General features: G+C 39.6%; 2 protein-coding genes across 2 annotated transcripts; both read left to right on the top strand.

Moving 5' to 3' along the window:
• Nucleotides 1-27,735: 27,735 nt before the first annotated feature.
• LOC131218057 (uncharacterized) lies at nucleotides 27,736-28,237 on the top strand. The gene is made up of 3 exons (XM_058212741.1): nucleotides 27,736-27,891; nucleotides 27,974-28,066; nucleotides 28,149-28,237. The coding sequence occupies exons 1-3, from the start codon at nucleotides 27,736-27,738 to the stop codon at nucleotides 28,209-28,211; spliced, it is 312 nt and encodes a 103-aa protein (XP_058068724.1). The 3' UTR covers nucleotides 28,212-28,237.
• Nucleotides 28,238-57,338: 29,101 nt separating this feature from the next.
• LOC131218056 (endo-1,4-beta-xylanase 5-like) lies at nucleotides 57,339-64,635 on the top strand. Its single transcript, XM_058212740.1, has 7 exons — nucleotides 57,339-57,359; nucleotides 58,882-58,965; nucleotides 59,853-60,075; nucleotides 60,245-60,408; nucleotides 60,675-60,773; nucleotides 62,411-63,196; nucleotides 64,285-64,635. Exons 1-7 carry the CDS (start codon nucleotides 57,339-57,341, stop codon nucleotides 64,633-64,635), a joined length of 1,728 nt encoding a protein of 575 aa, XP_058068723.1.
• The last annotated feature ends 7,454 nt before the right edge of the window (nucleotides 64,636-72,089 follow it).

Below are 72,089 nucleotides of genomic sequence, written 5' to 3'. Positions count from 1 at the left end.
TTCGTGTGCTTGTATATTTGAAATTGTTAGAGCAAACCCGGATGTGCGTCGGAGCTATCCGTGATTGATCGGTGGTCCCTGGAAGGTGAGAACTGCTGTTATGACCATTATAAAGCTGTCCATTTCTTATAGACAATAATATGGGTGGCCTGGCCATTTGGACAAGCTCGTATTTATGTATTAGCTTGAAATTGATGGAGCAGACCCGGATGTGCGTCGGAGCTATCTGGATGTTAAGCGGGTGTCCCTGGAAGGTGGGAACTGCTGATATTTATTTTTTCCCTTCATCATTGTCTGTGTGATCTTGTGAACAGGTTGGATGATAAATAAACATCACTACAGGCCCTAGAAGGTTTCAATGATAGAAATCATTATACCCACTATTTCTTGTGGTATGGTCCACCTAAGTTTTGGATATGATTCAATTTTGGTTTCAACCCCTTAAATGATCTGGAAAAGTAGATGGACGGTGTAGATAAACTACATATATTTACAGTGAGCCCGACTGAGCGTACTGAGTAACTTATGACGCAATCCAATTTAAGGTGTAACTAGCTTATTAGGTTAAGCCTTGATTGTGGGACCCAACTCGATCTATGTGTTGTACATCTACGTCGTCCATCTGCATTTGAAGCAGCTCATTTTAGAGGATGTCCTAAATTGAGGCACATCCAAAGATTAAGTGTGGATCACACCACAAGAAACAATGGTGATTGAATACCCAGCGTTAAAAACTTCATCGGACCCACTATAATGTTTATTTGGCATCAAACATGTTGATAAGGTCAAACAGATCCCTAACTTAAACCTAAACCTGATCTCGAACTCGAACCCGAATTCCTAAACCTAAACCTAAAACGAATCTCAAATCCCTAAACCCTAAGCCTAAACTTAAACGTAAACCTATTCTCAAATCCCTAAACCTATAACCTCAACGTAAACCTAAACCTAAACTTAATTCACTTAACTTAAACCTACACCTAAACCCAAACCTATAACCCAAGCCTAAACCTAAACCTAAACTCGAAAACCTAAACCTAAACCCGATCCCGATCCCGAACCCGAACCCGAACCCGAATTCCTAAACCTAATCTCAAATCCCTAAACCTAAACCTAAACCTAAACCTATAACCCTAACCTAAACCTAAACCTAAACCCGATTCCGAACCCGATTCCGAATCCCTAAACCCTAAGCCTAAACCTAAACCTAAACCTAAACCTACTCTCAAATCCTGAAAAGGCCTAGCTATGAGTCCTAGTTGGGAGGGGGGGGGGGTGAATAGGACTATGCCAAATTAAAATGATAATAGCAGAATTTAAATAAATAAAGGAAAGATAGCACTTTAAACAATTCACAATACGGAAATGTAAAGCAACCTCAAAATTCAAGTCTTGAGAGGTTGATACAAATGTTGTTCTAAGGACAACCTTGCACCATAAAAACCAAGAGTTTATGGCAGGACAACCTTACTAGAACGGTTTAATTATCAATATCTCAAACTGAAGAGGAATAAAAGTAAATAGTAAGAATGGAAGTCTAAACTATTACAATATTCCCCACAATGCTTAAAATGAAAATATTACAACATTCACATCCACATATACATCCCATAAACTTGAATGAAAAAAGATATAGAAAATAAACAAACATTCAAATCACAAGACACAAAGAATTATAGTGGTTCGCTTATGTATTCACCAACTATTAAACAACAGCCACACAACTTGCTACTCCACTCCTAATATCCTCACACAGGGGATATTAGCGTTCACTATGAAAATAGGTTTCTCAAGTTCACCTAAAAGCCTCACAATCATGTCTTTCAAATGGGCTTACACAATTCAAAAACCCCACACTCTGAGTTTTCTGGCTCTCCTCAAATAACCAATACAATGAGATTTTTCTAGCTTAATCTCAAAAGAAACCAAAAACATATAAGATTTACACAAATGTAAAATACCTGGATTTCTCCTTTTGTAGCAGCCCGGAAGAACCAAATCGGAGTAGAAATTTGAATATAGAAGTTCAATGTCCAATACTTAAGAAATAGTTCTAAGTTCTAATTGATTTTAAATTAAATCAAGTTAGGCTAACTCTTTTTTATTTTGATTCCAAGAAGTGGAATATCCCAATTCCTCTTTCAAATCAGATTGGAATGTAGAAACAAAATGAAATATAAAAAGCTAACAAAAGAGAATTTTAAATGTCACGCCCCAAATCCGGGGACAGACAGCTTCTGTGATGCCCCGAATTCGGCACTCGACTTCCATACACCAAGTCCCGAGTTCAGCGCACCACAAGGAAGATTTTTGACTGAATATATATATATATATATATATACACACACACACACATAGTAATACCTGAGCATAAAGATCCATGATCAAATTACCTAACAACACTCTCCAATAGAAATCCTGATTGTTACAAGTACAATGCTTTCTAAAGGTACACAACGTCAACATTGCCAAATCGAAAAATAGTTGCAATGCATCGAGAAAGCAAAGCCTTCCAAGCTACTCCAGCCCTGAAGAAAAATGAAAAATAGGAGGCTTAGGCAAAAAGCCTAGTGAGTACACACGTGTGTGCAGTGTGTCCTATATGCAAGCAAGATAAATATGTTATAAGGAAATCATATCACAGCCATAACCATATCACATGCATCCGTAATCACATCATCATCATCATATTGTCATGCCATAATTATACAATATCGAAAATACTGACAAGTCCATGAGTCATACAATATCAGAGTACGTAATATAAATCAGCTATGCAAATGAAGAGTTATAAAGAGCCAAATATCAGATGTCGAGGATGCAATGCAATATACAGTTCTGGATGAGTCCACAAATATCGTTAGCCGTATCTAAATACTAAAACATAATAACCTGAAATGCTAAATGTTACTAATGCAATGCAATATGTGGTGCGAATGAAATGACTATGGCTGGAGTGAAGTCGGGATAATAGTGCGTAGTATCACAGACTATGCGGTCTATCACAAAGGACTTCTATCCAAACTAGTCTCATACCTAATTTGGATAGTCAGAATCAATGTGGTAAACTCCTGATCTCAGGTTAGTCGCGCGTCCCAACCGAAATCCTAGCCATTGCGAAGGTACACGTAACAAATAGTTGCGCATCACCAGCCCGAGTGGATCGTGAATGAATGAATGAATCAGTATGCAACTCCTGCTCAATAAGTCCACATATCAGTACAGTTCATCTCTGGGATCATCACCAGAGTTTAGTACACTCCAAATGGCCTTATCTCTCTCCTAACAGCACAGTCCAAGTGAGCGTAAGAAACCTCACTATCCGCCTGGCCAATAGTTTGCCAATACTTATTCGGCACGTCGATAGCGGACCCATTCACGAGCTGGTCAAACTCAGCCTAGTAATGCCCCTTACCCTCCGGCGAGTAAGGCCACACCCCCTCCCAATCGACCACGACACAGTGGGAGACGCCGCCTCCTGGTATTCGGCACTCGGGCGCTCATATATCCACTCAGTCTCGACGTTGGGGCATCTCCTGGCCTCAGAGGTTTAGGGATTTTCACCCAGGGACATCTATGGCGCCCGTATGTTAGAACTAAATATTTTCGATGTCTCATCTCGCCATCCATGATATGCCTGTGGAGGCTACGGCCCTGATGTCGCTAGGGCACACAATGCAAGATGCATGAGTCATACAATCCAGTCATGTATCAATCCTGCGCATACCGTGCACTCATGTGAGATAACCTCCACCTATCAGGGAGTCTCATAACAACATACTCAATGACATATGCAATGATCAACTATATCTCGTAACAAACATGCAGATGATGCGTATGGGCATGTATCATGATGTTATGCTATCATGTACTCGTAATCGGCATCGTCAATTGGAATCGGTGAGAATGGGCCTAACAAGGCCTAAGGGATGGTCACAATGTGGACATTCAACCATCATTGCCCGTCAATGTGGACATTTAACCAACATTACTCCCAAAGAGTGACTCACATAAACATCAATACCTACATCATGGCGAAATCACACATCACATTGGTCCTCATATACATTGCTTTGGGTCTCACACAAGGGCCGCACATTCATCACATTGGGCCTCACTCATGGGCCGCATATATATCACATTGGGCCGTATCATATGTGCACTACACATCGTAATGGGCCTCGGCTCATGGGTCATGAATACACCACATCAGGCTTCACGACCCATGAGCTTCAAATACACAAGAGGTGAGCCCTACACATGGGCCTCAAATACATCACAATGAGCCACAACCCATGGGCCTAAAATATATCTCAATGAGCCACGCCCATGAGTCTCAAATACATCACATTGGGCTTCGCCCATGGGCCTCGAATACATTGCAAGAGGCCTTAAATCTATTTCATAGGTAGACCACATACCTGGGCATAATATGCATCACTATGGGCCGCATCACCTGGGCCGAAAATACATGACAATGAGCTTCATCATATGAGCCGAAAATATATCTTAATGGGCCTTGCCCATAGGCCACGAATACATGGCTACACCAATTATGATAAGTTTTATACTACAACCACTTCACATGTCACATAGTTAATGGCTCATATTTGGTGTCGCATGGTTAAAGGCTAAGAGCCACATTTCATCGTCCCATTTATGGTTTAGAGATCACAGTGTATAGAATCTAGGACCTTAATAACATTAGCTTGGGTAATATAACTCTACATCACATTCGGTCAGTGTACAACTTAATTATATGTGATTCAAGTAGCAGTATCTATATCGATAAGCACAAACCTACGTCGTTGAATGGCCATCAATGCCACTTGATTTCATACGGTTAGGTGGCCTTGTACGATTTCACATTCATACAATTAGATGACTACATATACTCCACCATTGCCTATGATTAGGTGGCTATATATACATCAAATACCTACATGATTAATGGACCAAATAGGTATATCACACCCTTACACCACTAGAATCTACATATTTGTTATAATTAAACATGTTTAAGAGTTTAAACACAAGTCACATGATCCTATTACTTAGGACCGTACTCTAACCAAAGTGCCAAGTGATCAAGGGCTGTCCACAACCAGCCCATAAAAGGGATTATTCATCATTACTTCAAAAATTACAATACTAGTTCATCATATGTTCAACACATGGAGATTACCAACCCTTGTCGAAGAGGCCTAATGGTTGGCCCAAACAAGGCTAACATTAATGGGCCCACATGGCGTTCACTCAAAATGAGCCTTAACATTCTTGGGCCACACATCAATGGAATTTACAATGAGTTCTATGTGGTGGAGCTCATGGGGTTTTCCTATGAGGTTAAGTCGTGTGTGACCCACTTAAGACTTATGTCTACTTTGATTCTAGTCCAAATCCTAAAATGATATGAGGAAGTGGATGGTCCGCATGGATTAAATAGATACACCATGGTGGCCTTAGGTTGGATTCAATAGTTAAGTCCTTATTCTCACAGCCTTGTATTGTGTAGTCCAATTCAGGTTGAATTGACTTATCTTTGGGACAAGGCCCTAAAGGGGACCCGGTACATGGGCTAGATGGGTTAAATATCTAATACATCATCAGGATGGCCCATAATAAATTTTTAGTGATGAGAGTTCAATTTACATTATTTCATAATGAACGGCTATCTAATCATTGGATGGGCCTGAGTCTTGCTAACATAACATCAAAAGGGTTGATAAAATAGATAAACAGTGAGGATCTTAAATATATATAATGTCATAGCCATGGTGGATTAAGTGACATAACACTTACATCAAAGTGGGCCATACCATACACAAGTTGAGAGAGTTACCCTCCATTAAATATTCATAATCATTTGTTGGGCCTACAGAGATGTGGTTTGTAAATCCGGCCCATCCATTATGTGTGTCCCACTTGGTTGAGGGGTCAGACTAAGTTTTTGATACATCTAAATTTCAGGTGGACCTAACAAGTGATTTTACGTGCTCGAGGTTCGAGTTGTACGAATGGTTCAAGGAGATCAAAGTTACATTGGCCCTAAAGTGATGTATTTATTATACCTACACCTTTCATTTATTTTTAGAGATCATTTTAGAAAATTATCTAAAAATGAATCATAAAGATTATCTGGACCTCACCTCAATTAGCAGTGAGGATAATGATTTCGCTGTTAAACCATTCACGGGGCCCTTCATAATGTTTATTTTCCATTCAATCTGTTCATAAGGTCACAAAGACCTGAATTAAGGGGAAATACAAATTTCATATTGGTCCAAAACTTCTGACCCAAAAGGGTTCCAATGGTAGATGTTTAATCCTTGCTGCTTTTGTAGTGTGACCCACTTGATAGTTAGATCTATCTTATTTTTCTTCTCAAACCTTAAGACAAGCTCACCAAATGGATGGATGGTTTAGATATAACATATACCACATGATCAAACTCATGGAAATTGCTGATTTATTCAGCTTCATAAATTTATTTTTATTTTTAATTTTTTTGATGGTGTGGGCCACTTGAGTTCCATGTACGGCTGAATTTTAAGGGTGACCTATTTTTAAAGGGGACCCATCAAATGTACGGTGCTGATGTTCGACATACATCAAGGTGGGGCCTGTGGTGGGGCCCACTTTCTTCCAGCGTCAGCAGCAGACGCTGCTTGCTGCAGCGTCAAACGCTGGTAGTAATGATGTTTTTTTTACTTTTTTTTTTTGTTTTTCATATATGAGGCCCACAACAAGACGATCCAGTCCATCTATTGTGTGTGTCCCACGTGGTGGAGCATTTAGTCTAAGTTTCAAATGTATAAAAATTTCAATTGGGCCCCAGCAAGTACTTTTATATGTTTTAGCATGTCTTCATATGATTTTTGATGGTGTGGCCTACAAGAGAACTGGGTTGGCTTCATTTTTTTGGCTCAACGCCTAAAATGATCTGAAAAATTGAATGGACAGTGTGGATTTAATACATACATCATGGGTGGGGCCCACTGTGGACCCACACCTCTTCCCTTCTTTTTCTTTCAAATGACGGCAGGCGTCTAGATGCCTGCCTTCTTTTCTTCTTCTTCTTTTTCCTATGGTGTGCATGCACGTGTGCATGTGTGAATGTGTGGCTAACCAAATTGCCATACTTGGACAGTTTGGATGGCCACAAAATTCTGGTGGGGCCCACTATCAATGGGTCCTACATAAAGCCAATAAAAAATTATTATTATTTATTATTATTATTATTATTTTTCCATGCATCCATACCATTAATAACATTATTATCATCATATCATCAAAAGTATTAATTTTATTATTATTTTTTTATATGTACTCTCTTATGTATCCACACCATTGATCACATCATTATCCTTAAATCATTTCCACTAATAATCATACAAATAATTAAAAAAAATAAACAAACCAAGAGTGGAGTGGGTGTACTCACCTTGATGAATTAGATGGATGGTTGAGATGGATGGAAGGGATGGAATTGATGGTTGAGATGGATAGAAGGTATGGGATTGATGGAGTTGATGGCCCACCAAGATCACTCCTCTCTCTCTCTCTCTCTCTCTCTCTCTCTTTCTTATGGAAAAATGGTGAAATGCTAAGGGATGGAGGGGTATTTATAAAGAAATGGATAAAATTTTGGTTAAGTTAAGCTAATGTGATTAATATTAGCTTAGGCTAGGATTATGGTACTTAATTCATGCTTTGTAATTTATGGTGGATTAAAGGAGCATGGGATGGTATGGTGTGGTGATGTTATGCATAGTGTATGGCATGGAGAAAGGTTGACTTTTCATGCACATGAGAGAGAAGAAGTATGGGTATGTGACATCACACACATGGGTAGAGATTCTCTCACCCATGTGTGGCATGTACATGTGTGCATGGCATGTGTTGTGCACATATGTGGAATGAAATACATGGTGCCATGCACACATGATACACTAATTATTTTTCATGGCGTATCTCACTAACGGAGTATCATACTGATGCACAGGTGGTACCTTCACGATCCCGGTGATGGGGCGGTTGATATAAGATAGGTTTCAAGGTCTTGAGGTCCCGGTCGGTTGGGTGTGTATTATAAACGGCTAATCTAGGTCTAGCTAAGGGTGTCGATCATCGTGCATATATGCATAAAAACTGGTACGGAATGGACTGGGTATTACAGTAAATATGCACAATGTAGCTTTAAAAGAACATAAACTTATCTCTCAGAGCGATGCCTTGATTTTACTTTGATTGGATGTAAAACTCTGAAATTCGTGCTCCATTTAAAGTTGCAGAAATCGCATACGACAGGTCGTAGGACCAACAGCATTTTGAAATTATGAGCGCGATCGAAAAAACCGTTCCATGACTGGTCGTAGGCAGTCCACAACCGGTCGTGAACCCTCCACGACTGGTCGTGACCTACCCACGACTGGTCGTGAGGAACCAGAATTCATTGCTGTAGTTTGAGTCGTAGCTGCTGGACTAGTAGTGAACGAGTCGGGACTATTCACATGACCGGTCGAGCAGACTCTAGGACTGGTCGTAGCTCAACCAAAAAATTCTAAAAATTTGTAACAACTTAGGACTGGTCTTGAAATTTCTTGGACTGGTCGAGTCAGTTCTAGGACTAGTCGAACAAAGTCCAAGACTAGTCTTAAAATAGACCAAATACTTATAAAAAGATTCAATTGACTTATCTATACAAAATGACCTACCCTAAAGTTAATCTAAGGTCATTCATACCTTAAATGTGAAATATGGACATTGAGTCTTCATTTATTTAGATGATGATTGACCTTTGAAGATTACGAAACTTGAGATCTCTATACTTGATGTAGCTTGAATATAAGATCTTCTAAAGCTTGGATTTGAATTATACTTCATCTTGTACTTTATTTGTACTTTAGTCTTGAGTTATACTTGAGTCTTGAATAAGAACTTGTCTTTTGATGTGGCTCTTGTAGCTCTTGAAATATTCTGGACTTTGAAGCTTACAGGAGTAGACAATGTACTTGACCTTGCATGTCTTGAAGTAGAGCTTCATTCTCAACATGAAGCATTGTGATGCAGTGCCTTGAACATATAAATATACTCATGCTACACAAGACATAGAAAGTGTTTTTGGCACCACAAATTTTAACAAAACAAAGGACCAATCAACCATAACACTTACAATCCCCCCTTTGTCAAATTTGTGACAAAACACACTTAACAATAATATGACCAATATGCACACAAGAATCATGCACCAATTATAAAAGAAAACCAGTTACAACCTAGTTAAAGAATCATGCACTAGTTATCATCAACTAGCACACATTATCATGAAGTAGGCAAAACACCTTCTTACTTACTCCCCCTGAGTAGCACATATATAACCATAAAAATAATGCTACTATCCATATCCATAAGCAGTCAATCCAAAACTTGAAATATTTCTCCCCCTTTTTGTCAAAATATGACAAAGGAAGAAAATAAGAAATGAAAAAGGATAATAAACAAGAGAGTAATAAAGGAATTAACTAGGCAAGATATGAGAGATAAATAAGCAAATTCAAAGTTCACATATCATTTACCAACAAAAATCAAAGTCAACCAAAGTCAGTCTCACAAACTGAAAGAAAATAAAGTTGTATAAGAGTTATTACAGACTATTGGATAAAAACACCTAATCAGATCCTGAAGAAGGAGCAGGTATGGTAGGATCAAGTTGATGAAGGCCCTTGTTTAAGCGCCTAAGATACTTACGTATATATTTAAATTGTAAATCATGGGCAACATTCATGTTCTCTACCTTCTCCTCAAGTGCATGTAGACGAACATTAAAATCAGATGGCTCATAGTCAGGATCATTTGTAGAGTCTGATTCAAGTTCATCAAAAATATCATCCATATTGATATCATCAGGAGGAAGTTTGCCACCTTCTTCTACATTCTCTGCTTCAGCTCCACCACCACCCACATCCACTTGGCTAGGAGCCAATTCCAATTTCATCTTGTTAATATTTGAATTGTTAAAAATCAGGTGATGAATAGGAGCCTCTCCAACAGGCATAGCAACTAGCATGTGAGTAGCTAACACAGTTATAAGATATGCAAATGGAATATCATTATGTCCTAGATGGAGACGAAACTAAATGATAAAATGACAGATTAAAGATGGAAGACAAACTTGAGTACCAGAGACGATGGAATGCAAAACCTAAACCATAAAGGAAGTCAGTTCTGTTTTGTTGCCAGAGCGCAAATACAGATTTGAAATAAAGATTCTGTGGAGAACCCTATATCTGGGCAACAAGTACTTTGAGGGGAGCGCATTCCCCTTATGAGTCCATTGCACATTCATATTGTATAGTGCTCTAGTGAGTATCCATTTTTCTGATTCTACAGGTTTTTCAAATAGAGTATGAATAGGAATACCCTCGTCATTAACAAGTATATCCATTAGAGTTGAAATCAGATGATGGTCTATATCAAATGGACCTTCTCTAGTAGCTATTTTAAATGTTAAATTCTCAGTCGAAAAATCAGAAATGCGTGTAAACATAGCCTGTGCAATAGATTCGTATGCTGGCCAACCTCAATGTAGGATGTTAGCCCAACCTACAACTTGGAGGAGTGAAAGGTGACCAAAAGGAGTAATGTGTTCAAGATCAACAGGTCGTTCAAAAATGACATTGCGCAATCGCAAATCTCGCACATGTGCGGGATCATCTTCAGGTGACCGAAGATGACACCTTGTTAAAGGACTCGATCTAGATGAGGAAGCACCATGAGAAGTTTTCTTTTTCTCTCGGCATCCATTTGCAATTAAGAGTACAAAGAATCAAGAGATCACAAAGGATGTAGAGTGGGGTTTAGCTAGAACAGGTTTTTCAAAAGAAAACCCCAAAACCTCAATGAAACACAAAATAAATTACTCCAAGAGTGAAAATGAAGTAATATTGACTAGAATCCACAAGAAAAACACAAATGATGCACTAACCTTGAAGATCTAGGAAGGTTAGTATGACTAGTTGGGCGTCGGCTCGTTGGAGAGAAAAGATGAAATGAAGAAGAAGGAGTTTTTTCTAAATTTTAAAAGGTCCAACGCTACACGATTGGTCATGGGTCGTCCTCGACCAGTCGTACCATGACTGGTACGTCCTCGACTGGTCGTGTACTAACTAAAATATGCATTTTTCACATAATTCTAAAATTTAAAATAAATAAATTAATAATTATATATGCTATAATACAAAAATACATGATTAAGCAATTTAAATTGAACATTCCAAGGTCAAATTTCAATTTATTAAACCTTCTTTTGTCGAGCGGTTTAGTGAAAATGTCAGCAAGTTGAGTCTCGGTCAGAATGTAATCCAAAGAGATAGTCTTTTCTTCCACTAAGTCATGAATGTAGTGATATCTAATGTCAATGTGCTTGGTTCGTGAATGCTGAATTGGATTTTTAGATATATTTATCGCACTAAAATTATCACAATATAAAACCATTGAATCCTGTGCAATTCCGTAATCACTTAACATTCTATTCATCTGGGTACATGCATTCCCAGCTGCGATGTATTCAGCCTCAACAATTGAGAGCGTTACAAAGCTTTGCTTCTTGCTAAACTAAGAAACTAAACAATTTTTTATATAGAAACAACCACCACTGGTTGATTTCCTATCATCGATGTTTCTAGCCCAATCTGCATCGGTGTACCCTGCCAATTGAACACTAGTATCATATGGATATCAGAGACCCAAATTAGCTGAACTTATGACACATCGCATAATCTGCTTAACAGCAGTTAGATGAGATTCTTTAGGGTCAGATTGATATCTAGTGCAAATACCAACACTAAAAGCAATATCAGGTCTACTTGCAGTTAGATAAAGTAAACTGCCAATCATACTGCGATATAATTTAGGATCCACATTTTTACCTGTAAAGTCCTTTGAGAGTCTTAAAGTTGTACTCATAAGAGTATCAAAATTTTTTCCATTCTCAAATCCAAACTTTTTAATTAAGTTCAGAGCATATTTGGTTTGAGAAATAAAAATGCCATCAGGTTGTTGTTTTACTTGCAACCTTAAAAAATAATTCAATTCTCCAACCATGATCATTTCAAACTTAGATTTCATTAAATCTGTAAACTCAATAGTCATGTTAGTACAGGTAGATCCATAAATAATATCATCAACATAGATCTGCACCATTAAGATATCATTGTTATGTTTCTTAATAAAAAGAGTCTTATCAACACTTCCCATTTGAAAATTATGACTTAGTAAAAACTTAGTCAATTTTTCATACCATACCCTGAGAGCTTGTTTTAAACTGTAGAGAACCTTTTTTTAGGAGATAGACATGATCAGCATTCTTAGGATCTTCAAAACTCGTTGGTTGTTCAACATAAACTTCTTCACGCAGATCGCCATTTAAGAAGGCACTCTTTACATCCATTTGATAAATTTTAAATTTTTTAAAGCAAGCAATGGATATGAATAGTTTGATTGATTCAAGACGAGCTACTGGGGCAAAGGTTTCATCATAATCGATGCCTTCAATTTGAGCATACCCTTGTACAACCAATCTAGCCTTGTTTTGAATTATATTACCAAGTTTATTAGACTTATTTTTCAAAATCCACTTAGTTCTGATAATATATTTATCTTCAGGTCTAGGAACAAGATACCAAACATCATTTCTCACAAATTGGTAAAGCTCTTCTTGCATTGCTACTATCCAATTTTCATCCGTAAGAGCTTCTTTTACGTTAGCCGGTTCTATCTAGGATGTAAAACATAGGTAATTACATATGTCTTCTAGTTGTCTATGAGTGCGCACACCAGTGAGAGGGTTTCAAGAATTTGAGTGGTTAGATGATCTTTAACAGTCCTCAGTTCTGAATTATTTTAACTTGATGAAGTATCTGGTTTATCAAATAAAAGAACTTCACATTATCTGAACTTGGGGTAGATGTATTCAAGTGATCGTCAATGACCACATTGATGGACTCTTGAATCACACCGGTCCTCTTATTCAGTATACGATATGCTCGACTGTTCAAAGAATATCCTAAAAAGATACCTTCATCACTTTTAGTGTTGAACTTACCCAGATTTTCACGGTCACGTAAAATATAGCACTTGCTGCCAAAAACTCGAAAATGTTTGACAGTAGGCTTCTTATTAAACCACATTTCATAAGCCGTTTTATTATTATATTTACTTGTATAAACCTGGTTGATTATATAGCAGGCAATATTTATGGCTTCATCCCAAAGATTTTTAGATAACTTCATACTATTCAATATTAGCGATTTCTTGAAGCACTTTATTTTTTCTTTCAACAATTCCATTTTGTTGTGGTGTTTTCGGTGTAGAGAATTCATGTGATATTCCCTAATCGCAACAGAATTTCTCAAAACTATTATTCTCGCATTCTGTGATCACTACGGATCTTACAGACTTGAGAACCTTTTTCCGTTTGGAGTCGTTTGAGAACTCTTTTCACTTCATCAAGGGTTTCTGATTTATCCCTTAAGAAGGCTACCCAGGTGAATCTGGTATAGTCATCCACAATTACCAATATATATTTTTTGCCACCTCGACTCTTAGTCCTGGTTGGTCCTATAAGATCCATATGGAGAAGCTCAAGTGGTTTTGATGTGGCATTGGAGTTCACCTTTTTATGAGTACTCCTAGTTTGCTTGCCTATCTGGCATTCGCCACATACTTTATCTACTTTTTAAAATTTAGGTAGACCTCTTATCAGTTCTCTTTGGCTCAATCTATATAAATTGTGGTAGTATACATGTCCAAGGCGTTTATGCCATAACTCATTTTCATCGGTATGGACCATGTAACATGGTTGATTAGATGAGCTAGTATTACTTACGATGTAGCAGTTTTCAGAAGTTTTACGACCAGTTAATATTACTGAACCATTTTTGTTTAAAATTTCACACCCTAGATTAGAAAATTTAACACTATGATTTTTATCACATATTTGAGAAATGCTTAATAAGTTATGTTTTAAATCTTCTACATATAAAACATTCTCAAATAAGGGGAGGTTGGAAAGTTGAACCGTACCTTAGCCAATAATCCTGCAGTTGCTACCATCACCAAATGTGACCGAACCATCAGTCATATCTTTAAGATTGGTGAATAGACCTTTATCACCAATCATATGCCTTGAGCATCCACTGTCTAAGTACCACTTTGAATGACTTGTAGCTTTGAAAGCTGTGTGGGCAACCAAGTAAGTAACCTTAGGAACCCACTTCATAACTGTTTTGGGTTTAGGAGTATAGTTGGTCTTCTTATGTTTGTAGTTGTTGCAAGAATGACCCACTAAGTTAGATTTTAAGAGCTCCTTAAGTAAATCAACTATTTTCTCAGCTAAAGAGTTTCGATTCTAATTATTATAGTTGATATGATTCCTTTTAAGTTTAAATGATTGAAATGTTTTGGTTTTTTAGAAAACATTTGATTAGAACTTTTCTCTTTTGAGTTTAAGGACTCTCCTTTTACAAACTTAGGAGGAGTATTCTTCTATTTAGGAGGAATATATCTATCGTAGCCCAAACTGGATTGGTCGCCACATTTTCTTGATCCAAATAAAAGTTTTTCTAACTTTGGATCACCTTGGGCATACCTCCATGTGTCCTTTAAACTTAAAAGTGAAGAGACTTCAAGTTTAAGTTTTTCATTTTTGGATTTCAGATTTTCAATCTGGGTGGTTTTGAATTCTAAATCGCATTTGCATTTTTCAAAATAATATGAAACATGGGATTTTTCTAAAATAAGAGAATCAAAATTTTCTTTAAGCTTTAAAAACTTTTCTTTTTGAAGTTTTAATTTAATAGCAATTTTACAACTTTCCTTGTATAGGGCATTGTAAGCGTCTTGAAGATCTTCTTCATTTTCATGATCACTATTCAGATTTTCTTCACTAGTTGGATCATCATTATCTGAAAAAGTGAACTTGGCTAGAGTCATAAGGGCTTCAACTTCATTGCCCGACTCAGTTTTAGAATCTTCTGATTCAGAAGAGGCTTTAGAACTGGAAGATTCATCCCAAGTAGCCAACATACTCTTCTTTTTGGGTTTGTCCTTTTTAGGACACTTGTTTGCCAAATGCCCATATTCTTGGTAGTTGTAACAATGACTGTCTTTTAAAGATTTCTAAGTTTTAGATCTGGATCTTTCCTTATCATTTGCTTTTTGAAAATCAACCCTCTTTTTACTTTTAAAAATTTTGTAAAACTTTTTCGCTAGAAGGGCCATATCATCTTCTGAGTTTTCTAAATCAGAATTGCTATTATTTTCTTGAAAAATAATTTTAGAAGATTTAAGGGCAATAGACTTACATTTAGGAGCTTTAAAATTTAACTCATAGGTTTGTAAAGAGCCAACTAGTTCTTCTACCCTCATATTGTCCGTATCACGAAGTTCCTGAATCGCGGTTACCTTAGAATTGAACCATTCAGGAAGTGAACGTAGTATCTTTGCACACATTTACTTTCTGTGATTTTTTCACCAAGACCCCACATAAAGTTCACAATGTCATTTAATCTAGTATAAAAGTCCATGAACATTTCATTTTCCTCCATATGTATTTCCTCAAATTTGGTTGTGAGGATTTGGACTTTAGATTTCTTGACAATTGATGTTCCCTCGTGTGTCATTTTTAAAATATCCCAGACTTGCTTTACAGTATCACAGGATATAATTCTTTTGAATTCATCCAGTGATAGTGTGCAAGTGATTACATTCATTGCTTTTGCATTGGCACTACTCTCACTTTTCTGAAGAGTGGTAAAAGAAAAATAAGGTGAGATTTTCATAGATTTGGATCCATCGATACCCGTTACTTCAATGGTAGGAGGGGTCCATTCAATCACTGTGGCTTGCCACACGCTCTCATCCATGGATTTAAGGAAAATCTTCATCCTAGCTTTCCAATAGGCATAATTGGAGCCATCAAATGGAGGAGGCCTAGTGACTAAAAGGTTGTCAAAATTTGACATCTTATAAATAGCTTAGATTGATTAGCTCAAGAATTAAATCCAAAAAAAATAACAATTAGAACGAGCTATTAGGTTCTGATACTACTTGAAAAGGCGTAGCCATGAGTCCTAGAGCAGGGGTGAATAGGACTATGCCAAATTAAAATGATAATAGGGGAATTTAAATGAATAAAGGAAAGATAGCACTTTAAGCAATTCACAATACGGAAATGTAAAGCAACCTCAAAATTCAAGTCTTGAGAGGTTGATACAAATGTTGTTCTAAGGACCACCTTGTACCATAAAAACCAAGGGTTTATGGCAGGACAACCTTACTAAAATGGTTTAAGAATTAATATCTCAAACTGAAGAGGAATAAAAGTAAATAGCAAGAATGGAAGTCTAAACTATTACAACATTCCCTACAATGCTTGAAATGAAAATATTACAACATTCACATCCACACATACATCCCATAAACTTGAATGATAAAAGATATAGAAAATAAACAAACATTCAAATCACAAGGCACAAAGAATTATAGTGGTTCGCCTGTGTATTCACCAACTGCTAAACAATAGCCACACAGCTTGCTACTCCACTCCTAATATCCTCACACAGGGGATATTAGCGTTCACTATGAAAATAGGTTTCTCGGGTTCACCTAAAACCCTCACAATTGTGTCTTTCAAATGGGCTTACACAATTCAAAAACCCGACACTCTGAGTTTTCTGGCTCTTCTCAGATAACCAACACAATGAGATTTTTTTGGCTTAATCTAAAAAGAAACCAAAAACATATGAGATTTACACAAATGTATAATACCTGGATTTCTCCTTTTGTAGCAGCCCGGAAGAACTAAATCGGAGTAGAAGTTCGAATATAAAAGTTCAATGTCTAATACTCACTTAAGAAATGGTTCTAAGTTCTAATTGATTTTAAATTAAATCAAGTTGGGCTAACTCTATTTGATTTTGATTCCAAGAAGTGGAATATCCCAATTCCTCTTTCAAATCAGATTGGAATGCAGAAACAAAATCAAATATAAAAAGCTAACAAAAGAGAATTTTAAATATACACAATGTAGCTTAAGAAGAACATAAACTTATCTCTCAGAGTGATGCCTTGATTTTACTTTGATTGGATGTAAAACTCTGAAATTCATACTCTATTTATAGTTGCAGAAATCGCATCTACGACTGGTCCTGTGGACACTGCTACAGGTCGTAGGACCAACATTATTTTGAAATTATGAACGCGATCGGAAAAACCGTTCCACGACTGGTCGTAGGCTGTCCACGACTAGTTGTGAACCCTCCACGACTGGTCGTGAGGAACCAGAATTCATTGTTGTAGTTTGAGTCGTAACTATTGGACTGGTCATGAATGAGTCGACACTGTTCACATGACCGGTCAAGCAGACTCTAGGACTGGTTATAGCTCAACTAAAAAATTTTAAAATTTTGCAACAACTTAGGACTGATCTTGAAATTTCTTGGACTGGTCGAGCCAGTTCTAGGACTAGTCGAACAAAGTCCAGGACTAGTCTTATAATAGACCAAACACTTATTAAAAAATTCAATTGACTTATCTATACAAAATGACCTACCCCAAGGTCAATCTAAGGTCATTCATACCTTAAATGTGAAGTATGGACATTGAGTCTTCATTTCTTTAGATGATGATTGACCTTTGAAGATTATAAAACTTGAGATCTCTATACTTGATGTAGCTTAAATATAAGATCTTCTAAAGCTTAGATTTGAATTATACTTCATCTTGTACTTTATTTGTACTCTAGTCTTGAGTTATACTTGAGTCTTGAACAAGAACTTGTCTTTTGATGTAGCTCTTGTAGCTCTTGAAATACTCTGGACTTTGAAGCTTACAGAAGTGGACAATGTACTTGACCTTACATGTCTTGAAGTAGAGCTTCATTCTCAACATGAAGCATTGTGATGCAATGGAACATATAAATATACTCATGCTACACAAGACGCAGAAAGTGTTTTTGGCACCACTTTGACAAAACAAAGGAGCAATCAACCATAGTACTTACAATCCCCCCTTTGTCAAATTTATGACAAAACATGCTTAACAATAATATGACTAATATGCACACAAGAATCATGCACCAGTTATAAAAGAAAACCAGTTACAGCCTGGTTAAAGAATCATGCACTAGTTATCATCAACTTGCACACATCATTATGAAGTAGGCGAAACACCTTCTTACTTACTCCCCCTGAGTAGCACATATATAACCATAAAAATAATGCTACTATCCATATCCATAAGTAATCAATCCAAACTTGCGGATACTGATTTTGCAGCGACAAGTAGTAGCCAAGATATTCCTCCTATGGATGATGTCGATTCAAAAAAGTTTAGTAGTTTGTTGAGGGATGTGCAACGTCCACTTTATCCGGGGTGTGAGAACTTCTCCAAATTGAATTTTCTTACAAGGTTACTTGATTTAAAGACAATAAATCGATTGAGTAACAAATCGTTCGACATGTTGCTCGGCTTGTTAAAAGAAGCATTACCTGATGGTGAGACATTGCCTAAGTCTCACTATGAGGCAAAATCCTTGATACCAGAATTGGGCCTTGGTTATATCCCTATACATGCATGTATAAATGATTGTGTGTTGTATTGAAAAGAGCATGAAAATGTTGAAGAGTGTCTTGAATGTGGAGAGTCTAGGTGGAAGTATGACGAAGCCAAGCGTAAGAAAATCTCACAAAAGGTGTTAAGGTACTTCCCATTGAAACACAGATTGCAAAGATTATTTACGTCTCGCAAGATAACTGAAGACATGAGGTGGCATAAGAAGAAACGCGTTCATGATGATAGTACACTGAGGCACCCTACGGACTCTAAAGCTTGGTAAAATTTTGACAAGCAATATGACTGGTTTAAAGAGGATTCTCGCAATGTTCAACTAGGTTTTACAAATGATGGTTTTAATCCATTTGGTAATATGAGTAACTCGTACATTATGTGGCAAGTGGTACTTATGCCCTACAATTTACCTCCTTAGTTGTGTATGAAGGAGTCATTTTTCATTATGTCATTGCTTATTCCTGAACCCAGGTCACCCGGGAATGACATTGATGTGTATTTACAACCGTTAGTAAATCAGTTAAACGAGTTATGGAGTCAAAGTGTACAGACGTATGACACATTTGCAGGATAGACATTTCGATTACATGCAGCGATCTTATGGATAATAAATGACTTCCTCATGTATGAGAATTTGTCTGAGTGGAGCACAAAGGGAAAGTTGGTTTGTTCTACATGTAGTATTGAGACATGTTCATTGTCATTGAAGCATGGTTAAAAAACGTGTTATATGGGTCATCATCATTTCCTTTTGAGCAATCATAGCTGGCATAGGAAGACGATGATCTTTAATGGCAAACAAGATCATAGGCTACCACTGAAAGATTTATCTAGAGAAGATGTGATACAACAACTGAGTAACATTGGAGAAGCTAGATTTGGTAAGGCACCACACTTGAAGAAGAAGAAACGTATAGTATTGGAGTATAACTAGAGAAAGAAGAGCATTTTTTTAGTTGCCCTATTGGAGTGATCTGAAATTGCGACACAACTTGGATGTCATGCATATTGAGAAAAATATATGTGACAATATCTTTAGAACATTGATGAACATAGAGAAGAAAATAAAAGACAGCTTCAAGGCTCGATTGGATCTACAAGCAATGGGTTTAAGGAAAGAGTTGCACTTGCAACCACATGAAAATTCATATACTATACCAGCAACCTGCTACACATTGACCAAACTAGAGAAAAATTGTTTATGTGAATGGTTGAGATCGGTGAAGTTTCCCAATGGGTATGCATCAAATATATCTCAGTGCGTAAATATTACGGACTGTAAGGTAATAGGAATGAAAAATCATAATTATCATATCCTTCTACAACATCTACTACTGGCTGCTATTCGTGGATTCCTGAGCAAGGATATCAGTGCAGCGCTGATTGATTTGGGGATATTCTTTAAGGATTTGTATTTGAAATCGTTAAATGTAGAGGTTATTAAACGACTGGAGAGAGACATTGTCGTAATTTTTTGTAAACTTGAAAGAATATTTCCACCTGCATTTTTCGATGTCATGGTACACCTAGCGATTCATTTACCACACAAGGTGAAACTTGTAGGTTCAGTACAATATCGTTGGATGCATCCGATCGAAAGGTGGTAAAACCTATTAAAAATTTATTCATTCCATAAACTATATATATCCATGTTTTCATACGTATAATATAGTAGTTTTGTATACAGATACCTTCACACAATAAAATGATTTGTGAGGAATAAGGCATGTTCAGAGGGATCCACTGTTGAGGCATACATTGATAATGAGTGCCTGACATTTTTCTCTATATATCTTTGTGGCATAGTGACTAGATTCAACCGAGAAGATTGGAATGTCGATGAAGAGCAGGAACATGAACAAGGACTCATATATGTATTCACACATAACGTCCATCCTTTAAGATCCTCGACATTTAAGGATATGGACCTTGGGGATTAAGTAAAGTCACAGTGGTATGTGTTGCATAATTGTGAAGAAATAGAATCATACATAGAGTAAGTCTTCCCTCGATAATTATATCTCCACATACGATGATCATAATGTTTCTTGCTGATGACGTGCCAATTATTTGTAACGAACACATCGAGGAGATGAAGTCCCAATACCTGACAAATTATGATCAAATGCATTAGGATCAGTTTCTAGAATGGTTCGCAAAACGTATAAGATTTCACCTTGTATCTCACCACACTTAGAATTTTGTTGTATTTCACAATATTTAAACCTAAGAAAATTCCTAAACAATTACATTCTGTACATGATAATAGATGAAGGCATTGTGCACTACCAACTTTTTGGATATGTCTGATGCACTCTACTCACTGGCGTGTGGCCCTGATAGACATGTATCTAAATATACAGGTTGTATTGTAAACGAGATTCGGTTCCACATTGAAGAACGTGAGAAGTATAGGACCACACAAAATAGTGGGGTGGTTGTGAAGGGAACGCATGACGAGGTAGAAATTGACTTTTATGGCGTTTTGACGGATATTATTGAGCTGAGTTAATATATGAGAAAGCAGGTGTACTTATTTAAATGTGATTGGTGGGATATTGGAAATAAGAAGTTGGGAATACAGACTGATGACTACTTTACGAGCATAAATTTATCTCAAAATTTATTTAAGGACGACCCATTTGTCCTCGCCAGCTAAGCTGAACAAGTATTTTACCTTACTGACACCAAGTTAGGTGGCTTTTGGCACATAGTGCGGAAAATAAAGCCAAGGAATGTAATTGACGTTCCTGAACTAGATGTTGAAGATAGCGAGGACGGAGAAAATGAAATGTCTAGAGTTGAACAAGCATATCAAGAAGACATGTCATCTGAGGATAGAGGGACTGATCCAAATATTGATATTGATGTGGTGCAATTGGATAGAGATGATGTGCCACTTGATCATGTTGATGCCTCAATAATACATGACATTGTTAGAGATGATAGCGGTTTCATTGATGACGACGTTGTAGACGATGAAGAGAAAATACTGATAAACGATAGTGATGGTGAAGAATAAATAATCCTAAGCGATAGTGATACAGATGACGATTATTAAATGTACACATGATTTACATGTCATTTTTCAATTCGAATAATTTGATTATTACATGTATACATGTTTTATAAGTCATGATTTATTTCTTTAAATGACTTGTTTATAATCCACATTTACAGTTGAGTCAATTTCTGATCATGTCCTCCTCAAACTGGAGTGTAGCGGAAGCACGCAGCATACTTCATCAACTGTTGCGGATGGACTTTCTGGCCCTATCTTCTTCTGGTAAGGCTAAAGAGATACCCGATCTGATCGATGAGTGTAGGGAGGAATATATCGATGATGATTTAGATAAAAGATTATACAATCTCAAAGAAACTTCAGACCTGATGGAGGAATATAACTACGGAAAACTTCATATGGAAGATGTGGTTTTGTCACTTGCACATCTGAATGGAGTTCCGAGAGACTAGTTTCTCCTATGGTGACTAGCATGTTGGCTATAACAATGTCGAGTGCTTCACACAGCTTGACATATACTTCTGTAGCGTATGATAACTTACGCAGGGAGTATTTATGATAGTTGATTCGAAGTTATTTCGTATTACAATGAAATACATGTATTTAATATAGAATGACAATGTGTAATGAAATTTTCAAATTTTACTAGAATATTTACGGTTTTATTATATTCTGCTTGCATTATAGTATAATGGTCTAATTATATTGTAATCATTTCTTTTAGCATAAGCACAAATTCATTCTACCATCAACACTACTTATATAATGTTTTAGTATATTCCACTTGCACTGTAAAGTTTAATGTGTTTATTATATTGATGTTCATACACTTATACTGACATTGTTTAAATTTATAACTTCGTATTTCGCACATATTCAGTCATGGCACCAGGTGGGAGATCAGGTCGTTCGCGCATTGGATCTACCCCTTCTACACATAATGCGACGAAGATAGCATCGACATCACACAATGCATCACAGGCGTCTGATCCCTCGGTCGTGCATACACCAGGCACTGCATGTAAGTCTAGACATATATTTCTTTTAGTGACTTTTGTTTATGTTTAGACTTATATAATTTTTTTTACAACAGCATCGTCGACCAGTCGATGAGGATGTGAACCCACACGTGGGTTAGTTTTAGAGTGACTTACGCATGAGGGTAGGGTAACGGTATAGTTCTCATATGACTGCCTTAGACCTGTTGGGGACAATGTCAGGTTATTTATGTCAGAAGTTGGTGTCCTATGCAGATCTCTAATCCCCGCCACCCCCATTGGGCAGACGTGACATATGATGTGAGGCAACTCATCCACCAACGCCGTATGGTAAATTTTAGTAAATTAAATTTTCTTTTGTGAAAGTTCATTTACGGTTAAGTTATTTTTTTAATAAGTTTATTGCCTTAATCTATTATTTACGAAACTAAAGAATAAATTTGTCTTAGATTTGAGTATTCCGTACATTTCTGTAATGCTCCAATTTTCGAACCCGAGTACGAGACTCGTTCCGAAAACCCGAGAGTTAATAAATTAGAGATCTAGCGGAAAGATTAAAGTCAGAGTATGATGGCATAAGCAAGCATGGATTATATCATATAAACCAAATTATTTGGCCCACTCAGCTGGGGGCCTTATTACAAAATTTTGAAAGTATCAATGTATCAAATCAAACATAAGAGTACTATTACTACTAATTAAAATCGAAACAACTGGCCGCTTCTTGCTATGGCTCGTCTTTATAATATCCATCTTCAGGCTCCACCATCATACCATCAGGGTCAGTGCTGCTGTCCTCTCCATCTACACCTGCATACTCTGTACGGTTGGATATTCAATGAATGAGTGGCCAGCTCGGTGTGAATTCTCCTCAAGATTACGCACTACTACCGTAGCAAACATAGTTTAAAGAAAAATAAGAAAATAATCCTAAACAGGCAAGATGTAGTCTTATTAAAATGCATGGGTGTATGAATGCACATCGACCTGAGGATGCTCATTTAATCGAACTTGGGCTCGTCACCCATGCAATCATCGACCTGGGGATGTATCCAGTCGAACTTAGGCTTGTCACCCATAAAATCATCGACTTGGGTATGCTCTTCCAGTCGAACAAATAGATTGATAGTCGATGGTCTGGGAGCTAGCAAAATGATACCCCAATGATCCTAAGGGCACGTGCTACAGCATCAAGAATTAGCCACCCGTCATCGCCAATATGTTATGGATGCATGATTAGCCAAACTGTTATTATTCCAATTATAATCAACCGTTTTAAATAACTCAATGGTCACTACGGGAGGCTCGTCACCCAACATAGGTTGACAGCTCGGATATAATGTCCCATGACCACCATCCCCGGTTCATGAGGTTTTTTACCTTGGGATGTTAAATAAAAACCTTTGATCAAAATGACACTAGGTTAAGGGCCCTATTTTCCATACAAAATCCATCTAGTTATATCCCAAATGTGGCTCACATACAATAGTGGAGTTCTCCACGCGTAGTGTTGTGATTTAGATATTAAGGTGACTCAACCATAAGTTCTTATATGAAGGTGCATAGAATTACATAATGGAGGTAAAATTTTCAATGTGTTATCATGCGACTATAGTACCAACTATCAATCGATACAATACTAAACATAAGGACAACGATCATTATTCATGAATGGTACTCATTAACTAGCATATGAACCTATCATGTAATATGAGTATAATACATCAATCATGAATTTGAAATAGGGCAGTTAATAGAACTTAGAAATTTATGACAAGTATTAGGACCTTAAACTAGTGGTAGCAGTTTGATGTATACTATGTTTAGCAAACTTAGAGATAGAAAGCCCAAGGAAAAAGTCATCACCTGAGTCGTCGTAGTCCTACCCTTGATTTGAATCCCTGTGTGCAACTAATGGCCCCAAGTTACGCAAGTAGCTTCCTAGACGATTAGCTTGCATTAGATAATGATTTCTAAACATATTGAAGGTTTGAAGGGCCCATGAATAGAATCACTTGGGCTCGCTTTAGAGCAGCTAGGCCCACCAGATTTTGTTCTTCAAATGGCCTAAATTGGCCTGAGATTTGGTCCAAGTTCAGGCCCGAATTAGCCCAACATTCGAGGCCCAAACTGGGCCTGGTTCTGCCCAACCAGGTGGTCCAAAGGGTGGCCCAAAACTCGATCAGGCCCACCAAATTTTATGGTGGGGCCCTCCGTTATGTGGCATGGCTTGCCTGATACATGCATGCTGCCCGTTTTCAGCTGGATTCAAGGCTCAGTTGAGACATGCATTACAAGGCCTAGGAAAACTTGTCTTCAGCCCAACTAAGGAACATCTTCAACCCATTTATTTGTACCAGCAGGAGGCTGGTTTTCAGTTCGATCCAAGGCTTGATGAGGGCTTGATTCCAACTCCAACCATGGCCCATTATTATTAATATCATATAAATAAGTTTAATTAAAAGTAATATAAATATATATAATTGAAAGTGGAGTAATCATGAAAAATATTATATGATATATAAATAATTTGTTAGTATATAAAGATATAATAATTAATTATATATTATTAAATTATCAATATTATAATTTAATATTAATATTATATTATACATACGAATTATTATGACAATAGAAAAATAATATATATTATTCAAATATAATAAATATTAATATTTTATTATTTATATATATGTGTGTTATTACTTAATGATATCAATTTATATATGATTATTAAAAGTAGTAATATTATATATTTAAATATTGGATAATATGATTTAAAAATTATAACAAATTAAATAATGTAAAAGTATTAAAATTATGGAATAATTTGTAATAATCATACATGATATAAAATTAAAGATTATAATTATAATAAATATATATGTTATTAATTAAAAGTATTTAATATTAAATAATATGAATTACACAAAATAATATTGATTAAATATTTATTTATAATGTTAATTTATACATATAATAATATTATGTTAATGTAATTTATGTATTTATAGTCTATCTTAGAGCTTGAAAAAGGCCCGACTTTGAACTAGTTTGTGGGCCCCATTACCAGTCACAAACGCCCTAGTGAATCCTGGGTTTTTGGTCTGCTTCAGGGGGCATTTAGAGGCTCTGTTAGAAGCCATTTTTAGCTTGGGTTGTAGTTTTAAGAAGGGGGGAGGAAACGAGCTTACCTGACTCGGTCGGTTTGGAGTTATAGGGTAGAAAGCCGCATACCCACTGTATCCTCCTCTCTCTTTTCCCTTTTCTTTCCTCTATGTTCTGTTTTGTATCGCATCCGATGGCAGTCTTTTATAGATGGCTTCGAAGCTTCTGAAGAGTCGGCTACGCACCTTGATTGCCTAATGTCATGCGTAACAGAAGCACCATCATTGATACAATGAAGAGGATTTGCAGTCGGTTTTGGTATGGCTTACAGTTGGACGGTTTAGATTGGTGTAGTGGATGCTAATCAGAGAACTGTGGTGTCTAATTCATTATCCCCTCCATTTTTTGTCGTTCGCTGTTACAGCTAGCAGGAATACTGCTTTCGGCTCGTTCGTACGGCATTAATGGATCCACTTAAGATGGCCTCTTGATAAATTCACTCCCTTCATCAGATCCCTCGTATTATGTTGGCCTATGAGTCAAAGTATGGAGTAGATCTGAGGTTTTAGTGGGCTACAACAGTTTGGAAATGTGGGTACTATGCAACGTGAAAACCTTTCCGAAACCATGTCACGGGGTACTATGTTTGATTGTGATATCATGTGGGGTCCACTCGTGATGTCCTTTGTGAGATCTACTCCATTCATTGGTTTAGCAGGGTCATGTTAGGCCAGGGGCCAAAATATGGGGAAATTTTAAGTCACAAGTGGGCCACACTTTGTAACCATGTATTGGTGACAATTCACTGTGAAAGGAAACTTACGTAAACTAATTGCTTAAGAGTTATACATGAGATTTTTTTTATTTATGATCTGACCCTTTTCTCTAGTCTAGACTTTCGTTGTCCGTACTCCGCAACCTCACCCTCTAAACGAAGTGAAATTTAACGGGTGATCGTTATTTTACACGCTCTTTCCGTGGTCCAAATTTGAGCCCTGATCTCTCAAGGATGACTAAGATTCTCTTTTAATGGCTAATATATTTCAAATTTTAAAATAATATTTGCACACCTTTGATTGACAAGTTACCGATTGGGCAGTTTGGACCTAAAACCTAAGATCTTCATAATGATCGGTTTACCATGATGTTTACATGGCTTGTTTGGCAGATGCAAACATGACGGATGGTCAGATGACTTGTTAAAAATAAGGGGAATTGATGGTTAATACTCTAGCCATGTATATCAGTGGATGTACGGTCGGTTTCGTAAATGGATGGTCATAAGGTGTGTTTATGGAGTGATTAGGGGTATGACACGTATACTGTTAGATTTGAGTACTTGTTCACATGTGTAATTTCCTCAGATTGTAATTCTAATGGTGGGTTATGCATATTAATGTGGGGTGAACAAGATAAACAGGTCAGAATCTCGATTTGATAAGTGTACGAATAGATGTAGAGGCCAAATAGCTAATTTACTACGATCTAAGGGCTAAAATTCGATGTGTTTGGTTAATTTATGATAATTAAGCCCAGTATAAAATTTCACATGAAACGGATCATGGAAACTATGTGATATAGAATTCAGGGGTCTATGTTAATAGCATTTTTGTAACTATTGCTGATCTAAGAGTTTTGTGATCTAATGGTTCTACATGGTCCTATGCTCATTTCTAAACAATTCTTATAAAAGAACTTACATCTAAATCATTATGGATAGAGAGTTATTCACCGATTCAGTCAAGGGAAGGTATATATATCAAACCACATGATCAATGGTCGGATGACTTGATTTATGGATGAAGATCATTCTTAATCGGTTAGATTCATGTTGGAGGATGGATGTAGGGTTAGGTTGACTAGATTGGTACCGTACACATGTACATAAGAGGCTAAATTTATGGTAACCGTCGAGGACTTTCAATACTCGGGTATTGAAAAGTTCAGGGTGTTACAATTTCTCATGCCATCGACGACATGGTTAAAGAGCAATTCAAGGAGTATCGTGGAGAGTTACACCAATGGTACAAGTGGTGTAGGACCCACGATGAGACCGTACTGTCCACACCACCGCACGTGACTATAGACGACTGGCGGATACTCTATGAGAGATTTTTGTCTGATGCTTTTCAGGTAATATTTACATATATACGATATCTTAAGGTAATAATTAAATTCACAATTTATAATAATATATTATAAATAATGTGTTTAGAAGAGGAGTAGAATAAATTCTCTGAACAGGGAAAAGTTACAAGTGAACCACGTAGCTAGTTCAAAGTCATTTGTACCACATCGTTACGACATGGTAAGAAATTACTGGTGATTATTAAGTTGATATATTCTTTCTATGCATTTATATTAACTTTATTGTCCTTTTAATTATGTAGCGAGATTCCGTCACTGGCCAAGAGCCTGGACCAGTAAACCTCTACAGAGGAACTCACTGTTGACAGGCAACGGGATCTTGTATTCATCCTAGAGCCAGTAAGAATTGGGCAAAAATCATTACATTGTAAAATTTAATTGTATTGATTTATAATAATGTCATTCGTTATGAAAATTCATATGTTTTCATTACAGGCGGCGATGGATACTATACGCAATCAGCTCACTCCCGATGGTAGTTAGCGGAGTGAGCCAAATATCCTAAGCCAGGTGCTTGGCACCCGTTCTTGATATGTGCATGGGCTTGTCCATAGTGTCAAGCTCATGACACCTACTAGAGCTGCCTCTAGCTGATCCGTCATTGGGGAGAGTGCCCTACACCAAGCTGATATGGCAGAGAGAGGTTCAGCAGCTACGAGTCGTCTTCGATGAGATTAGAGAGTAGCTGGAGAGGCAGAGGGAGGAGGACCAGAGGCATAGGGCGGAGGAGGAGCAGAGGTGGAGAGAGAAGGAGCAAAGGCGCAGGGAGGAGGAGAGGCGACAGGAGGAGTAGGAGAGGAGGATCGAGGAGATGTACAACGGATGTAGGAGATGTTTTAGGCTCTCACTGCACCCTTTGGCACCGATGCCCCACCACCTCTGCCTTTATCTTCATGATTTTTTTAAAATTTTATTTATGACTTATTTTATATACGAATGTTAAACTTATATTTATTTGTGAGTGGATGAATGTGGGTTGTCTGTGAATGTGGATAGGATTGTTTATGTATGGATGGATGTGGTTTGTGTTTGGATGGATGTGGATGTGAATATGATGAAAATGTATTGTAATAGGTGTATTTACAAGTGTATATCAGGAATTTTTTTCTGAATTTTAAAAATAAATGAAACCAGGAAGAAACAGACTATTACCGATGAAATATTTCATTGGTAATAATAAGTCAAAAACTTATACCGACGAAATATTTCGTAGGTAAAAATTAATACAAAAATTTGTACCAACGATCTATATATGAGATATACCAACGAATTCTTTGGTTGGTAATAGCGGGCTTATGCCGACGAACATATTCATCGGTATTATTAATCCACAGTTTTACCGACGAAGATATTCGTCGGTATAAGCTATGTTTACCGACGAAATATATTGTTTTTTCCTACCAAAAGTAACATGTTTTGCCAACGATTTTAGTCGTCAGTATTTGTTTTACCATTGCCAACGAAGTCATATTTCGTCGGGAAAAGCCTTTAGCCATGGTCTTATTACGACAATCTTTCTGACGACAGATTTTGTCGGTAATAATCATTACCGACGAAGAAAGATAAAGTAATTATGAATTATGTCATTGGTAAAAGAGCAATTTCTTGTAGAAAGCAAGATGTTGAGAAGACCATTGTAGGTATCCTCGAGGGGCTGTTTGGATTGGGGGCATTTGAGTGGCCTGGACAATTCAATTACCAGTTATTATAATACCTATAATTGTTGGGAATTATAATCCCTGTGTTTTGGTAGCGTTTTGGAGCAGGTGATTGTGATTTTAGAACTTTTTTTAGTACCAAAAAAAAAAAAAAAAAGCCTTGTCATTGTTGGCAGGATATTGTTGAAGATCATTGTTGGCATGATATTGTTGAAGATCATTGATCGACTAGTCAAAACATTCTACATAGAACCTTATGGGATTGACTTATATCTAAAATCTATTGGGTGGCATAACATACTTTATCTCGGGGGTGAGGTTTAATATGACCTCGTTCATCAATTTCTAAATTCCTGCCATGATACTCATGATGATCCTCCCTCGATCAGCATCCATTATATGAACACAACCAAAGAAATCACTCCTGAGATGCTGAGTCACCTCCTGAGCCTTAGAGTTACTCGTACTCCCCCAACTGAACGTTCACTGAACCATCTTGGTTTCTGGGGAGAAGTAATTTGAGCCTTATCTGATGGCTCGACAATTCCGAGGAACAAGAGAAACTTCCTTTCCTCCACATATTTGGACTCAAACCGTTAAAGTTCTACATAATATCTTGAGTACCAATGTTTATCCCTGTGAAGTTTCTGGAGATATGCTCTCTCCATACATTCTCAATATTTTGTATAATATCTATCAAGGAATTGAAATTTGTCTACCCACTCTCATCTTGCGACAATTGATTCTTGTCATCAAAGGCATACATCATTCAAGTCTCCCATTTTCAAGTCTCATTTGCAAACTATTCAAACTTATAAGATTACCACCTACCCATGATGTTGTGTATCCTACTGTTTATTTCAATCAGGAAACTCTCATTAATCTAAAGGTGTTTGCAACTATGTATCAAGCCAGTCATGAGGACATGAGTGGAGATAATGCTCACACCACTCCTATGGCAACTGCTCGAGACTCATGTCACACTCATATACCTGCACCAAGTCCAGTCTTAGTTAGCACTAGCCAGTTCCTTCACCAAAATGATCTTATTCGACATCTTCTAGAAAGTCAATCAAATGTAGAAGCTCGCATCTAGCAATGCGAAAACCCTCTCTCCGGAATAGAACCGCGTCTTGACGCTCTTCAACGCACCGAAGAACATATCATGGAGCTACTTCTTAATCGACATGGTCATATCCCCCCTTATGAGGGTGGTCCATCAAGATGATGTCCAAGATAATTTATGTTAATGTGTGGATGATACATTTTATTTTCTTTTTTTGGATGTTTATGCCCTTAAGGGCTTACTTTTTTTTTTTAGATGATTACGCCACCCAAGCTTAGGGTAGTTCTTTTTTTTTTTTGGATAAATGATGATATTTTACTTCTTTTTTTGTTGATATTAATGACATTCATGTTCTATGTAGGTTTATATCTTATGGCATGTTTATTTCACTTTAAGATCATACTCATATGCTAACATCGTATGATCTTTTGTGATTATTCTCCCTCTAACCTTGGATATGATTGAAAATTTTATACTTTAGTTTTATTGGCCTATCCACTTCATTTATTACTATTTGCCAATGACTGACAAAAAGAGGGAGAACCATAAGTGGCTCCCAAGTTTTCCATTTTTGTGTTTGGAAAATCTTAATGCAAGAACTTAAGGGAACTAAAGCACTCAAGTCGTTTTATTTTTCTTTGATAAATTGTAATAGCTTGAGTGGTTTGCAATACCTAGGTTTTGATAGGGAGTTTTGTCACGTAATTGACAAAGGGGGAGATTGAAGTTCCCTTGTTTGTCAATATACATGAATATTGGGTCCGTCAGTTAAGTCAGCCCTAAGATGAAGACATCAAGACCAAGACTTTTCAAAGATGAAGGCACATGATCATGATCAATAGGTAAACTTTAGCCTCATCAACCACAACAAACTGTAACAGGTATATGCCCCCACAAAAATACCCAACTTACCCTGAAAACTATTTTAAAACATCCTCTAGTAAGTTTGAGTAAAGTGCACCTTGAGTATTATTGGAAGAAAGAAACAAAACAGAAAAAATCACAAGTCCTTGTCGAGTGCATCAAATTGCAATCGAGGACATCTTCGATGCCATCGAATATCGTTTGATTGCATCGAATACACATCCATACTTTCCAACAATAAAATGAAAGAAATGTTGAAATTATCAATTGCTTGAATATTGTTCAATGCCATAGATACCTATGGTTCGATGACATCGAATGCAATCGATCACATCGATCTTAGACTTACTTCTTCCAAAATCCAAAATACTATAAGTACTCCTCGATGACATCGAATCTTTTTCTTCCTCTTGAAGTGTTTAAAAACCTAAAGGGAGATCCTTAAATTGAAATATGAATTATAACCAATAGAGAGGGAAAGGTCATGAAAGCCACTTGGAATAATGTTATAGGCTCAAACTCAGAATCTAACAAATTCAAAAGGGATGGAGTGCAAGAATCACTAAAAATACTCATGGGCTCCATCACTACCATTTTTCCAAAGTTGACTTGCACTGAGGAGATAAGTGAGCAAGAAACACTCATTTCAAATGTACACTCATTTCAAATGTAGAAGAAGAAGAAACCTACATGATTCCTATGATCAACTCTATACCCATAGCATCAATGTTCTTAAAAAGCTTGGCATTTGTAACGCCCTGAAATTCGGGGGTCGAGCATAACTCAGCTCCCGAGTTCCAAAACATCACTTATGCAACATAATTAATGAATGATGTATGTTGACTGTATTAGCACATAAACATGGGATAGATTAAGCCAAAACGCAGATATGATTCAGGGATAAGTGAATAAAGCAAGCGGAAGACTTATAGTAAAATATGTGTACAAGTGTAAGTCCCTGAATTACATATACAACCAGATCCTGTAAAAGTGTTATTTATCAAAATTATAAGTACAAGTTACATCATTTCAGTTCCCAAAATAGTAATCCCATAGATCCCGCGCAACAGACCGAGGCTCGCTAGAACCCGTCTGAAAACTGCATATAGGAGAAGGCAGCCTCGTCGTCATCCAGCTCCCTCTCTGCCTCAGACGTCGCATCCACATCTGCAACATCAGGGCCTAAGACAGTCTGGTGGGTGTGAAACACCGCCCCAGAAACGTGGGAGTGAGTGATCAACTCAGTGGAACAATAAGGCACTGGTTAACATGTTATCAGTTCAATCAAACAGTAATGATAAAGCAGGACAATTAAATAAATCCTAAGTACTCTTATTAATGCAAGTATGAATGCGGTATGATGCGTGCCCTCACACGTACACCCTCAGCGTCTTCATCTTACGTTACGCATGACATCGCCTCAAAGTGCGCCACATCTACAAAGCACATGTAAATGCGGTGCATGGATATGATTACCAAGTTGTTATTAGTCCAATTCATACAGCAGGATTGGGAAGCTAAGATACCTTCCTCATATCACCATCCAAACAGTGATCCATACTAGGGTCGTCAATCCTAGACATCTCATACGATTTTATATTTAAGGTCGTAGCAAAGGGCTCGTCACCAATCAATGCACGCCTTTCATGCCCTTACTACCACAGATCAGCTCGTCACCTCCTTGCGGTATCCAGGTATGCTCGAGGTCACTACAAAGGGCTCGTCACCAATCAATGTAGGCCGACAGCACGAATATAGTGTCCCATACCACCATAATCGGCTCACGAGATTAAGTTGCTCACTGGTCACTACGGGGAGGCTCGTCACCCCAGCGTAGGCCGACAGCTCGACCACGGTGTCCCATACCACCATGTCCGGCTCATGAGTCTTAGCGGATCAGGTACCATGGTTATTAGGATTTCACTGGTAAGTTCGGTACCCTAGATTCAAGCAGTAGCGTCCATACATGGTTAACATACATCGGACAATCGGGTTATTTGACGAACTCGACTAGCACGAGCGCACGTTGAATTGAACGACATGGAGTGCGCAAACACTCCGCGTGGTCGAACCACTGTCGACAACTCTAATACGACTCGGGTTCGTCTAATGCGTCTCACGTGGCGAAAGCAATCTCAACCACGACCATAGGGTCAATTAATGATTTCCTGGACTAAGGCATAGTCCCAAACATCCTACACTACGACAGATATTCATATGGAATGTAAAACAGTAATGGATCAACAACTCAAATCATGTTACATACGCATCTGAAGAATAATCAACTTAATATAAATGTAAGCATAGGAATGCTTGAATTTAAATAACTTGAAATGTAAATGCATAAAGGAAATCATGCGCATCCATGGGAGTATTGAGAATCACTTCTCAACGCCCACACTTAGTGTAATCAGTTACACTTAGGTCATTCATGCATTTCTACAAACACTTAGCATACAAGGAATAACATACATGACGTATGTTGGAATACATGCACTTAGACAATTCCCTTTACCAAGGAGTTGTCATACATGCATCTAGCATACATACATGACCAATAATCATGGCAAGCACAAGTGCGTATTTTATACGTATACGGTACTTTATAAATACACTTAGAATACACAAATCTCAATATAGCACATGCATATCAGGAAAGCAATGTAAACATAACATTTGACATGTGAAATCTCATCCATAACAAGAATAAATCACTAACTGGGATGAAAGCCTTGAAAACCATAACCTATACACTTAAAGTCCGCACCTTAAGCAAAGAAAGAACCGCCGAACTGATTTAGACGAGTTGTCTTCGTCAACGGCGCAAGAATACCCTAAAATAAGGATAGAAATGAGATACAACAACACCAAGTCTAGTCTAAGCTCTAACACAGGTTAGGGTTAGGTTAACTTACCCCAAAAGAACTCAAAATCGCCAAAGGAACGATTCAAAGTGAAGGTTCAAAGGTGAAGAAGAACAAGGAAGAATCAAGATGATTCACCAACCAATCTCTCTCACTAACTCTCTCTTTTCCACTCTCTTTCCAAGCTAGGGTTAGAGAAAATTCGTATGGAAATGAGAGCTAGGGTTTAAGGACTATATATAGACCTTAAAATGATGGAAATAACCCCAGGGTCAAGGTATACTTAGGTAATAACCAAAGTACGCCTTTCTCGATCCAACGAAGCACTTCTGGTGGGCCTATAACCACGAAAGGTCGGACTTAAGCTCACTGACCATGGATCTAGGTCAGGCTGAGTTTTCGTACCGATCGTCAGATCAGCCGTGGCGGACCACACTCAATTCAACGGTCACGGAATCTCGATCAGGTCCACAAGCACTAGGATATGCCTGGGCCAACCATCCTGATCAGAGGGTGAAATTGGGTCAGAATCCAACGGTCAGATAGCTTAAAATCATCGCGCAAGCGACACGACTCAGATTTCATAAAAAGCTTAATAAATTCCAACCGTTCTCACACTCTTCACTCCGAGCTCAACCAAATCGACCCAGAACATCAGATCGACTTGATTTTCGAGGTGAAGACCAAGCCCAACTCAGTGACCGCAACAGCCTAAGATCATCGCCATCGGACTTTCGACGCGCGGTCTAGGTCCGATCCAGATCTTCCAAAAATTCCCCAGAACAACTGGATTTAGCGATGGATCCCAGATTTCAGAGTAACGTAGCGCTCACTAATCTACACGTTTAGAGCCATGCAGATACAATTTAAAGTGATTGATGCGAATTTCACAAGCAATCAAGTAAAGCGCTAATTACCCCAAAAACAACTAAGATTAGGAAAAAAATTCCAAGGTCGTTACAATCTACCCCCCTTAAAGAAAATTTCGTCCTCGAAATTCATACCTTCATATAATCCTCGAGGATCAGAGGGTAGGTCTTCCTGACCTCAGCTTCAGATTCCCAAGTAGCCTCTTCTACGCCATGATGCGTCCATAGCACCTTCACGAGAGGGATAACCTTGCTACGCAGTACCTGCTCCTTCCTATCCAGAATACGCGTCGGTCGCAGTACATAAGTGGCATCCTCACTTAACTGCACTTGCTCCCAACTGATAATATGCGAAGGATCAGGAACGTACTTCTTCAGCATAGAAACGTGAAATACGTTATGCACGCCCGTAAGAGGTGTGGGCAAAGCAAGGCGGTATGCTACCGCTCCCACTCGATCCAGAACTTGAAATGGACCAATAAATCTCGGCGTCAGCTTCCCCTTCTTACCGAACCGCAAAACTCCCTTCATAGGAGAGACCTTCAGAAAAACATGATCTCCCACTACGAACTCAAGCGGTCGACGCCTCGTATCAACATAACTCTTCTCCGCGCTGCTAGAAGTCGACGTCGAATGATGTCAACCTTCTCTCAAGTCACCTGCACCAACTTCGGGCCAAGCAAACTACGCTCACCAATTTACGCCCAACAATGTGGTGCTCGCACGGTGACCATACAACGCCTCGAAGGGAGCCATGCCGATACTCGCCGGAAACTATTATTATACGCGAACTCGGCATGAAGACAATCATCCCAACCGTCTTTGAAATCTAAAACACAAGCTCGCAACATATCTTCCAGACTTGATTCACGCGCTCCGTCGCCCATCTGTTTGCGGATGAAACGCGGTCTGAACTTCAGTTTCACAACCATTCTTCCTGGATACGAGTCCATAAGATAGATGTAAAACGCGTGTCTCTATCGACACAATCTCCAGGGGAACCATGCACACGCACTATCTCCTTGATATACAACCTAGCCAACTCGTCACAGAGTAAGTGACTCGATCGGTAAGAAATGCGCCGACTTCGTTAATCGATCGACGATCACCCAAATAGAGTCAAATCCCTTTCTCGTCCTCTGCAACCCATAAATAAAATCCATAGAGATGAAATCCCACTTCCATTCCGCTATGGGCAGGGTTGCAGCAACCCAGAGGTCGGCGATGCTCTGCCTTGACTTGCCGGCACGTGAGACAACGAGAAACAAATTCAGCAATCTGACCTTCATATTGTCCCACCAATAAGACCTCTTCATATCCTCGATACATCTTCGTGCTACTGGATGCATCACAAGTTTAGAACTATGGGCTAACTCGAGAACCTCACGCCTCAAGTCAGGGAGTTAGGAACACATAACCGCCACGAAAACGTAGGCCCCCATCGGAACTAACACTCCAGTCGGAGTTCTCATCTGTACCAACCCGCCGCCTCATCTTCACCAAAAGCTCATCATCTGCCCGAGCTGCAACGATCCTCTCGCCGATAAGGCCGTACACGAATGTGTGCGATAACCTCATACGGCTCAACCACCGTAAGCTTCGCTCAAAATCGCGCACGAACTCCAACATCTCCCACTCTACATCGGAGCCGCAAACTCCAAAGCCTTCTTGCGACTCAACGCATCCGCCACAAGTTTCGCCTTACCAGGATGGTAAGAAACATCGAACTTGAAGTCCTTCAATGTTTCCATCCATCTGCGCTGCCTCATATTCAAATCACGCTGCGTGAAGATATACTTAAGGCTCTTGTGGTCGCAAAAGAGCTCGAACTCCTCACCATAGAGGTAATGTCTCCAAAGCTTTAATGCGAAGATGACATGTGAATTTCAGGTCTTGCGTAGGGTAATTCTCTTCGTGTTTCCTTAATCGACGCGAAGCATAAGCAATCACCCCGTCCTTCCGCATAAGGACACAACCCACCAATGCGAGAGGCGTCGGTATAAATAATATACTTAACCCCTTGCTCGGCAATACTACAGAGGCGGACGTCAACTTGTCCTTCACCTCCTGCAAACTCCGCCCGCTCACTCCAAGCAAACTTCAAATCCTTCCGTGTCACCGCGACAACGGTCCGGCAATCTTCGAGAAGTCCCGAATAAAGCGTCGATAATATCCTGGCAAGGCCAAGAAAACTCCTCACCTCGAAAATCGAACCAGGCGTCCTGCACTGCACCTACCTTGGCAAGGTCGACGGCTATCCCGTCCTTGGACACCACATGTCCCAGAACTTGACTTCCTCTTTCCGGAAATCACACTTCTTGTGCGAAAAGCCGATGCTCCCTAAGAGTACCCAAAACCGCTCTTAAGTGCTCCTCGTGCTCGCTCGCCGAATAAATCAAGATGTCATCAATAAATACAATGACGAATCGAAACAGGAATGGCCGAAACACCCTGTTCATCAGATCCATGAACATGGCCGGTGCGTTCGTCAGACCGAACGACATCACAAGGAACTCATAATGACCGAAGCTGGTCCTGAAAGCGGTCTTCTGCACGTCTCCATCCTTGACGCGCAACTGATGATACCCTGACTGCAGATCAACCTTCGAGAAGTACCGTGCCCCCTTCAACTGATCAAACAGATCATCAATCCTGGGCAAGGGGTACTTATTCTTCACAGTTACCAGATTCAACCTGCGATAATCAATACACAATCGCAAGGAACCATCCTTCTTCTTCACAAACAAAACAGGCGCTCCCTAAGGAGACACACTGGCCGAATAAAACCCAATTTCTAGCAACCATCTATCTGCTTCCTCAACTCCTCCATTTCACTCGGAGGCATCCGATAGGTGGGTAAAGAAATGGGCGCCGCACCAGGCATAAGATCGATAGCAAAATCAATCTCACGCTGAGGAGGTAATCCAGGAATCGACTCAAACACATCTTCAAACTCCTGAACTACCGGCGTACTAACCAACGCCGACTCGGCCGAACTCTCCAACAGAGAAGAATAAAAATCAATACGAATAGGGTAACTGACCTGAACCGGGAAAGTAACAGTCTCGCCCTCAGGTCCATGGATCGTCACTGATCTCGCTTCACAATCAATCTCAGCTCGCATCCTCGTGAGCCAATCCATACCCATAATAACATCGTAGTGATAAAGCGGTGCGACTAGCAAATCAACACGGATCGATCCACTTCCCAGATCGACCAAACAATCCATACAACGCTTGCCCAAGGCAGAGGACATCCCCGTAGCGGTAGTAAGCGTCACTCCATGCATAGGAACAGATCTCAAACCCAAATGCCTAACTGCCGCATAAGAAATAAGAGAAGTAGTGGACCCTGTATCCACTAGCACAGAAACGGGAATACCTTCAATATGCGCTGTCACCTCAAAGGACCTCGGCACCAAGTCAGACATAGGCGCTTCAGCTGAAAGCGCATGAACACGAGCCTGCTGCTGACGATTCGGCGGAGGAACCATGGGCCGCTGAGGTGGCCTGAAACCAGGAACTGCAGGTCTGAAGGATGGATGAGCTGGCGCTGATCGAAGGGGAGGAGGAGAAATAACCGGAGGCATCGGACGGCTAACCCTCTGCGGTGGAGTAAAACCACCTGCTCGCATACGGGAAAAGCAGAAACGGTCCAAGTGCCCAACCTTCCCACAATAAGAACATCTCAGATCAGCTCTCATCTGCTGAGCGGGCGGCGCTGAACGCCTCGGAGGAGAATCAACACGCGGCCTCTTGCCAAGGAAAGGTGCACCCTGGAAATTCGGTCTCGGCCTAGGAGGCATCGGTGCTCGCATGCGGGACGCTCTATCTCCGTCCTGCTCTGCTCGCAAGGACATGCTCACTAGCTCCGCATATGAAGAAATGCGCACAAAGAAATCTTGATCGGATCTCAGTCGCAGCCCCTCGTAAAACGCCGCATCCTCATCGGCCGATCGCCCAGATCAAAGGAACATACCGCCCCAACTCAAGAAACCGGTTCTCATACTCCGTAACCGACAACCCTCCTCGGCGGAGGCGAAGGAACTCACTCTCCTTCTCATGTCGACATCAGGAAATACTTCTCGTGGAAGCGCGCCTCAAACGCCCGCCACGACCACACGAAGTCCTCCTCGACGGTAGCACACTGTCCCACCACAAACCGGCCTCCTTCTCAAACATGAAGGTGGCAAGCTCAACTGCTCGACCTCAGAGCAGTGCAACGGCCTCGGCATCTTAGAGATGCGGTCAATCCAATACTCGACCTCCTCGTCCATGAGAACCCGCAAAAGTAGGAGGTCGCAAGCGCTGGAATCGCTCGAATGTGCCGCCGGCACTCGCACCGGCACTCCCAGATGGAGGCATGGGTGAAACAGTGGAGTCGCCCCTACCGACTGAGCAAAGATGCCACCATGGAGGAGAGGAACTCCTGCTGCTGCTGCTGATGGTGCTGCTGCTGGTGCATCAACAACATCATCTGCTCAAACCTATCAACAGTGGAGGAGAAGAAGGTGCATGGCTCGGCTCAAGAACCGAGGGTGTGAGTGGAGGAGCCATAGGTGTCGACCCAACACCGACGCAAGATGGACCTGTGTGGATCTGACTCGCTATCGCTCAAGGGAGGAACCCCGACAAGCGACTCAATAGGAGAGACGGGCCCAAGTCTTCGAACCCTTAGGAGGCATCCCTACATTAAATCAAAGGATGCAACTTGTCGATTCTAAGTCACATAATCCATCCACACAACAACAACACAACAGCACAACTCCAAAAACAAACAACATGCATTCCATTAACCAAAATCGTCGCAATACAAGTAGTGCAACACAATACATGAATCACGACTAGGAAAGCATGAAAGCAACAACATCTAACACTTCAAACAACCACAACTACTACAACCACTAACAGCTACAACACTACAACAACACCAACTACAAGCCAACAACGGCTACACACAGAAAGAAAAACACAAACAAAGCAAAGACGGCCACGACGATGCTACTCGTCGGAGTCAGGAGATGGAGGCGGAGCACCCTTATCCTGCAAGCAACACAGGATAGACTTCAAAGTCCGGGACATCTTCTTGAACTTGTGCTTAACCAAGCCTCGAAGATCAACCATCTCCTGGCGTAAAGCAGCTTGCCCTTCTTCAAGCCGTGTAAGACGGGCATCTCTCGCAATCTGCTCGCGCCCTGCTCTGGCACCACGGGAGGAGAGCGATCACTCGAATCCTCGTGCCTCAATCTCTTCCTCGTCTTGCTCTGCTTCTTCCTCAAGACTCCGCACCACCTTCAGCATAACTCTCATCATCACCACTCTCGGACCCGGCCTCACCCTCGAGGCAAGCCGACTGTAACCAACCTCCATCAGCTTAAGGGTCCTCAAGTTGATATGGCGAACAGGAACCGGCTTCTCAGCTCCAAGCCTATAGCCAAACTCATGTGCGATCTTGCAAATGAGGCGGCCAAAGGGAAGAGACTCGGTCCGTCTACTCGAACGAGCGATGAGAATAATCTGACGCAGGACGTACGTCGGCACACACAACTTCGCATCCTGCCCCACCTGATATAGAAAATCTACCATCAGGCGCGTACACTCGCTGCGGTTGCTCCACCTGGGATACACATTGAACGTAAAGATGTGGTGAAGCAAACGGAAGTCGTCCGTCATGAAAGAAGCCAGAAGACTCCTATTCGGCTGCCATTCGACCAGACGACCACACAAGGATCGGGTGCGACGATCCCTCTCGCGCACACTGTCCACATTCTTCTCGCTGGCATGCACTTCCCCAAGTGGCACCTTCAAGAGTCGGGATATCAAAGCAACATTGACAATTCCAACTCGACCGCTACCACAGGGAATCTTGAACTGCAGAGGATCCAGCGAAGGCTCCAGAATGTTGGCATAGAAGGCCCGAACAGTGCTAGCATTCGCGCGATACTCGCCTTCGAACAAGGGACCCCAACCGGTCCCTTCTAGGCGCTCCAACAAAAAGAACTCTCCAAAGAGCCGTGGATCAACATGAGCCTCAAAAAGGACTCTACGCCCCTCATAGACTCCATGCGACAATTCCGCCAACAAGGTCCTACTGACAGGAGCTCGAGGATCGAGGTCCCGCTTCGTCTGGAACTTGCGCGTGGCGGACGTGCAAGCGGCGGCACCTCTCGGCCTCCGTGCACGGGTTGGGCGGCTCGGCCCGGCTTCATCCACGGGCGCTCTCTTCTTCCCCATCAAGGAAAGAAGGGAAGAAATGGAAAAGATGGCCGTCACAATCTCAAAGAGGGCCATGAGAAATGAGAGAAAGAGAGAAATAGGAAGATGGTGAAGCTTCCACACAACTATGAGCCAAAAAGGGAATGAAAGGGCTCAAATGAGAGGGAAAGATGGAGAAATCAGCAATGGAATGGAAGATTTGAGAATGGAGTGATGGGTTTGCACGAAAATGGGAGGAAGATGAAGATTTGGGAGAGTTTGGAGAGGTTTTGGGAGAAAAGGAAAGCTTGAAGGTGGGTGTTGTGAAGGAAATAGATGAAAGGAAGGGTTTTAAAATGAAAACCGTGGAGGGGTGGGCCACATTGAGCCTAGGGACGATCGGCCCGCGTCGGCCCGGCCCGCCGACCGGCGATCCCTCGCCGAACCGGCGATGACATCGCCGGTCTCTGGACATATCGGCGATGCCTCGCCGATTTGGCGAGGTCCTCCTGGTCCTCCTTGGTCCAAATGATGTGGTTCCCCCCCTGGGTCCCATAGAAAATGCCTCGATTGGCCCCTTGTGTAGTTTGAAGCCTATCGGGTCATTCTGACAGAAATCTGGTTCAACCGGCGATTTCGGGAAGGTTTAAAGATGAATAATGGGAAGATAGACCATCTACACTCATTAATAGAGGGTCTAGGAAAGGTTTCGGGTCGCTGTGTGTGATCAGGTAAGAGTACAGACTCGATCTCGGCAAAGGTTTTCAGGAAACTTTCGCCGATAGAAACTACGGAGCACAAACACAAAGCGATGATAGACCCGCACCCAATTACACTATAGTGGCGACAACGTGCGGTGTGTGACCATAACCCAGGTCCGGTTTAATCCAGATCATGCTCTGATACCAACTTGTAACGCCCTGAAATTCGGGGGTCGAGCATAACTCAGCTCCCGAGTTCCAAAACATCACTTATGCAACATAATTAATGAATGATGTATGTTGACTGTATTAGCACATAAACATGGGATAGATTAAGCCAAAACGCAGATATGATTCAGGGATAAGTGAATAAAGCAAGCGGAAGACTTATAGTAAAATATGTGTACAAGTGTAAGTCCCTGAATTACATATACAACCAGATCGTGTAAAAGTGTTATTTATCAAAATTATAAGTACAAGTTACATCATTTCGGTTCCCAAAATAGTAATCCCATAGATCCCGCGCAATACACCGAGGCTCGCTAGAACCCGTCTCGAAAACCGCATATAGGAGAAGGCAGCCCGTCGTCATCCAGCTCCCGCTCTGCCTCGACGTCGCATCCACATCTCGCAACATCGGTGGCCTAAGATGCAGTCCGGTGGGTGTGAAACACCGCCTTAAACGTGGGAGTGAGTGATCAACTCGGTGGAACAATAAGGCAATCGGTTAACATGTTATCGCTTCAATCAAACAAGAATGATAAAGCGGGACAATTAAATAAATCCTAAGTACTCTTATTAATGCAAGTATGAATGCGGTATGATGCGTGCCCTCACACGTACACCCTCGGCGTCTTCATCTTACGGTAAGCAAGACATCGGCTCAAAGTGCGGCACATCTACAAAGCACATGCCCATGCGGTGCATGGATATGATTACCAAGTTGTTATTAGTCCAATTCATACAGCAGGATTGGGAAGCTAAGATACCTTCCTCATATCACCATCCAAACAGTGATCCATACTAGGGTCGTCAATCCTAGACATCTCATACGATTTTATATTTAAGGTCGTAGCAAAGGGCTCGTCACCAATCAATGCACGCCTTTCATGCCCTTACTACCACAGATCGGCTCGTCACCTCCTTGCGGTATCCAGGTATGCTCGAGGTCACTACAAAGGGCTCGTCACCAATCAATGTAGGCCGACAGCACGAATATAGTGTCCCATACCACCATAATCGGCTCACGAGATTAAGTTGCTCACCGGTCACTACGGGGAGGCTCGTCACCCCAGCGTAGGCCGACAGCTCGACCACGGTGTCCCATACCACCATGTCCGGCTCATGAGTCTTAGCGGATCAGGTACCATGGTTATTAGGATTTCACTGGTAAGTTCGGTACCCTAGATTCAAGCAGTAGCGTCCATACATGGTTAACATACATCGGACAATCGGGTTATTTGACGAACTCGACTAGCACGAGCGCACGTTGAATTGAACGACATGGAGTGCGCAAACACTCCGCGTGGTCGAACCACTACCGACAACTCTAATACGACTCGGGTTCGTCTAATGCGTCTCACGTGGCGAAAGCAATCTCAACCACGACCATAGGGTCAATTACCGATTTCCTGGACTAAGGCATAGTCCCAAACATCCTACACTACGACAGATATTCATATGGAATGTAAAACAGTAATGGATCAACAACTCAAATCATGTTACATACGCATCTGAAGAATAATCAACTTAATATAAATGTAAGCATAGGAATGCTTGAATTTAAATAACTTGAAATGTAAATGCATAAAGGAAATCATGCGCATCCATGGGAGTATTGAGAATCACTTCTCAACGCCCACACTTAGTGTAATCAGTTACACTTAGGTCATTCATGCATTTCTACAAACACTTAGCATACAAGGAATAACATACATGACGTATGTTGGAATACATGCACTTAGACAATTCCCTTTACCAAGGAGTTGTCATACATGCATCTAGCATACATACATGACCAATAATCATGGCAAGCACAAGTGCGTATTTTATACGTATACGGTACTTTATAAATACACTTAGAATACACAAATCTCAATATAGCACATGCATATCAGGAAAGCAATGTAAACATAACATTTGACATGTGAAATCTCATCCATAACAAGAATAAATCACTAATTGGGATTGAAAGCCTTGAAAACCATAACCTATACACTTAAAGTCCGCACCTTAAGCAAAGAAAGAACCGCCGAACTGATTTAGACGAGTTGTCTTCGTCAACGGCGCAAGAATACCCTAAAATAAGGATAGAAATGAGATACAACAACACCAAGTCTAGTCTAAGCTCTAACACAGGTTAGGGTTAGGTTAACTTACCCCAAAAGAACTCAAAATCGCCAAAGGAACGATTCAAAGTGAAGGTTCAAAGGTGAAGAAGAACAAGGAAGAATCAAGATGATTCACCAACCAATCTCTCTCACTAACTCTCTCTTTTCCACTCTCTTTCCAAGCTAGGGTTAGAGAAAATTCGTATGGAAATGAGAGCTAGGGTTTAAGGACTATATATAGACCTTAAAATGATGGAAATAACCCGGTCAAGGTATACTTAGGTAATAACCAAAGTACGCCTTTCTCGATCCAACGAAGCACTTCGGTGGGCCTATAACCACGAAAGGTCGGACTTAAGCTCACCGACCATGGATCTAGGTCTGGCTGAGTTTTCGTACCGACCGGTTTAGATCAACCGTGGCGGACCACACTCAATTCAACGGTCACGGAATCTCGATCAGTCCACAAGCACTAGGATATGCCTGGGCCAACCATCCCGATCGGAGGGTGAAATTGGGTCAAATCCAACGGTGAGATAGCTTAAAATCGTCGCGCACACGACAATCAATTTCATAAAAAGCTTAATAAATTCCAACCGTTCTCACACTCTTCACTCCGAGCTCAACCAAATCGACCCAGAACATCAGATCGACTTGATTTTCGAGGTGAAGACCAAGCCCAACTCAGTGACCGCAACAGCCTAAGATCATCGCCATCGGACTTTCGAAGTGCGGTCTAGGTCCGATCCAGATCTTCCAAAAATTCCCCAGAACAACTGGATTTAGCAATGGATCCCAGATTTCAGAGTAACGTAGCGCTCACTAATCTACACGTTTAGAGCCATGCAGATACAATTTAAAGTGATTGATGCGAATTTCACAAGCAATCAAGTAAAGCGCTAATTACCCCAAAAACAACTACTTAAGGAAAGATTAGCACAAAAATTCCAAGGTCGTTACAGCATTGCTGAAAACAAAAGCAAACAATTGCAAAAAGACCTTGATAAAACATTGGATATATATACACTATCCTTAATAGGCTTGTTCTTCATATGTAAACCTTGTATAAGCCTATGTGATTTGGACCCTTTATTGGCTTGGAAGTCATAGAGTTACTTTGCCTTACTCTTTTATTAAAAGTTAGGCATTATTTGTTCTTATTAGAAAATAATTTTTGAAAAGTCCTATTCACCACCCCCCCCCCCCCCCCCCCCCCCACTAAGACATTTGGACATACTTCATACTTCGATAATAACCGATCTACCGTAATTTCACTAGCCTCTTCTCAAAGTCAATAAATTTCGAAAGACGAAAGATGGACCACAATCTTAAAGAAGAAACCCAAAGGTATTGCCAATTATCCCCCCTTCTCTAAATTCACAAACTTCCCAACCCTATTTATTTCTCATCTTCCAGACGATTGGGATGAATACATGCTTTTAATGATCTTTCTCAAAGTAGGAGAGGTCAAAGAAGTCGTTCTTTCCTATAGGAAGGGTTCTTCTTAGTCCAAGGGGTTTGTGTTTGTAAGGATGGGATCACTGGAGGAGGTCTCCCATGCTATCTCCTCTCTACACCAATCAGGGTTTAACGTGATAACATAGGAAACACAAGAGATTTTAGAGAATTCTCCTTAAGTTTTCTATATTTTACTTGATCATGAGAGGCCATTGAGGAAGAGAAATAATCCTAGACTGAAACTTTTCTCGAATAAAGTGATAATCAACCTCAATATGTTTTGTCCGTTCATAATTAGAAGCGATAGTCTAAGAGTTACCACTAGCCACTTAATTTAAAATTCCACAATCGGCTAGAACCTGCAGAATATGTAAAGCTAGAGAATCCGAATACTCTCTTGCTTTAAGTTGACTCATAATCTGCGATTTGGGATTCTGAGTAAGGGACCTCAGCTACAAAGAGAGAAGGTGTTAGGCACCCTCTCTGCCCGTATGAGTGTACGGTCTCTACTTTATGTAGTAAGATTATCTTAGGAGATAAGATGATAAAATTGAAATGAGAGTAAGTAAACTTGGATTTCTGATGTGGCAAGGTCTGGAATTCTGACAAGCCGCATAACATACATCCAAAGAATGTCTTGAAGTATTTTTGAATAGATGCGATGATACTAAAATATCATTTAAAAGAGAACTAGGATACCACGAGTTTCTGATGTCAAAGGATCCAGTATTCAGCAAGCCACAGAGTATACATTCAATGGTAACTTAGAGAGCAGGGGGTTGAGAAGGGAAGTAATGATGTAATAAATGCTACTATGATAGTGTGATCTTTGGCTTGCACTTGAAGTAGCTTGGATATTTAGATGCACTATGGTTGGAAATGATTGACCCGAGTAGGATTGGGAGGCTAAGAGATGGTTGGAGGAGGTTAGAGGGGGGCTGAAAAGATGGGAGCTTGAGAACTCAAGCACTCCCTCTTACTCTCACTCACTCAGTTTTTCTCACTCTACTCTCCTTTTAATCAATGTTTGTTGATAATGGGTTGTTGGTTATTGATGATGCCTTGAAATGAGAAGAAGTGAAGGTTATTAATAGCCTTTTGGAATGACATTTTGGTAATTCTAAGGTTTATGGAGGGTAAATGCTGACATGACAGCTTTTGATTGGCTGAGGGGAGAGGAATGCCACATGACACTTCCTTATTAGTCCTTAGGTTTTGGTAGGATGATAAATAGGGTGAATTCTAGGGGTAATTCTATGGGAGAGTTGACTTTCGGAGGGAAAACAGTTGTGTGCTCAGAGGGCACATTTCTTGAGAGAGGGCGGTAATCGAATTACAGCCGATAGTAGTTCAACTACCGCCCAGCTCCCGTTGACTCTGAAACTTGGGTCTGTGGGCTTTTGAGCTTTTGGGCTTTTGTATTTGCTAGATTTTTGGGCTTTTTGAGTCTTTTGAGTTTTTTGGGCTTTCTAGGTTTTTGGGCTTTTGGGCTTTTAGTTGAGGTCTAGGGTAGGACGTGGGTTTTAAGTTTAGCTCCTAAGGATCATTCATGCCTTATCAAGTTGCTAGCTTGGGTGGGGTGTCTACAGTGACAAAAGAAAATAAGCTAACGTTACTTTATGACAAAAACCTAAAGTTTTGACTAAATCAGCATAACCTTTAGTCACTCCATCAAAGAAGACACACTAAAGAAAATGACGGATCCACATTAAAGGGAAAGAACAATGTTCTTGATGAGACCTCCCCTTCGGTTTTCACCTTTAATGCCATGAAGTACTATAGGACTTATGGATGTTGGAATGGTTAAATGTAAACTTTGGAGGGTCTCTTAGGTTGTATCCTGTGAAGAATTCGAGGCCGATAAGAGGAAGACTAGGTAAGGTGAAGATATTCATATGGTCAAATTCATCGGACTGCATTTAAAGTGAAAATTGGTCATATGAATCTAAAAACATGCAATAGCAATGAGAAGGGGAGAACTGGGTTTAATATTGCACATAAATAAATGAATACAATGGGAAATACTAATTCCATCCCAAAAATCCTGGTAATCGATCTTCACTCATTTATACCAATCTTCCTATTTTTCAAGATACGTTGGCCACGATCTAGGAGTTTTATCAGGTTCCTAATATATCTGGTTTAAAGACTCATAACTATGTAGAAAGGCTTATTCCCTATTAGTAAGAAAATGGGGGAAGATTATTTTTAAGATTTGGAGTATGAGGAAATGCATGCCCTAAATAGAAAAAAAAAAAAAAAAAAAAAGAATAAAAAAAGATTCAGGCTTGGATTTGAAAATTACCTCCAAGTAAGTTGATTCATGAAGCAATTCCACTAGGGGTAGAAGAGAAAAAGTTGATGGCATCGGAATATCAGAAGATTTCGACTTCTTCAGAGCCATGACGATTAGTGATAGAAAAAAAGTTAAGGTTTAAAAAATTGTAACGGCAAAACAAAAGAAAGAGAACTTATGCGATTTGACATATATAGGCGGACTCTATGCGCCGCATTAATTATTACATGATGGTTTACATGAATTTTGAGACAAAAGCTGCCACGGGGATACGGTGATATCTTTCCCGATTAACGTGTGGTGGTATACAACAAAAAGAATGATACGACGAAGACGTTGTTTAAAGATTAAATGAATTAAAAAAAGTGATACATAACAGATCATTTAGTACTTAGTGAAGTATATCACATTTCTCATCATTCTTTGCCGAATAATAAGAAACGTGAGGGGGCAGTGTTTGTACCAAAATTTTACAATTAGATCATTAGTGAAAATTGTGACACGTGGCACATTTCATCTCTCTAAAGTGTGCACCCAATATTAGAGAAACAAACTATATCTTCGAGAAGCTTTTGCATTAAGGCAATCTCCGAATAAAGATGGATAATCATTAAAGCCACATCTGCAATGAAGTGCATTAGATGAATACATACCATGATAAAAATAAAATTAAAATTAAAAATTAAAAATTTAAAAAAAAAAAAAAAAAAAAGTGTAACCATTCTTTCCTAGTTAGCTACATGTGAAGGTGCCACATGGATGATCGGTTATTCTCACTCTAATTGAGAATGTTATAAAAAGTGAAGGTAGATATGAAGAAATGGATCCAGAATCACGAACCCAAATCTAAAATTTTGTAAGGAAGTAGAATCAATCCAGCGCAATGATGTTTATATTAGTATAGGATTAGGCTTTCTACTGCTCATCAATCATGGATCCTTTGGTCAAAAGTAGCATCAATCTGTCCTCACGACCACGCAAGACTGACTCATAGTTGTAGTCAATAGTTATAATTCACATCTATCTGTGCTTGTACGCTAGCTCTGAAGGAAAACCTTAGTCTTGGAATCTGTCCCCCTACACTCATACGCCAGGTCGACTGTAATTGTAACTTTTGGAATCTATTATATCTCGTTCATTAACAAGCTATTTCAAGCAGTACTTTGCTCCTCTTGGTTAAGTTGGTGATCCCACTTCAGTGATAAGTAACATGTGTTTTTGCATGCAACCGTACAATTGTTGTACCTTTGTGAAGCACTTGAGTATTAACGTGAGAGAGTTCATTGGAAGAAGAGCCCTAACTTCCGTAGGTCTCCTAATTAACAAGCACATTGTTTGTTGACCAGATGGATAACTTGTTGATCGTTTGATCAAGCACCGATCTATCTCTGCGCCCGGGGTCAACGGTGATCACGATTTGAGCTGGCATGCCGGCGTAGCAACACACGTATCACGCGTGGTCAACAATCGCACCAACAACGCGTTTAATGTGTCAACCCATCAACCCACGTGCACTTACCTACATTAATCCATACCATCCAAATCAGTTGCCCATTAAGGATGAATAGTACCTTGAAATCCAACTAATCCGATGATCTGAACCATCAGAATTATTCCAATGAATTTGGACAGTCCACCGTGTGGATGATCAGGCCCAAAATCAATTCGCTCTGGTGATTTCATGTGCACAGTTTTTGCACATGTGAGGCCAATATAATGAGTTGGCAGGTCTAATTCTTGGGCTAGGCCATCCAAACAGTTACATAAGGTGTATGCATGGGGGGCCACTGAACATTAACATGCAGGTTCGAAAAGCTAACTGCTCGATGGTCAAAATGTCTAAAATCACAAGAAGTTTAAGCACATAGCCCATAAAAATGGTGGCCCACCAGTCCAACAGCTCGATTGCCGAACATGTTTGATAAGTGTATCCGAAGAGTGGAGCCTAAACTACTGGTCCTGTTTTTTCTGCTAAGGAATCACACATGTAGGACATCCGAGCCATGTGAAAGCTTGGCGGTAGCAGGACCATCACCTGACATGAAAATCAGGGCAATCTAGCCATCAGATAGGCCAAACATGTATATTAGTTCAGATCAGCTGTCCGTTGATTTCAGTGTCATGGCTCATCTGATTAGTGGGCTCAAGCCATTTTCGTGCCAATTAATCTTTATAACAGAAGCGAATGCATCCTATTCACACAACTGTGGGGCCCACCTTGATGTAAGTGTTTTATCCACACTGTTCATCGCTTCTCTCATATCATTTTAAAGTATAGTCCTAAAAATGAAGCATGTCCAAAGCTCCTGTAGACCGCACAAAAGGAAGCTGCAGTGATAATGACATTCACCGTTGAAACCTTTCTAAGGGCCACTGTGATGTTTTTTTACCATCCAACCTATTCATAAGGTCATGTATGCGTGGATGAGATGAATAAACAAATATCAGCTTGATCCAAAACTTCACCAGCTCCAAGGAAGTTTTTAATGGTGTACGTTCAATGCCCACTTTGTGGTCCACTTAAGCCCCATGCCTGCTTCATTTTTTTCCTCATGCCTTCAAATTATCTGGAAAAAATGATGAACAGCGTGGATAAAACACTTACATCACTGTGGGCCCCACAGAGCCCTGCCCGGACGGATGACCGTCCGGGGGGTTAGGACGCAATCCGCTTCCGTTTTATACGCGCCGTACTTCCGGTTTGCCAGCTCATTTTAGAGCATAAACCCCAAAATGGGAATCGGATTGAATACTTCACCTGCCACCAGCCAATGGCTGATGGTCGGTGCTCGGTAGAGCCCGCAGTGATGTGTATTTTTCACTCATGCTGTCCGTCTATTTTTCTAAATCATTTAATGGTATAGACCAAAAATAAGGTATATCCTAATATCAAGTGGACCACATTAACGGAAACAGTGTTGAATGAACATCGGTCATTAAAAACTTTTTGGAGGCCATAAAAGTTTTGGATCAAGTTGATCTTTGTATTTTTCCTTCATTTAGGTCTGTATAACCTAATCAATAGATTGGATGTCAAATAAACAGTACTTCAGGCCTCAGGAGGATTTTTAATGGTGGATATCCAATTATTTTTTTTTTTTCTGTAGTGTGGTCCACCTGAGATTTGTTTACCTCTCATAGTTTTGATTCAAGCTTTCAAATGATTTGTAAAATGGATAAACGGAGTGGATGAAACACACATCATTGTGAGGGTGACAAAGCAGGGTCCTTGCTCTTACTCCAGTGGCAGGCTCGCAGGAGTTACTCAATAGGTGGTGAAATCCCGCTACCGCGTGACTGTGTGGTGGTGTGTATGCGTGTGTTTAAAAAAATAAAATAAAAAATAAAAATAAAGTGACAAAGCACCGACCACCAGCCACGGGCCGGGTGGCGGGGGAGCGGCCATTCCGTTTCCCAAAAATGAGGAGGCGCGGATTGGGTTCAACCCTACCAAATTTAGATAGAGACGGACGGTCAAGCCGGGGCTCTATTGGGCCCACTATAATTTGTATATTTTATCCACACTGCCCGTCTAATTTTACAGGTCATTTTAGTGCATGATCTCAAAATGAAAGAAAATCAAAGTCTTCAGTGGACCACACCACATGAAGCAGTCGGGATTGAACTACTGTTTAAAACTTCTTAGAACCCACCGTGATGTTTATCTGCCATCCAACCTGTTCATAAGGTCACGTAGACCTGTATGAAGGGAAAACATAATTATCAGCTTGATCAAAAAGTTTTGTGGCCACCAAGAAGTTTTCAACAGTAGGATTTAAATCCCCACTGCTTCATGTGTGGTGTGGTTTAGTTAAGACTTCAATCTGCCTTTGTTTTAGGCTCATGACTTAAAATGATCTATCAAAATAGATAGACAGCGTGATGAAATACACAAATCAGGGTGGCCCCACAGAGCTCCTGACATGACCTTCGGTCTCTAGCAAGGTCGCGGTGGAGGCAGTACCCCATCCGCGCCCAAAATTAGCAGATCCGAAGCTTACGTAGAACACACCATAGGTATTAAATGCCTACCATTGAAAATATCCTGCCACACACGATGAGATAAATGGAGAAAATGATGATCAACGGTCCTCCTTCGACTACACATGCAGCCTACTTGGCAGGTGGGGCATAGGTTTTGGTCTACAGGTATAAACACAGTGCATTCCACCTGATGAATGGCGTGGACTTATTACACGTGTGGTATTGTGGCACATGTGCTGCAATGGCCTGGATTCCATCGAAGCCAGAAAGTATATTTACATTCATACACATGCACTTGGAAATTTTACACGTGGTATGCACGAAACTCAGATCCGTCCGTCCAAATCATGCATTCTACTTCAGATGTCTGAAAAACCAAAAATTACACTAAACCAATATCATGAACGGTAGATATTTGGTGGACATCCAAAGGACGGATAAAACTAAACACAGCATTCTAGATGGAACGACTAAACTTCAAGTTACGACAACCCAATAGTGGGGCCCCCTATTCAGATTGTTTAATTGGAATATCAAATAATCCCCGAGAGAAAACCTTTGATACTCCAAAAAGGCTAGGTAGTTGATACGCCGACACTAAGAAACTGTGCATGTGACCTGCAATTCATTAAAAATTAAACCGTGACTTATAAGCTAAGAAAAATCAAACTGTTAAAATCGTGGTCCCTAAGATCCAAATGATATACTTATTTGATTCACTAACTAGCTGCTTGGTGGACATTTAATGGATGGTCAGAATGATATTTAGTCGAAATGTCCACATTCAATAAACGAATGTCCTTTGGTATGAGGTTAGTATCTTTCTGAACAATCCAGATTGAGTTGGGCAATTTGTATGGTGTGATCTGAGTTGATGAATGCCACGTATACAATTTGTGACTGCCGTTGTATCAACCATCACACTCCACCTGAGTATACAAAAATTCACCATCTCCCATTAATGCAAGATTTATAACGTAAGATATGCTTATTTAGAATAGATAGATACCATCCACGTATTTCTTGAAGTGTACGTCTGGGGATATTGTTATAGGATACGTAAGCACTGAAGCCGTTGGATATGGGACCATGTTCAGTGATCTTAGCCGTTGGTCTGACGAGATACACAACCAATGAAGGGAACTTTGGAAATTAATTTGAAGATCTTGAATATTTGATCAATGATTCACAAAATAATTGTTGAGGAGATGGCCAATATTTCTTAAATGATAAAAATATTGAAATATTCTAATATAAGAATTTTGGTTTTGTAGCTTTTCCCATCCAAGGCATGGACCTTCATATTACCGGTTTGGATCAGTAACACATGAATTGGATCCTATAACAATTAGTTGGAATGTATTGTAGCTAACATGTATTTATTTTCTATCTTAATACCACTTTGCAATACTTGATTGGACCGTCTATATAATTAACCACATTAGGAGATACCTGAGATTTATAGAATCTAAAATTAAAAAAACAAATTAGAAAAATAAAAACCATTTAAAACTTTTTTTTTCTCAAAATTCCCAATATCTTGTCTATATATAGGTGCACACTTGCACCTCCATCCAATGTTGCCCTATGCTTCCTTAGTTCGTGTAAGCTATTGTAGCCCCAACTTTTACTCTTCTAATTTCGAGCTTTTAATGTTATATTTTTCTTTTTTATTTACGATTATTTGGTATTTGATTATATGATTGATGTTATATATAATTTCAATGTGTGCTCTAGATTAATTAATCATATGGAGAATCTGTCTTGATGTGAGGCTATGACCTTTGTATATCTCACCGTTGTGACCTTCCGATAATGATTGATGGAAGTTAGGTTGAGACCCATGTACATGTCTAAACATGTGCCGGCTTGGTATATGCTTGCAACATTCGAGCCATCCATCATGTGGGGCCCATGGTGTAAATGTTCTCACCCAAAAATAAACCCAATCTACTCGTGTGGTGGGACATTGAGTTGAAAAAAGGCATAGAAGTTGGCAAATGGAAGTTTTCCTAAGCCAGCTAGAAACTTACATTTGTTTCATGAACTCTGGCCCACTTGAGTGATGGCTGGTATGATTTTTGAGAAATGGCAACTATATAATGGTACTCGTTTAATGGATGGATTGAATGTTGTAACCGTAGGCCATGTTGGGATATTCGTGGCACGTATATGCTACAAAATTTATATTGGTTGGAAATAGGCATAGAAGTTGAAAAATAAAAGGAAGTTTTCCTAAGCCAGCAAGAAACTTATATTTTTGCCGTAAACTGTGGCCCACTTTAGATATGGCTGGTATGATTTTTGAGAAATGGCAATTATATGATGGTACTTCTTTAATGGATGAATTGAACGTCCTAACCATAGGCCATGTTAGGATATTCATATATGCCACAAATAAACATGCCACCAAACTCATATTTGTTGGAAATAAGTATAGAAGTTGAAAAATAAAAGAAAGCTTTCCTAAGCTAGTCAGAAACTTATATTTGTTTCATAAACTGTGACCCGCTTGAGCTATGGATGGATTGATTCTTGAGAAATGGCAACTTTATGATAGTACTCCTTTAATGGATGGATTGGATGTTGTAACTATAGGCCATGTTGGGATATTCATGGCATATACATACTACATGCCACGAATATACACGCCACAAAACTTATATTTGTAGGAAATAGGCATAGAAGTTGAAAAATAAAAGGAAGTTTTCCTACGCTAGTTAGAAACTTATATTTGTTTCATAAACGGTGGCCCACTTGAGCTTTGGATGGTCTGATTCTTGAGAAACGGCAACTATATGATAGTACTCTTTTAATGAATAGATTGAATGTTATAACGATAGGCTATGTTGGGATACTCATACATGCCACAAATATACATGCCACGGAGCTTATATTTGTTGGAAATACGCATAGAAGTTGAAAAGTAAAAGGAAGTTTTCCTAAGCCAGCTAAAAACTTACATTCATTTCATAAATTGTGTTATGAATGGTCTTCTTGAGAAATGACAACTATATGATGGTACTCCTTTAATGAATGGATTAGATGATGTAACTATGGGCCATGCTGGCATATTGGTGGCATATACATGTCCCGTGGAACATCTTGTGTTACGTTAAAGTGCTTTATGGCACTTTATGAGTATTAGATCTCTCTTATTATTATTTAGCATTGATTACATGATCATTGTGAATTTTTTATGGTGGCCCATGAAATGTGGCTGAGACCTAACTGACGGTCCATATTTATTTAGTGAACTGTCCTAATATAAGTAGGAATCTATATAATATAGTGCTCATATATATAATTGTTTGGTATTTAATTAAAATTGTACATGGATTTTGTAGGTAACTGAATTTTACCCATGAAGATGGAAAATTTCACAAGAGATCATATCTTTCTAATGATACTTTGTATCATCTCAGCAGGTTTGCATTTCAAAATAGAACCATTTTAGGCCTTACTTACCATTTACGATGGGTGGGGATCCACATGCAGACTCAAAATAGGATCCTCACCCAATCCCATTTTGGATATGCATGGAAACTCCCACCTTCATAAACGGACGGCTAATGGTCTGTTTGATTTTTCACATTTACTGTACATACGTGGTAAATGGGTGATTATTACTTATTGCGCCCGGCTCTATTTATGCTATGAAAAATGGTCCCAAAAATTTTGATTTAAATTTGAGGGCCCCACTATAATATATTTGATATATCCTTACCGTCAATCCATTTTAGTGGAATATTTTGGGGTGTTATCTAGAAAAAGAGGTAGATCCAATGATCAATTGACCCATGCCAAAGAAAATAGTGTTTGTAAAACATCTACCATTGAGAGTTGTTTCTTTCACCAAGCATACATTGAAGTTTATTTGTCATCTAAACCCTTCATAAGTCACACATGCATTGGTTAAGGGACACAAATATTAGCTTCATCCAAAGCATCTAGGAGCCTCAAAAAATATCTAACTGTGGATGAATGATTTATCACAGTTTCTTATGGTGTGGTCCACTTGAGCTTTGGATCTGCCTCATTTTTGGGTCCATGCCCTAAATGAGACTGACATGTAGAATGAACAGTGTGGATAAGCGACGAACATCATAGTAGGCCTTATAATTATTTGCCAGCCGTCCTCGATGCTGTAATTACTTGCAAAGCAATTATTACCCATTTACAAATTATTACCCGTGAGATGAAAAATCAAACAGCCGTATTGAAACGTAATAGGAAGATTTGGGTACATGCAAGGTGATTGTACCTGTGCTTCTATATACCACAACTAGAATTATCTTTCATGAGCAGTACTTTACGTGTACGATCTACAAATCGTAATTTTAGGAGTTGTTTCTTTCAAATAAAACTCACTTACAACTTAAAACCTCAGAGGCAATTTAATTACGTGTAAGATGAAACTAGCTTGCATTCGGTTGTTAGATTGGGACGGTTGAATATTTTTGTTCTAGTGTTTCTGTTTTTTAGTCAACAATCAAATGGTTAGAATTATCAATTCAGTATAACATGTTGGTATACGACCCATCTGAAGTGGGGCCACGATTTTTACGATTTGGAATGAGGTGTACATATGCTGCTTGTGAAGCACGCGCGCTTGCGTGTGGATCATACTATCTTACCGTGCATCAATTACTCGAAAGCGGTTGATTTGTGGGGCCAACAGAGATGTCTATGGGAAATCCACTCGGACCATCTGTTTTGAAAGACAACGGTAGTATAGGATTGTAAAAATCAGAAGATCGAAAACTCATGTGGGACATACCATAGGAAATAGTGGGGATTGAATGCCTGGGGTGATATGCGTGATATAAGTTCTGTATCAGGATCGTATTTGTTCCTACAGTTTATCTAAGTATTAATAACCCTATGAACGGTTTGGATGGAATATAAACATCATGGTCTGCTCGAGGAAAGTTTTAACGGTGGACTTTTTGTTCCCACTGTATTTTTGGTGTGGCACGCTTATATTATGGATCTTATTTTTATAGTTCTGTCCTATTATGGCCTTTAAAAGAAGATGGACGGAGTGGATTTATTAAGAACATCTATGTGGACCCCACACAGCCCCGAGCACGGTATATCTATGTGCTCGGAGTCACAGGCAATCCGATTTCTAATTACTCATTAGTAATGACAGAGTGGCATGCGATCGTAAGCTGCTAAGTCTACACGGATGTACAGGGCATCTCATATACGTGCCATCACATGTGATAGCATGGAGTTTAAGATTGAGATCTAAGCCGCCCATCACACAAAAATCAAGTTTCTCTATTTTTCGTATGGGCCACCTTCAGAAAATAAATTAATGGATGAAAATTTTATCAAGCTTGTAAGAGGTATGCCTATCTCTGACATTTTGGTCCACATATAGTGCGGACCATATTAATTTTAGCTCCAGAGGCACTACATGGGACCCACCCACTGCCATCCCTAATTGAAATTAATTCTACAAGCATGTAGAGCTGTACTCGCCAGCGCACATGCAAAATATGAAATTCGCGTGTAAGACCTGTCTTTCAATAAAGTTGGAAATAATGCCCCGAGAATCAGGGACGCAGGCCCACCGTGATGTATCTTTTTATCTATTCCGTACATTCCTTTTCTTGGATCATTATAAGTTATGAGTACAAAAATAAGACAGATCTAATATTTAAGTGGGCCACACCACCGATGACTCTTACATTTAATGCAAATGCAACCCGAACTTATCATTTGGTGTTTGCCACTTGAGTGTTGGATCTGCCTCGTTTTTGTGCACACACCTTAAAATGATCTGAGAGAAGAGATGGACGGTGTGGATAAACAAATACATCAAAGTGGGCCCACACACAGAACTGACCGTTCGGTGATAGGGCCGGGCGGGGTAGGAAGCAATCCGCGTCCAATAATCAGATAATTTCACTCTACAAGGCCACAACATGCAAAGTGAATTGGCTTTTAAGAACAAAATAAATAAATAAATAAATTCTAGATTTTCTTCCCAGAAAATCAGGCAGTTTCCCTCTTTACGTTGGCCACAACTTGCAAAGTAAATTTCGGGTTGAAGTCTTTCTTTCTAGCCGTTCATTTGTTTTGATACGCGTAGCTCACCTGATGGAGAGCTCAGATCTCACTCCAGCTCCTACGGGCGCGTGAATTAGCATACATCTGGAAGTACACAACCGAGACCATCCTAGGGTTTTCGGTTTGTTAGTGGGACCCACGTTTCAGTGATCTAGACCGTTGCTCTGTTGGAGCTCTCCTTAGATGGACCATACCATGAAAATCTCCAACACTGGAAGATCACAACCGTTCATCTTGAGCCTACTTTTCAGCTGAACTTCAGCGGTGTCCATCAGATCAATGGAAGATATGTCCCATTTGCATTAACTGAAGAGGGATATGGGCAAAAGATTTTAAAAAAAAAAAAAGAAGAAGAAAGATTGGACGGTTACGATCTTCCAATGTGGATGATTTGGGTACTACTGTTTATCTATGGTAAATCTCATCAGATGAACTGTCCAGTATATCTCTACCTTTTAGGGTTGTTCATCCAAGCGTGGTCGCAACATACCAACGGTCTGGATCACTCAACCATTAGTACATTTCATCCAAAACAGAAACCCGAGTATACTATTATATCCTCGGCTGAGAATCTTATACTTCTCTAATGATGGTCTTTTTATAATTTAAGTGGTATACATCTCAACTTTTGAAATTGATTGTTGCAGCGACAGCAGCTGAGGCTTTATCCTACGATTATTCAGCAACCATTGAGGTATATAATACTTAAGATAAAGTACACACGTTTTGGCAATTTGGCCCATGGATCGGTAATCCAGACCGTTGGATTCTTGTCCCAATCTTTGATGGACTATATACCTAAATATTTCCATAATATGACTTTCTTGACCTATCGATCACAACCGTCCATGTCAAGTAAAAATGGTCATAATATGGGTTTTGGGCATTTTCTACCAAGGCGGCACTTAATAGATCAATGATCTGGATTATCAAACGGTGGGCCATCAGCACATTCATCAGGAATCTTTGGCACCCAATTGGGTATCACATCACATCATCTAATAATGCAAATGGCTGGTCAGGATTCCACATTCAAGCAGGAAACTGGCCCATTGACTGAATAGTTATGATCAACGTTCCCTGAATGATGTTTGGACGTCCTATCCACGATACAGCTCATGAGAAAGTACTGGGCCATCCAAATCACGCATTTATTACTGTGCCAACTCATCCAAGCATACGTCACACTTATCTACATTAATCCAGACCATCCAAATCAGAGGCCCATTCAAGATGAAGCAAGCCGTGAAATCCAACTAATCTGATGATCTGAACCATCTGAGTTCGTGCAATGAATTTTGACAGCTGATCATGTGGATGACCAGTCCCAAAATCAGTTCCGTTGGTAATTTCGTGTGTGCAGTTTTTGCACATGTGGGGCCAATATGATGAGTTGACCGGTCTGATTCTTGGACCAGGTCATCCAAACAACCTGGGCCACCTGATGTACGGCTGGATGTTGCACATTCACTGGATGGTTACATTTGATCGCGTGCAGCTTTTTTTGCTCAAAAAGCTCCTGTATCTATCTATTATCTTTACATTTTTTATTTTTTTAAATTTTTCCCTCCCTTTATGCAGTGTTTGGAAGAACCTCTAAAACCTCAGTACGGCGGGGGGGTTCTCATAAACCCTGAATTTAACCATGGTCTGAATGGATGGTCTAGATTTGGGTTTGCCAAGATCGAAGAGAGGGTATCAAAGGGGGGCAACAAGTTCATCGTGGCCCACTCCAGAAACCAATCATATGACAGTTTCTCCCAGAAGCTTTACTTGCACAAAGACAAGCTCTACACTCTCTCGGGTAACTCCTCCTGATCTTTTGTACATGTGTGGCCCACCCAAAGGACTGGATTGTTTCTTGGGCCATCCTTAAATTTCACAACCGACCTGATGGACGGCTTGGATCTGGAGGACACATGCCGCATCTGCTAGTAATGCGAGAACTTAATTAAAAATTTGTGTTCTTTCAGCTTGGGTTCAGATCAGCAAAGGAAATGCACCGGTGACAGCCGTTTTTAAAACGTCCAACGGTTTTAAGCGTGCTGGTGCTGTTGCCGCTAAGGAAGGCTGCTGGTCCATGCTTAAAGGAGGCCTTACCGTCGATGTCTCTGGTCCATCTGAACTCTATTTTGAGGTAATTGATGGAATATATCATTTCAGGTATAGATTATACACTGAAACTCGGTGTATAACCATCTCTACGGTGCAATCTTTGATGATCCTAGCCATCCAATCAATGAGCCTGGTTTGAACAATGAGAATCCATCAAAAAGGTCCTTTGATTGGATAGAATGTGGAATCAACATGTGGGTCCCACTTGATACATATGTATTCCGGATCTTTTATCCTTTTCAGAAATTGATGCCTCTGTGATAAATTTCGTTTCACTCAATTCTTCAGACCAACAATACAGCAGCGGAGATATGGGTGGACAGCGTCTCATTGCAACCATTCACCCAAGAGGAATGGACGGCTCATCAAGATGAGGCCATTGAAAAGGTAAGACTAGAAATTAGAGAAATAATCACGTGATAATCAAGATTTTTAGTTACGGGGTATAATAGCCGTTAGTGGTCATGGCCCACCCTTCGAGACCATCTTAACGGTCATAATGGCCTCGAGTCAGACATAGACACTGACTCGGAACTTCCTTTCAAAAGTAAGACTGATCGGACGGTTAAATCCATCTTAGATTTCGCCCTATTGTTTGTATCCATTGTTTTTGCTCAATAGAAGACATTCTTTCGAATCATAGACAATATATGATGGGAACTATCGAATAGATGGATTGAACTGTTGTTTAGACCTATTTTTATACTAATGATCTGCACCGTCCATATTCGATGACATTGCTCAGATGGTTAACATCATCAGATTAGTGTGATAATTGTATGGTAGCCCATGAATATATGTAATATTTGACCTAATGAACCGTCTAGATCAATTGATTGGACTGTTGAAGTGTGCCAACGCAACTAGTGCCCGAGTTACAGTAGTCCCTCTTGTACCTAATTGTTTTAGAGTAGAGAGATGCTCCAGTGCTCCTAAGGTCTTTTTAAGTTACAGTGCTCCTAGTTGCACTGATTCAGTTGTACAATCCAATCAATCGATCTGAACTGTCCATTAATTTCAGAATACATTTCAAAATTTCCGACGCAAAATGGAACTAATGGGAAGATCTAACTGTCATTAATTTAGCCTTATTTTCTACAGCCATCCTTTTTCCAACCCATGGACGTGAGGGTTAAGATTGCCTAACAAAAGTACTTTGGAATCATATGCAATCCATGATGATCCCTGACAAATAGACTGATCAGATTGTTGATTAGACCTTAGTTTTATGTACTCATCTCAACCATCCATATTAAATTTCATGATCAAACGATTACTATTTGTCAAATCCGGTATGATGTTTGCATGCTATGCCATGAAGTGGAAAACGGATTGGCTACTCACCCTGCTACTATCCAATATGGCTAGTGGTCAGTGCTCTGTGGGCCCAAAATGATGTATATCTCTCATCCATGCAGTCTACCCATTTTTTCGGATAATTTTATGGTATGGACCAAAAAATGAGGTAGATCAAAATCTCAAGGGGCCGCAATGTTGGTTGAACTCTCACCATTAAAAACTTCTCGGAGCTACAAAAGTTTTGGATCAAGTTGGTATTTGGTTTTTTTACCTACATCCAGGTCTGTTTGACCTAATCTACATGTTGGATGTCAAATAAACATTACAGTGGGCCCTAATAGGTTTTTAATGGTAGACATTCAATCACTACTGTTTTCCCATGGTGTGGTCCGCCTGAGATTTTGATTTGCCTCGTTTTGGCCCGAAGTATTAAAATGATGCATAAAAATGTATGTATGGTATGGATAAAACACATATATTATGGTGGGGCCCACAGAGCACCGATCACTAGCCACCAGGCTAATGGCAGCATCACTAACCAAACCGCGTCCCATGAAGTGTCCGTTGTACCTAATAAACGGTCTAGATCAACGTATTGAACTCTCTAAGTGTCCTGATACAACTCTAAGAAACGCTATATCAGCCATTAAGAGCAGTTAATTCAGTTAACATCTGTTATATCGTTGCACCATGCATCTAAGTGCCACATGCATAAATCCATGCAGGTACGTAAGAGAAAGGTCCGATTCCATGCTGTAGACGCAGACGGAAACAGCCTATCAGGTGCAATCGTCTCCATCAATCAAAAGCTTACCGGCGGATTCCCATTCGGGTCAGCAATCGCCAACACCATCCTCAACAACGCAGCCTACCAGAACTGGTTCACCACCCGATTCGGAGTCACCGTCTTCGAGAATGAAATGAAATGGTACAGTACTGAGAGATTCCAAGGCAAGGAAGATTATACGACGGCCGACGCTATGGTCGCACTCGTCAAGAAGCACGGCATCACAATCAGAGGCCATAACATATTCTGGGATGATCCTAAGGACCAGCCGTCGTGGGTCCCATCGCTATCGCCCGATCAGCTGCGGGCAGCGGCTGAGAAGAGAATCACATCCGTTGTTACGAGGTATGCTGGACAGGTTATCGGTTGGGATGTGAACAATGAGAATTTGCATTTCAGCTTCTTTGAAGATAAGCTTGGGAAGGTTGCAACGGCTCAATTCTTCCAACGGGCACATCAGCTGGATGGGAGGAATACTATGTTTATGAATGAATATAATACGATTGAGTATAGCGGTGAAGCGAAGGCGTCGCCGTCTAATTACGTACAGAAGGTGAAGGAGATCATGTCTTTCCCAGGGAATCAAGGGTCCACGGGAATTGGATTGGAGGGTCATTTTGGTACTCCTAATATTGCTTACATGAGATCTGCTATTGATACTCTTGCTGCTACAAATTTGCCCATATGGCTCACAGAGGTGGATGTTGGACAAGGCCCTAATCAGGTATGCATGCATGATAACATCCATTGCATTAGTTGATTTGAATTTCTTGTTGGGGCCCATTTAATAATGCAACACAACACTCGATTTGAATTTCATGTTGGGGCCCACTTTTTAGTGAATCACAATCCTTGATTTGAATTGCATGTTGGGCCTCACTTTTTAATGCATTAAAACCATTGATCTGAATTTAATGTTGGGCCCACTTTTTTAATGCATTACAACTTTTAATGCATGTTGGAGTCCAACTTTCTTATGCATCACAGCCTTTGATCTGAGTTCCATACAGGGGCACACTTTCTAATGCATCACAACCCTTGATCTGAGTTCCATGTCGGGCACATTTTTAATGCATCACAACTAGGGGTTCACATGGTTCGGTCTGGTTCTAGGGTGAAATAGGAACGAACTGTGTCCAACAGTACCAGGAAAACTAGAACTGGAACCGGACCATTTGCACCTAGAACTGAATTGGAACCGGACCGTAAAAAACCAGCTCGGCTCTACAGTTCTAGACTTTTTATAATTCAGTCCAAATTGGATGCTTTTAAAAAAAAAAAAAAAAAATCTAGCCTAGGCTCCTCAGCTGAAAATTTTCACAGAGAATAATCTTGTCATGGTTTGCTTTTTTTATCCTTTGGATGTTCTTCAAATGATTTTGCTGCCAGTGTCTATTAGTGTTGTGATCCATTTGATGAATGGTTTAGTTTTTTTTTTTAAAATAAAATTTAAATATTTATTGACAAAGGGGTCCAGTTCGGGTTCCGTTCCACAGTTCGATTCTACGGTTCGGTTCACGGTCTGGTACAATTCTTTGATTTTCGAAACTGGTGCACTCCAGAACAGGACTAAACCGTGCGGTCTGATCGGTTCCGGTCTGGTTTACCGGTTCCGTGTGCAACCCTAATCACAACCCTTGATCAGAGATCCATTTTGTAGCCACTTTTTAACACATTACAACCCTCGATTTGAACTTCATGTTCGCCCACTACTTGCATTTACACTTATCAATTCAAGATTACATTGAAACACAACTCTATATCCACAAAGATTTTGATTTCTTTGACAATCTTGGCCATTCAAATGAACAGGCACAATTCCTGGACCAGATCCTGAGAGAGGCCCACGCTCATCCAGCAGTCAAAGGGATCATCGTGTGGGCAGCATGGCATCCTCAGGGGTGTTACCGGATGTGCTTAACAGATAACAACTTCAAGAACCTACCGACCGGAGACGTCGTTGACAAGCTGATCAGTGAATGGAAGGCCAACAAGTTGGTGGGGACCACCGATCATGATGGCTTCTTTGAGGTCCCACTGTTTCATGGGGAATATGATGTGATGATCAGACATCCGAAGACGAATTTCTCCATGACAAAGGCCATGGAGGTTGTGCCACATAATCTACAGGAGGAGATACTCCATGTTAAGCTGTATGCATGAGAGCTGTGTGAGCCCCTTAATTATCTTTTGTTGCATAAAAATGTTTTCTAAATTTTGAGAGTTAAAGGTTGGTTGATTGTAGAAGCAATGTTTGGAAATATATGTTGGAGATAATACCACTTTCTTATATATATATATATATATTCTAGGCAGTCGACCTCATGGGAACTTCCCATGAGGTCAAGCTGTGTGGGCCCTACCATAATGCATGTCGAACATCAACACTGTGCATTTGATGGCCGGTCCCCTTTAAATTATGGGATATCCCAAAATTCAGACATATACGGATCTCAGGTGGGCCATACCATCTAAAATAATATGAAGACATGCCTAAAACATATAATAGCGCTTAATGGGGCCCACCTGAAATTCGGATGTCATAAATGATGAGGTTTTCCTCCTCAGTTCAGAGGAGTGATGGCGCAGCGGGTGAAAATTTTGGAGTGGTTCACCGCGCCGTACGACCGGTCGTGGGTGGTGCTCGACCAGTCGTGAAGTCAAGCCCTGACACAACTCAAAGTCTAGTGACTTTGGGTAATTTTTTCTCCAGGGTTCTCGACCGGTCGTGGGAGGTGTTCAACTGGTCGTGGGTGTGCTCGACCGGTCATGGACTTGACACAACCAGTCGTAGTTACGCAGATTCGTTCCACGATTTTGCGCGGATTTCGTTTCGCAAGTCCTTTCGCAACTGGGATGTGGAAAGGAGTTTTCTTAAAACTATAAATAGGGGTCCCTAGGATTTTTCTAGTGGATGAAAAACACAAGAGGGCTATCAAAAGTGTGAGAGAGAGAGAGAGAAAGAGATAAATGAAGCTTGTGGAAGGGAGGCTATGTTCGTAGAGGTGATCTACCATATCTAAGCACTTCTACATCCTTGTATTCGGCGAGATCTCTCCGTTTCTCTTTGTTTCTCTTACTATTTATCCACTCCTGTGTGAGTGATGAAGGTTTGATCATAGCAAGGTGTGCTTGTAATCGATTGTAACGTTCTGCTTGATAGTGGATTGTTGATATGGACGAGGTCCAGTGGTTTTTACCTCTTTGAGGGTTTTCCACGTAAAAATCTCTTGTGTGGTGTGTGATTGATGCTTTGATTTATTCCATTGCTTTATTATTCCATAATTCTGGTTTGTTCTGGAAGGCTAGATCCTAAGGTTTTGTGCAAGGCCTCAAACATTAAATTGGTCTGAACCCTCATCCAAGTGGGACACACATAATGGATGGGCTGGATTTGTGAACCACATCTTAGTGGGCCCTACAAATGATTATGAATGTTTTAATGGGAGGGTAACTTACGGTGCTACTTAAAACTAGTGAAGGGCACCATGCACTCATACGGTACTGACCTACTGTGCTTGTCATGTTCTCTTCCTTATGCTTATCATTGAAATTAAAAATAGGCAAATTTAAGATTTAAGTGGACCACAACACAGGAACAATACAAAATCATGCCTAAGACCTTAAAATTCTAGGTTGAGGCCTACCTTGTTTTTGGAATGGGTTGATTGTTAATGTATCCTTTCATCCTAGAGACAGGACTAATGAATAGGTTAGATAGTATATACATTGTTTATGCTTGGCCTAACATAGCCCAAATCAATGGTTGAGAAGCCACCACGTGTCAGTACGCTCATATGGAAATGGGAGATAAACATACAGTAGAAAGAAAAAAAAAATGCAGACATGTATCTTCTTAAATGGCCAAGCGCTCAAAATTGTATGCACCGCCAGAACCCAGAAAGGCGACCGATTCTCGCATGTGACCAATGGACACCAAGCATGCATGGCTCTTAGCATGTAGAAGAAGTTTGACCAAAGACTTATATCATTGTCGGATTCTCTATAGCCAACAATTCCACAACATAGTTGTCTTAGGATTTCAATTAACAAAAAACAGTTCTAAAAAACATCCAAGATTTGTCATTCAAAAATAAAAGCAAATCATTTATGATGGTATAATACAGTAAGAACTCCATATTCAAATAGGATATGATAATCAAAATACTCTTGTGCAAGTAACGGAATCTTACGCACTGCCGCCACCTTTTCAAAGTTTATAAAAGCAACGCTAAAAAATGAGCTCAGGGTTGTACACCAATACAAACATATACAACCTTCCAGCTTTATGTTACTTATCTCTTATGTCCTGCATGAGCATCTATTAATTTCTTAGCTTAGTTTCCTTCACTTCTATCCAGCACCATGCTGCATCAGGCATGAAATCTCATAATTTAGCTTCTTAGGTTAGTTTCACTACCATTCAACGTTGTAGTACAATGATAGATTAGTATAAATATACATGACTTGTCATAGGATCTTTAAATTTTTGAGTTTTTACTTGATATATCTTCGGTCACATCCTGTTGACCTGACCTCTCATTATGACTGTCTCATGACTGCCTAGTATTTTCCACAGTAATTTTCACCGACACAGACCATTGTAGGTAATTTCCTCTGCTTATTTATTTTTCTCTTTTGCTAATTGTACTGCATTAACACTTTGATTAATAAAATCGATGATTAAGCCCTTCTATTTTTAATTTATCTTTCTTTTATTGTTTTTTTTTTTTGAGAAACACAATTGTTTACATCAAGATCTGACAAAACTAGATTGACGACGTAGAATAGGTCATGTGGCATACACGATATCTTTTTAGCACGCACTGGAGATACAAGAAATATGTCATATCTTCCAAGTATGTGTCATGCCCCGAAATTTGGCACCCGAGTATGGAGACTCCGGTCTCGACTTCCCAGGCGTGAACCTAGTAAAAATACACGTGGGTAAATTCCCACGTGCCCACGTATTCCGGTTAACATTTGCCTATCATCAATAATCAAACTAGTTGTAAATCAACGACAGAAAAAATTAAGCAGAGATAACTTATAAACCCATAAATATATGTCTAACATTCAAATTATATAATTCCAAAACTGGTGTACGCTCAAATGGGGACTACGCAAACCACAATATACATTTAACAAAACCAAACTGCGAAGTCCGATGGCGCCAAGCCACAACTGGTCATCTGCACACTGGAAATATGAGAAGTTCTCGGTGGGGTCTACATACTCCTAAACTAGTGTATCCTCCTCTATGACACCTGCATTAACAAAATCATCTGGTTGGTATTTTAAAACATGGTCCCATGTGGGAGTGAGTGATCAACTCAATGTTACTATTAACCGAAGTTTCACATGTTATCATACAGATACAAGTATAAACGATAATGGCATATCAAAACACAAAAACCCCATCTCTGGTTCTTTAAATGCATGAATGATATGAAATGCATACGCGTGACATGGGATCAGTTATACCAATATAGGACTACATCAACATTATCATTAGCGGGGACGTTAACATATGCGCAATGGTTGGTCTGCAACACAACCCAACAAATGTTGTGGAATACATGATTAGCTGAGTATTTATTGATGTTCATGTCAAACAATCGGTTGGCAAAGCAGTGATACCTCTATTGAATCTCGAGTCTTTATCCGGATCACATGGTTTGTTATTGCACTAGGCGGCTCCTCACCACTATCCCTTAATTAACTTTGGGTTTCATTATCCCTAAGTCCCTGCAACTTAATCAGATTTGTAATAAGGTTAATTGCCTAGGGACGGCCATGACTAGGGCAAAGGCACATCATTCATATCATCATCATCATGATAGGGTCGCGCCATTCCTATATGCTCGACGGTCACTATGGGGAGACTCTTCACCTAATGTTTTACCAACATAATAGACTCATCATCCAATGTCGTGCTAATGTGACAAGCCCGTCGCCCCAGCATAGGCCGACAGCTTGCACACGGTGTCCCATACTACTATGTTCAATCCTCGAGTCTTGTTAGATCATATCGCACTAATGGTTATGAATGAACCTCATTCATTGGTAATAAGGTATCCGAACTTCCATATTTTGTTGCAAACATTGGTTATACATGCAATAGAGCTGCGTAACGGACTAATCTGATTGTCTAAGGGGAACCCTGAACAAACTCACATTTAGTGCAAGCTGTTCACAACCCCAAGTGTAGGGTCGCGATGTAGTAATAATCTCGATAATACCGAGGTCGAATCCATGGGGATTGATCTTGTGCGTTTCTGAAATTAATTGGAAGAATATGTAAAACTAATTCTAAAGTTATTGAGATAGTAATTGTGAATTAAGTAATTAAAACTAAGAATTTAAATGTGGGAAATAGGGTGCCAAGGATCCACTTGTAGTGATTAGGGAGGCCTCTTACTTGATTCAAGTAACACAATTAGAATTGGAATCTTATCCTATCCAATTGGAAAAGATATCAATAAAACCAAATCTGAATTTCCATTGACCTAATTCTCAATGAAGGAGAACTATGATAACTGGCAGAGATTCCATCACCAAAGCATGCCCAGGAGATAATGACAAACAACAGGGTTTACTAATCCCATAAACCCAAAGCAGGAGAATTGTAATAGAAAGGATTTCATCACCCTACCATGCTCAAGGGACGATGGTGAATAACAGGACTTATTAATTTCACAATCTCAAATCAGGAAAAGAAGATACTTAAAGCTATTATAGATCTACTATAATTTGAGTCATAATAAATAATTAAAATTTGAAAGTATTCCTTAAATATCAAATTAGAATCGCTGGAGTTCAACATAAACATGAATCAAAGCAATATAAACATCTCATCATGCTACAAGCTTCACCTTTTCGCCCTAGATAAGAGGTTTAACTAACCATAGACATGATTGGATCTAAAACTCTAGAAGAAAGAATGAAAATAACTAAGGTAGAATAAGAAAAACTATTGGCGATAGCTTCTCCACCATTTTGCTCCACACCTTAAACCTAGGAGATGCTTAGGAACATTCTAAGGAGTCATATTTATAATTGTGGAACTCCAACTTTCGCACCTAGTTAAAAAACTCTAGAAATCACCTCAAATTTACACAATTTGCTAAAATAGACTTTACTCTGCACAGTTTTTCAAAATAGACTTCACTTTGCGCAATTTTACAAAATAACCCAAAGTTTAAGAATATATTTTTTCAGGACGATTTCAAGATTCCTTTTCTTCACTTCAAATATTTGATTCTCTTCATTCCTCACTTGGTTTTCTTAGATCTTTAGTATGTGATTTCTTCAATCTTGGTCTCCTAAGATCCATCCCTTGCCTTGGTGATTCTTGAGCATCAAATCCATGCTTGTAGCACCCTTTTCAATCCAAGCTCGTAAATTCACCTTGCAACATAAACATGAGTAAAATAGAACATTAAACATTATCATGTTCATAAACCAAGATATAAATAAGGGATAATATGTAATATTTGACCCTCAACACAATCCACAACCAACATTTTGCTAGTCTTGAGCAAAGTATGCAAAGAATATTTCGAGAACCACAAGATAATTTCTATAAACTCAAGTGGTTTTAAAAAAATAATCCAAATAATAAAATTCTAAAATACATCAATGTTGTGTATTACATTCTCCTAAACTCTATCACTCGGTAAGTTTCATAATCAAGTTCAAAGCATAAATCCTCCAATTAGAACAATTCCAAACATTGAGTTCCATGAGTGTAAATGAAGTCTAGACTTATCACAATCAAATGTTCAATTCGTCACTTTCATGATAACATTGATAATTAAAAGAGCATTCAGGACAACCAAAACCTAAACCGAAACTTACCTTACAATTCATTTTTTAGTTCGCTCTTTTATTCTTCCAGTTTTTTATTTTTCCATCGATGGCTTTCATGTTATGTCAACCTTTTTAAAGATCTTTAATAGGTAGCCCTTTTCAACGACAACTATTTTTTTAGATGGGTATTTTCTTTTTCTTTCTTTTAAATTCTTCTCATTGAACATAATAGACAAATTTCCTAGGTTGGTTCCTTCCAAGCTTAATAATCATCAAGTTAAAAATTCAATATCAAACTGATACTTTAATGTGTAAGCTAGATGTGACATGTGAAATCATGACTCGATCAATCTTTAAAACTTTTAATCGAAGATCAATAACTTAATTTTGAGATCTCCCAAGTGACTAAAATCCAAAAGACATAAGGTAGCAACATTAAGTATCTTTTAATTCTGATTCATGGATTAACTTCAAGATCACTTAAATTTGCAGAAATTTCAGAAAATTTTCTCAATTTTTCACAAGTTCGCCCAAAGACTAAGAAAACAACTGATTAGCCTGCCTAATCCACACCCCCTAACCTAAAATCTACATTGTCTTCAATGTAAAAGAGATAGGCATTCAATGCAAATAACGCAATAAAAATAAAAGAGACGTGAGGGAAAGGTAGTACCTGAAGAAGAAATTTTAAGACTTTTTCACATGGATTTCAATGTGAAGATGGGTTAGCACAAGAATTTGAACCAACAAAAAGCAAACTATCTTAAACAACAAAAAACAAACTATCCTAAACAGTGAAAAGAAAACTATCATAATCCTAAAGTATATAAAAGCAATAATCATAAACTAAGAAAGCAAGAGATAGATACTCAGTCATGCCATAAGGTTCCTCCTCCAACCAGTATCTTGATAAATTCATCAGTATGTTTCTCAACAAGATCATCTAAAAGCCCTTTTTGCAATAAACTTGGATGCCCTGTAGCATGATTTTTCATATAAATTTATGAGCCTCAACAAAAAATCATCGATAAATCGCCTGAGTTATCCAAAGTATATATGATTCACCTATAATAGACAAATTTTCAAAGTTAGAGCAATATGGTAAATCAGAGACTACAAGTGAAATTTAGAAAAATTCTCAGTAAGTGATGTAGCCTCAACACATTCCAAATTTTCAGACTTAGGTTCAATTTTCAGCTCCTACTCCTTTGATAGTAAACATTCAGGATCTTTGGAAGGAGGTTCTTCAAAGTAAGGGTTCTCTCGGTCAGTATCAACTATTGAGGTATTGTCTCGCAAGGCATTTACCATATTTTCTATCATGGGATCATTTGAATCTTCAAAATGTACCAAGCAATCTTCTAGAGAGTCGAAACATTCAGTTGAAAGGAGTTCATTCACCACATCGAGATCTGTTATGATATGCCCAACAACTCCTTTATCTTTTTCGAGAGTAGAAATGAGCATACTCTCCTTTTTTTTCTCAAGGTGGGATGAAATCACCACCGGGTATGTCTCTTCTCGACCTAAATAAACTTGTTCAAGATCAATGGGCAAAGGTTTTAGGTCAAGCTTTGGTATCTTGAAGCTAGACGGTAGAGGCATTACATCAGTTTGGGGTAAATCTTCAAATTGTGGCCTCCATCGGTTAACTTCAAGTACCGACATAGTTTCAAGCATGGCATCCATCTCCCTAATCGTGTCATCATCCAAATTAGGGGAGTGGGCCAAACACGTCTCAAGAGGGTTAGAGTATAGAGTCAGGAGCATTCTATCTTCCACGAACGAGTCAATCATGTTAACGT

The sequence above is a fragment of the Magnolia sinica genome, chromosome 11 (assembly GCF_029962835.1).
Source record: "Magnolia sinica isolate HGM2019 chromosome 11, MsV1, whole genome shotgun sequence".
NCBI lineage: Eukaryota > Viridiplantae > Streptophyta > Magnoliopsida > Magnoliales > Magnoliaceae > Magnolia > Magnolia sinica.
This window is presented reverse-complemented; position numbering and strand designations above follow the sequence as displayed.

What these genes read in the sequence shown, in the direction of transcription:
- LOC131218057 (XM_058212741.1), top strand. Translation starts at nt 27,736, where the DNA reads ATGGTTAAAGAGCAATTCAAGGAGTATCGTGGAGAGTTACACCAATGG. An exon ending in TTTTGTCTGATGCTTTTCAG is followed by an intron (nt 27,892 to 27,973) that starts GTAATATTTACA and finishes TAATGTGTTTAG; the next exon opens with AAGAGGAGTAGAATAAATTC. An exon ending in TACCACATCGTTACGACATG is followed by an intron (nt 28,067 to 28,148) that starts GTAAGAAATTAC and finishes TTAATTATGTAG; the next exon opens with CGAGATTCCGTCACTGGCCA.
- LOC131218056 (XM_058212740.1), top strand. Translation starts at nt 57,339, where the DNA reads ATGACAGAGTGGCATGCGATC. An exon ending in CAAGCTCTACACTCTCTCGG is followed by an intron (nt 60,076 to 60,244) that starts GTAACTCCTCCT and finishes GTGTTCTTTCAG; the next exon opens with CTTGGGTTCAGATCAGCAAA. An exon ending in TTGGACAAGGCCCTAATCAG is followed by an intron (nt 63,197 to 64,284) that starts GTATGCATGCAT and finishes TCAAATGAACAG; the next exon opens with GCACAATTCCTGGACCAGAT.